The sequence below is a fragment of the Sorex fumeus genome, unplaced genomic scaffold, assembly GCF_029834395.1.
Source record: "Sorex fumeus unplaced genomic scaffold, SorFum_2.1 ptg000041l, whole genome shotgun sequence".
NCBI lineage: Eukaryota > Metazoa > Chordata > Mammalia > Eulipotyphla > Soricidae > Sorex > Sorex fumeus.
In genome coordinates this window covers 5,514,461-5,568,524 of record NW_026606098.1, presented here as the reverse complement: position 1 = coordinate 5,568,524, position 54,064 = coordinate 5,514,461, and the positions used below count along the sequence as shown (strand labels likewise).

At 63.1% G+C, this 54,064-nt stretch overlaps 3 protein-coding genes across 4 annotated transcripts; all 3 read right to left on the bottom strand.

The window, feature by feature from the left end:
* Positions 1-20,767: 20,767 nt before the first annotated feature.
* Positions 20,768-24,056, bottom strand: GATD3 (glutamine amidotransferase class 1 domain containing 3). Its single transcript, XM_056119242.1, has 7 exons — positions 23,846-24,056; positions 23,535-23,587; positions 22,916-23,029; positions 22,551-22,670; positions 21,690-21,782; positions 21,297-21,453; positions 20,768-21,021 (listed from the first exon to the last, which is right to left on the bottom strand). The coding sequence occupies exons 1-7, from the start codon at positions 23,981-23,983 to the stop codon at positions 20,893-20,895; spliced, it is 804 nt and encodes a 267-aa protein (XP_055975217.1). The 5' UTR covers positions 23,984-24,056; the 3' UTR covers positions 20,768-20,892.
* Positions 24,057-24,773: 717 nt separating this feature from the next.
* PWP2 (PWP2 small subunit processome component) lies at positions 24,774-31,225 on the bottom strand. The gene is made up of 20 exons (XM_056119225.1): positions 31,150-31,225; positions 30,936-31,048; positions 30,503-30,597; positions 30,299-30,398; positions 29,969-30,112; positions 29,748-29,883; positions 29,456-29,673; positions 29,232-29,375; positions 28,610-28,680; positions 28,345-28,481; positions 27,822-27,970; positions 27,588-27,735; positions 27,179-27,510; positions 26,925-27,072; positions 26,724-26,832; positions 26,255-26,320; positions 25,792-26,010; positions 25,561-25,711; positions 25,407-25,481; positions 24,774-24,960 (listed from the first exon to the last, which is right to left on the bottom strand). The coding sequence occupies exons 1-20, from the start codon at positions 31,165-31,167 to the stop codon at positions 24,789-24,791; spliced, it is 2,745 nt and encodes a 914-aa protein (XP_055975200.1). The 5' UTR covers positions 31,168-31,225; the 3' UTR covers positions 24,774-24,788.
* Positions 31,226-32,367: 1,142 nt separating this feature from the next.
* On the bottom strand, positions 32,368-53,320 carry TRAPPC10 (trafficking protein particle complex subunit 10). Of its 2 annotated transcripts, none has more exons than XM_056119223.1 (23): positions 53,191-53,320; positions 49,215-49,296; positions 48,725-48,860; positions 47,177-47,373; positions 46,770-46,965; positions 45,951-46,062; positions 44,398-44,645; positions 42,341-42,487; positions 42,029-42,143; positions 41,542-41,618; positions 40,893-40,984; positions 40,176-40,316; positions 39,974-40,086; positions 39,363-39,874; positions 39,141-39,282; positions 38,229-38,387; positions 37,799-37,995; positions 37,373-37,473; positions 36,747-36,873; positions 36,366-36,536; positions 35,370-35,547; positions 34,991-35,185; positions 32,368-34,913 (listed from the first exon to the last, which is right to left on the bottom strand). In XM_056119223.1, the coding sequence occupies exons 1-23, from the start codon at positions 53,237-53,239 to the stop codon at positions 34,675-34,677; spliced, it is 3,726 nt and encodes a 1,241-aa protein (XP_055975198.1). In that variant the 5' UTR covers positions 53,240-53,320; the 3' UTR covers positions 32,368-34,674. The 2 variants fall into 2 exon arrangements, with proteins under 2 accessions (XP_055975198.1, XP_055975199.1); XM_056119224.1 differs by having other exon boundaries at positions 34,827-34,909.
* Between the last annotated feature and the right edge of the window lie 744 nt (positions 53,321-54,064).

Below are 54,064 nucleotides of genomic sequence, written 5' to 3'. Positions count from 1 at the left end.
TCCGGGGCAGCTGAGCCTTGTCTGGAGTTGGGCAGGAATCCGTGGGACCCACTTCAGGAATCTGCTCCAGACGACCAAGCAAAACCCACCATGGCAGTGGCCCTGTCTTCTGCCAAAGCCCTGACGGTCATATCCGCGGGCCCCTTCCGTGGTCCTGACCTCTGACCTCACTGGGCCCTGCTCGGTGGCAATGGAGCTTGCCTGGCCCTTCACTTCAGGCCCGGCAATGTGTGAAGAGGCAGCTATGGAATGACACGCCCTGGGTAATCCTGTCAAAACAACCTGTCTGGGATCGGGCTGTGGCCAAAGGACTCAAGAAGCTTGTGCCTGTCATGTGTGGATTCCTGAGTTCCATCCCTGAGCACCACCAGGTGCGAGGCTGAGAGAAAGAATCAGAAAGACGGGGCTGGAGTGATAGGACAGCGGATAGAGCGTTTACCTTGCTGACCTGAGTTCAATCCCTGGCATCCCATATGGTCCCCCGAGCACCACCAGGAATGATTCCTGAGTGCAGAGCTAGGAGTAAGCCCTAAGAATTGCCCCAGATGTTACCAAAAAAAAGCCCAAAAAAAGGGGGGATCAGAAAAACTTGTGGGTATTCCAGGATTGTGCCCTGCAAGGGGCTGCAGCAGCTGAGGGGAGCTGACCCCCATAGGAATGTCGCTCAGGGGAGCCTCTGCCCCAGTTCACCCCGTCCACACCCCCAGCTCATGGCTGTGTGATACCCCCAACCTAAGGCTCCCGGCCACCATCAGCATGGACCCTCCACCTGGGACTCAGGAACCTGTCCCCTGAGGCTCTGTCTCCCTCACTGGCTGGCTGTCCTCAAGACTGTAGACTACTGAGACCAGTGACCGGCAGGATAGAATCCTGGCACAATTGTCCCAAAGGGTCCCTAAGCTGACGGCCCTCAGCCCTTGTGTGGTGTGAAGACATGGGGGTGATGGAGTAGTATGACGGGGTCCCATTGCCCTCAGCACACCATCTGATGCACCCCAGAAAAGGTGCAGGAAGCCCAAGAATAGCTCTTGGGGGTGTGAAGCAGAGAGGAGAGATAGAGATGGCTTCACTGCACTGTGTGAGGAGGAGGGGTTGGTGGTCACAGAGGGAGGCCAAACCATGTCTGCCAACAGCCCAGTCCCCTCACTTGCCGTGCAGGTTCTGGGATTCCCTACCCCTAGTGACAATCCAGAGATGCTGAACCAGAGAGCCCAGGTGAGTCTCTGCAATGTCCTCTGCTCTGGAGGGTCTTAGTTGACCCAGCCTGCCCTAGGGGTAGTTTTATTTTGAGGAGGGCCTCCATAGCAGTACTCAGAGGACTCGAGGGTCATACTTGAAAATACTCAGCCTCCAGGCCTGTGAAAGGGGCCCTGGGACACACTGGCAAAGGGATCAGAGGTGTTGAGACTTGAACTCAGGGCCTTGTCCGTGCCAGATGAACACCGTGACCCCTGAGTTCTCCCCAACTCTGGGGGTTTTATGCTACTTCTCTGTGGAGGAAGTGACTCTCATCCCAGTGCCAAAGGTGGCTTTAGGGACCCACACATGAAGGACAGATGTAGGAAAATATGTGATGACGCCACCAGTCAAGGTGGCAGTGAGTGTGTGACAGAGAGGGTTTAAGGAAGAGTGTGAGAGAGTATAAGGGAGAATATGAGGGAGAGTATCAGAGAGATTGTATGGGATGTGTGAAGGAGAGTGTGAGGCAGAGTATAGTTGAGGAAGAGAGTGTAAGGGAGAGTATGTGAAAGTATAAGGGAGAGTTGTGAGGGAGAATTTTTGAGTGTGTGAGGGGAGACTGTAAGGGAGTGTGTATGTGAGGGGATATGAAGAAGAATGAGAGAGTGAGTGTAAGGGAGTATGTGAGGGAAAAGTTGTGAGAGAGTGTATATGAGGAAGAGTGTGTGTGAGGAAGAGGAGAGTGTAAGTATTTGAGGGAAAGTGTGAGTGTGAGAGAGACTGTGAGGAAAAGTTTGAGGGGGAGCTATGAGGTAGAGTGTGAGAGTAAGTGAGGGAGTGTGTGAGAGCAAGGGAAACAGTATGTGAGGAAGAGAGAGTAAGGGGGTGTGTGTGGAGAGTGAAAGTGTAGGGAAGTGTGAGGGAGTGTGTGAAGAAGAGTGTTAGGGAGTATGAGGGAGACTGTAAGGAAAAGTGTGAGGGGGGCTATGAGGTAGAGTGTGAGAGTATGTGAGGGAGTGTGTGAGAATAAGGGAAACAGTATTTGAGGAAGAGAAAGTAAGAGGGAGTGTATGGAGAGTGAGAGTGTGGGGGAGTGTGTGAGAGTGTGAGGGAGTGTATGAAACAGAGTGTTAGGAAGTATGAGGAGACAGAGGAAGTGTGAGAGAAAGAGTTTGAGGGAGAGTATGTGAAGGGAAGTGTGAGAATGCGTGAGAGAGATTGTGTGAGTGTGTAAAGAAGAGAGTGTGAGGGAGAGTTGTGAGGTAGTTGTGAGAGTGTGAGGGAGAGAGCATGAAGGAATGTAAATGGGAAAGAGTGTGAGCCAGAGTGTGTGAGAATATGTGAGGGAGTGTGTAAGGGAGACTGTCAGGGAGAGTATGAGGAAGTGAGTATAAGGAGAGTTGTGAGGACGAGTGTTAGGGAGTCTGTGAGAGAAAGGTGTAAAGGAGAGTTATGAGAGAGTATGTGAGAGAGTGTGTGAGAGAGAGTTGTAAAGGAGAATATGAGTGAATGTGTGAGGGAGAATGTGAGGGAATATATAAGGGAGAGTGTTAGGGAAAGAGTATGGGGAAAAGAATAAAGAGTATATGGGAGTATATGAGGGAATGCGTGAAACAGTGTGTGAGGAAAAATATGAGGAAAGGAGTGTGAGGGAATGTGAGTGTATGAGGATGGGAGTGTGAGGGAGAGTAAGAGGGAGAATGAGAGTATAAAAGAATGTGTAAAATGAGTATATGAAAATATGTGAGGGAGAATGTGAGGTAGAGTATGTGAGGGACAGTATGAGGAACAGTTGTGAGGGAGACTATGAGGAAGAGAGAGTATGTGAAAGTGTTTGAGGGAGACTGTAAGAGAGTGTGTAAGGAAGTATGTGAAGGAAAGTGTGAGAATATGTGAAGGAGTCTATGAGGGAGATTGTGAGAAAGCGTGTGAGGAAGAGAGTTTGGAGAGTGTAAGAAAATGTGTGACAGAGTATATAAGGGAGAGTGTGAGGGAGAGTGTGATGAAATGTGTGAGAGAAAGAATATAAAGAAGATTATGTGACAGAGTGGGCTGGAGCAATAGCACAGCGGGTAGGGCATTTGCCTTGCATGTGGCCAACACAGCTAACCCAAGTTCGATTCCTCCACCCCTCTTGGAGAGCCCAGCAAGCTACTGAGAGTATCTTGCCCACACAACAAAGCCTGGCAAGCTACCCGTGACGTATTTGATATGCCAAACACAGTAACAAGTCTCACAATGTTACTGGGCCTGCTCGAGCAAATTGATGAACAATGGGAGGGCAGTGACAGTGATGTGACAGGGTGTGTTAGGGAGTATGAGGGAGAGCATATAAAGGTGACAGTGTGTAAGGGAGAGTGTATGAGGGAGTGTGTGAGTGTTAGGGAGAGTATGAGGGAGAGTGAGGAAGAGTTTGTGAGGGAGTGTGAGGGAGTATGTGAAAGTGTGAGGAAGAGTGTGAGACAATGTATGAAACTGGAGAGTGTACGAAGGAGAGAGAGTGAGAATGCGTGTGAGGAAGAGTGTGTGAGAGTGAAGGACAGTGATGTGATGGAGTTAAGAGAGAGTGTAAGGGAAAGTGTGAGGAAGAGTGTGTGACGTAGACTGTGGAGTGTGGGGGAAATCTGAGTAAAGGATTGTGTAAGGAAGAATGTGTTGAGGAACAGTGTGAGGGAGTATGTGAAAGAAAGTGTGAGGGAGAGTGTGTTTGTGAGGAAGCATTTATGAGGAGTGTGACTGAGTGTGTAGGAGAGAGTATTAGAGTTATGAGGGAGTGTGTAAGGGATAGTGTTTATGTGAAGGAGAATGTGTGAGGGTGTTTGTGAGGAGTATGTGAGGGAGAGAGTATAAAGGTGAGTGTGAGGGAGTGTGTGGGAGAGTATTAAGGAGAGAGTGTGAGGGAGTGTATGAGGGAGAGTGTGAAGAGAAAGTGTGAGGATGTGTGTGAGAGGAGAATATGTGAGGAAAGTATGTGAGGTAGAGTGTGTGAAGTTGAGTGTGATAGAAAATGTGAAGAGAATATGAGGGAGTGTAAGGGAGAGTGTGAGGGAGTGTATGAGATGACAGAGTGTGTGAGGGAGAATGTATGCTAGTTGTGAGGAAGAGTGCGTGAGGAAGAGTGTAAGGGACAGAGTTGTGAGAGTGTACGGACAGTGTGAGGAAGAGAGTGAGGGAGAGTGTGGGTGAGGGAGAGTTTTTGTATGGAGTGTGTGTAAGAGGGAAAGAGAGAGTATAAGGGAAAAGTATGAGTGTGCATAAGCGAAAGAGTGTATGTATATCAGGGGAGAAGAGAGATGGAGTATGAGGGAGAAAGGATGAGTGGCTGCCCCAGGTGCACATATGGGAAGAATGCTGCGTCACAGTTACGCTCCCCATCAGCCCACCAGGCTGGTTCTACACCCCAGGACAGTGGCTAGAGGCTAGAACCATGTACAATAGTGTAAAGCAGTCGCTCTGTAGCTGAGGGGGACACAGCAATCACGGCCCATGCTTAGGTGGCTGCCATGAATAGGGGGAAGATGGCCCTTACGGCAGAGCCTGTGGTTGGTGGCCACTCCCTGGGTGACCAGGACACTGCCGGGACTGTGGTGTCATGAGAGGTGCTGGGCCATGCAGTTGGCCTGGCTGGCATCAGGTGACCCTCACGTCCAGGGACCTGCAGTTGAGGGAGGGCAAAGGCGGCCAGCAGCCAGAATTCTGAGCCCAGTTCAGGAAGGCCACTTCCATGTGCTCACTGAGGCCACTGGGGCAGAGCCAGGGGCGCTGGATGAGAATCTGTGGAAGACTGCACCCAGAGGGCCCGGGAAGGAGCTGAGCTGACTGGGCCCAGCGGCCCCTGAAGCATGAAGACTGTCCGGGATTAGAGGCACCCACAGGTCCCCGGGGCCCCAGACCCAGCTGCACCCCAGTGTCTGTGGAGGCCCAGCCTGTGACCTCGCTGGCTGGGTTGTGCTCTGGCCAGAGCCCCAAGCAGCCCCCGACGCGCCTGACTTCCTGAGGCTGCCGTGTGTGTCTCCTCCCCCGGCTCTCACATCCGGCCTGGCACACCTGCTCAGACCTGCCGGCAGGGCCACCAACTGGGGCGCTCCATTCGGCTGAAACCGTTGGCGCGCCGGGAGCTTCCTGGTCTGGAGTCCTGAGCTAGGGGGCCCCAAGGACTGGGAGCCAGAGACTGCATGTCTCTCCAGAAGCTTCTCCAGCACGACTCCAGTCACTGGCGTGGGGCAATGGCCTTGGGGAGCCAGGCTGTTGCCGCGGTCAACTGTACCTTCTTATGACGCTGAAGGAGACAGGCCTCCACCCGGGGGATCTCCCCTCAGGTCTGACTGAACTCCACGAAGCGAGACTCTGCACCTGCAGAACAGGGCCTAGCACAACACTTCCGGGGAACACAGGGACCCCTGCTATGGCCATACCCTATGGCTCCATCCAGGCAGGGCTGGGCTCGCATCAGGGGCTACGTTCCCCGTGAGGGGGTCCAGCAGCTGCCAGCAAGGCTCCTCAAATTGTGTTTTTCCCTCAGTCTCATGCTGGTGCCAGGAGTGGCGGGGGCTGCTATGCTGTTTGGGGCATGGGGAGAGGGGTCCTGGGGAGCTGCAGTCTAGCCGGGGCTGGGGGTACCCCAGGGAGTGTTCAGAGCACCCGCAGACCTGAGCCAGAGCGAGATTCAGGGGCACTCAGTGTCCCCAGCAGGGGAACTGCCAGTGCCTCACATGCACACCCGCCCTCCCTCCACAGTGCCCCAGCCCAGACCCCACTCTTGGCCCTTCCCACAGTGCCGGGGCCTCGGGCTTTCCTTGGGGTGGCACCTGCCCCTGCTCGACCTCAAGCAGTGGAACCCCGAGATGGCCGTGAAGGGGCTGATGTGCTTGCTGCTGCCCCCAGGACCAGGGTCCAGGATCCAGGGTGGTCTCGGGGTGCCATCCCCAAACCCTTGCCAAGATCGGGAGCTGGCCCACCGTCCCTCTGGGTGGACACCCCAAGAACTGAGGACATGGGAAATGCTTGGGGTTTCGGGCAGCCAGTTCATTTGTCTCCCCGGATGTGCTCGGAGCCTGGGCGGAGCTGGACAAGAAGGCAGCACATTCCAGCCAGACCTGACCATGTCCAGTGGGGCCTGACCGTGTCCAGCCGGGCCTGACCATGTCCAGCTGGGCCTGACCATGTCCAGTAGGTCATGCCCTGGTGCTCCCAAGGAAGTAAACAAGCCCATGCCCCCCGCAGGCCGCCCGGCACAGGAAGGAGGGACTGGCTGTGGTAGCCTCGGTGGCTGGGCTGCGGGGGGGGGGGGAGTGGGGGGGGCTGGCGGGTGCTGGTGGGGCCCAGCCCGACCCCCAGGGCGTCTGGGGACTTGCACAGCTGACAAATCGGAATTTGCTTTCTGCTTCCTGTATTTTTGAAGACCCTCCCACACCCCCACGGGACTGGCCCCTACGCCTCCAGGGGACCGAGTGGGCAAGGCCAGGGACAGGAAGCACTTTAGGTACTGGGACCCCCTCCCAACCTCTGCTCACCAGAGAGGCCTGGAGGGGACAGTTGTGGGGTCACACGGGGGGACAGGAGACTACCCAGCCATCTGCACCCTGCTGTCTGCAGGCGGGCACAGGTCTGGAGGTGCCCCTTGATATTACAGAGCAGGAACAGGACCCAGAAAACCACGGGGGCAAGAGCCCTGGGAGGGAGTGCTCCCAGTTGTCCTGTGCTGTGCTCATCGCCCTGGGGGCCAGCTCCACCCCCTGACAGACTTGAGGGAACAAAACATGTGGCTGCCGCAGAGCGAGACGCCAGGGAGACTTGTTTTGTGGGGTTCCCGGGGGGAGATGAGGGTGATTCCAAGACTGAATACTCCGCCACGTTCCACCCTCCCCCACTCAGGGCTCTCCCTGAAGGCAAAGCTCAGGCCGAGAGGAGGCGGGAGGGTCCTGAGGTGGTGGAAAGCGAGCCCCCTCCAGCAGGACGGCCGCTGGGAGAGGGACAGGGACACGGCACAGCAGCGAGCAAGAGAGCCTGCCTCTTGGGTGAGTCATTCCTCAGATACACGGGAATCTGCCCAGCACCCTGGGGAATGCGCCTTTATTTGGAACTGGAGCTTTGCAGATGTTCTCAAGATGCGCTGGGTGCTGGCGACCCTGCAGAAGAGACACAGGCTGGGTCAGAGGCCATGTGACGGGAAAGCGGGGGCGTGGCTTCCCTCCAAGGACACCCAGGATGCTGGAGCTTCATGAGGAAGCGCAGAGCTGCTGACCTCCCCCTCCCCCAGCCCCCCCCCCCCCCGTGTCAGATGTGGCCTCTGTCCTTTGAAACCCCCCCCCCCCCGCCTGAACCAGTGGAATTCTGAGGCAGCAGCCCGAGAAAATGAGGGTCCGGATGTGATGGGCTGACTAAGCCGTGGGAGAAAAGCAAAGGAAGGGAGAAGAGGCAAAAGAAATAGCAGCTTGGAACAGAGACATGCCTCGCCCAGCTCCGGCCATCCTACAGGCGGGATTAAGCCCAGAAAAGTGAAGTGGGTCTAGGAGAGAGTGGAGCAGGCAGGGCGCTGACCGTGCAACTCGCAGCTGACCTGGGGTCTGTCCCCAGTATCACGCACAGCCCCCCCAGCCCCACCAGGAGTAAGCCCTGAGTACAGTTGTATGTGGCCCCAAATCCAAATGACAAAAATGTGAATGTTTTATTGATCAAAAATCATGTTGTTAGACTACTGGTTAAAAAAACTATGGTACATCTATACAATGGAATACTATGCAGCTGTTAGGAAAGATGAGGTCATGAAATTTGCTTATAAGTGGATGGGCATGGAGAGTATCATGCTAAGTGAAATGAGATAGAGAGAGAGGGACAGACATGGAAGGACTGCATCATTTGTGAAATACAAAATAATATGAGAGTAACACCCAAGGACAGTAGACACAAGGGCCAGGAATATTGCCCCATGGTTGGAAGCCTGTTTCATGAGCTGGGGGAGAAGGCAGCTGGGAGAGAGAAAGGATCACTCAGTCAATGATGGTTGGAGGGATCGTTGGGGTGGGAGATGTGTGCTGAAAGTAGATAAAGGACCAAACATGATGGCCTCTCAGTATCTGTATTGCAAACCATAATGCCCAAAAGTAGAGAGAGAGTATGGGGGAAATTGTCTGCCATGGAGGCAGGGGAGGGTGAGTACACTGGGGACATTGGTGGTGGGGAATGTGCATTGGTGGAGGGATGGGTGTTTGATCATTGTATGACTGAAACTCAATCATGAAAGCTTTGTAACTGTATCTCACAGTGATTCAATTAAAAAAAAATCATGTTTTTGAAGCTGGAGCAACAGCACAGAGGGTAGGGTCGTGCACGTGGCTGATGCATGTTTGGTTCCCAGCATCCCATATGGTCCCCCAAGTCAGGTGTGGTTCAAAAATTCAGGAGTAACCTCCAAGCATGGCCAGGGGTGCCCCCAAATAAAATAATCATGTTACAAAGACTATTCTTTAATGAATAAAAGAGCCAAATCTAACTGTTAACAACAAGAAAGTAATTCACAACATCTAGAAATACCAAGGAAGAAACAAACAGCAAGTGGGCCCAGGATTTCCTGTCTGGGGGGCAGTCCAGCCCCGGCCTGGCAGAAGCCTCCCTCTGCCCTGGCATCTTTTTATCAGTAAGAGATTAGTTCTATGAAAATGACTCCCTAGACTCCTCCTGGCAGACTTTCAAGAAAGAGAAAAATAGGGCCAGAGTGGGTAGGGAGTTTGCCTTGCACATGGCCAACTCAGGTTTGATCCCTGGCATCCCATATGGTCCCCCAAGCACCGCCAGGAGTAATTTCTGAGTGCAGAGCCAAGAGAAATCCCTGAGCATCGCTGAGTGTGACCCAAAAAGAAAAAATCCACCCACTCATCCATCCACCAATCCATTCATCCACCCACCCACCCACCAATCCATCCATCCACCCACCAATCCATCCATCCACCCACCCACCCATTCACATTCTTCAACTCATCCAGTCAGCCACCAATCCATGTACCCACCTACCCATCCATCCATCCACCCATCCACCCACCCACCCACCCACCAATCCATTCATCCGCCAAGAAAAAAATAGTTCACCATTTATTCATCCATATATCCACCCACTTATCCATGTGTCCGTCTATCACCCATCCACTTATCCACGCATCCATAAGTGCATACACACATTTATTCACACCATCATCCATTTACTATACACCCTCACCATCTACACGGATCCCACCCACACATCCTTCCACCCACCCACCTATTCACATCCTTCAACTTACCCATCTAGCTACCAATTCATGTACCCACCCAACAATTCATACATCCATCCACCCACCAATTCATGCATCCATCCACCCACCCACCAATCCATCCATCCACCCACCTACCCATTCACATCCTTCAACTCACCCATCCGGCCACCAGTCCATGTACCCACCTACCCATCCATCCATCCATCTACCCACCCACCCACCAACCCTTTCATACATCCACCCACCCACCCATCCATCCACCCACCCACCCACCCAGCCACCAACCCATGCATCCATCTACCTACCCGCCCACCCATCCACCCTTCATCCATCCACCCATCCATATGTACATGCATACATCTACCCACACCATCATTCATTATCCACCCACCCATCCACCCACCTGTCCACCTGTCAGTCTGTCATTTATCCATCCACCCACCCCTCCACCAAGCCTTGGAGCTACTGTAGTCTGTTTTTCAGGCAGATTCACAGACCTCTGGCCCAGAGACTCAAACATCTGGAAGGGGCCCCTGGCTCCCAGAGGCGCTGTTGCCCACAGACGCTGCTCTGGCTCCTGTCCCAGGCTTGTGTGAGATCAGAGTTTGCTTCCTGGCCACTCTGGCACCACTGTGTCTTCTTGCAAGAGAGAGCGGGAATGGGAATGATTAGGCTGATTCACCACAAGACGCACGTGCCAAGGGCTCATTCTGACTCCCCAATCCAGTCCTCGTGTTTCCAAGCATGCGGGACGGCGGGTCCTGGTCTTCCTGGGGGCCGCTGTGGAGATGGGTGCAGAGTGACCCCGGCTCAGTATTTCCCAGCACCCCTCCACAGCCCCCACTCGAGAAGTGCTGCAGTGTTTCCATCTGGGGGCACAGGGGAAGCAGAGCAGCCCCCTGCGTAAATGCCTTCCTGCACCCCCACTCATCCATCCATCCATCCATCCATCCACCCACCCACCAATCCATGCATCCATCTACCTACCCGCCCACCCATCCACCCTTCATCCATCCACCCATCCATATATACATTCATACATCTACCCATGCCATCATTCATTATCCACCCACCCATCCACCCACCTGTCCACCCGTCAGTCTGTCATTTATCCATTCACCCACCCCTCCACCAAGCTCATCCCATTCAGGGCGGCCCGGCCACCAGACGCCTCAGAGCCTGCTGCCCCGGGGCACTTGGTTCCTGCTGCTCCGAGACCAGCGGACAGGGTGTCAAGGCCCAGGGGGCAAGACTCTGCTGGCCCCCAGGGTCTCCTGGCTGCCTGGATCTCATGTGTCCCTCCTGTGTGGCCCCTGTGCCTAGACCAGCATGTGGGCACCACACCCACCACGGCCCACCCAAACTGCAGAACAGGACTGACCCCACCCCCTGTGACCTTGCCCCTGTGCACTGCACAGAGGCTCACCCATGGGCCCATTCATCTCTGTCACCATGTCTCCCCGGCCTCTCAGGACAAACCCTTCGTGAGCACTTTGCCTGGTACCCAGCACCACACTGCGGACCCCTGCTCCCTGGGCATCCCTCAGTTCCCATGGGAGGTGCTGGCGAGGCAGAGGGGACACCCTTGATTCACCCGATTTTGTCTGGAGAGTTGGCGCCACACAGGACCCAACGCCCTCAGGGTGTGGGTGGGACTCTGGGCGATGCTCCCCCAGCCTGGCTGGCTAGAGTGTCCCCACTGAGGGCCACCTTGGACGTGGACATGGGTCATTGCTGGGGGACCCTGCCCCCCACCCGGAGCAACCAGAGGCCTTTGGAACACACCAACGGACCCAAAGGGGACCAAGCATTCCCCGGGGCCTACTTGGGAGGGCGCGGGGTGGGATGCCAGCAGCTCAGGCCCCACGGGCACTGGTCCTCTGCCTTCATCACCAGGCGCGGGGACACAGGGACGCTCGGGCAGACGTGGGCGGCACAGCCCAAGGGGAAGAGAGAAGCTGCGAAAGTGAGAACTTCTGAGTCCCAAAGGACACACTCAGCAGAAGGGGCAGATGGGAAAATGAGGATGTTTGCGGGGGCTGACGGCCGGGGGCGGAGCAGCCTTGACTGCACAGTGGGCTGAGGCCTGGAGCAGACGCTTGTCCCAGAGGTGATGGGAAGGGACAATGAGCCCGTGAGAAGCCGCTCTGAACCCTCACGAGGGAAATGCAAATCCTACTGCCCACCGAGAGCATTTCACACCCACCGGGCTCAAACCACAACACACACAACACAGGCCAGAAGGGGCGTGGCGGGATGGGCTCCGGTTGCCCCCCATCGCCCGCCTGGAACCCCACGGCAGCCCAGAGGATCAGCCTGAAGGAAGTGAAAGTGGGACAGGCCGCCAGCACCCCCCCAAGGTAGAAGAAGCCACCCGGGGCTCACGGCACCCAGCCCTGACCAGGGGGTTCTCCAGCTGGGAGCCGCTGGCCACCCCCACCCCCCTCCCCCCGCGGTGCTCCCCAAAGCTGGGAAAGCAGAAGACAGGAGCAGGGCTTGTGGCCGGAACGGGTGCCGGGGCTGACTCTGAGCTTTACTTTTATTTATTTATTTTTTGTTTGGGTGGAGGGGGTCAGGTCACTCCCGGCAATGCTCAGGGCTTCCTCCTGGCTCTGCACTCAGTAATTACTCCTGGCGGTGCACGGGGGAACAGAGGGCTGCTGGGGATCGAACCCAGGCCACCGTGTACACGGTAAACGGCCTCTCTGCTGTCCTATCGCTCCAGCCTCTAAACTTGGCTTTCGTATTCAAACAAAACACACGATCAAAATAATGAACTGCACTGACCATTCACCTTCACTGTCTCGAGAGGGAAGTCTGTGCACAAGGCCGAGCACAAGGGGCTGAGAAACAGGCATTGGCAGAAGGATGCTGGGCCCTAAGCCAGCCCTGGCCCCCTAAGCCCCCGGAGGAAGGAGCTGGCAGGCCCACGGGAGGCTGAGTTCCAGGCCAGGGCTGGGTGCAGGGAGGACAAAGATCAGCCCGAACTCCGAGGCCACCAGGCGTCCAGGCTACAGATGGCGGGAACTGTAGCAGGCAGAGGTCAGGCACCCCGGCCACGTCTGCCCCTCAGCTCTGCCCATGTCTGTCCACGTCCCTGCTTGCTCCTCTCCTACACATTCCTGGCTCTGTGCTGGGATGGCCATTCTGGCCTGTGAACCTGCTCTTTGCCCTGGAGAGGCCTGTGTCTCCTGAGTGCACACCTCGCTCTCCGTCCCAGGCTTACTTCCCAAATAGCCCCGCCTGATGGGCCCGTCCCCCTGGAGTTCTTCTCCATGCCAGACATCCTGGTGAGGCCAAGGACCGCCTTTCCTTCCCCACGAAGAGCAATTCTCGCTCCAGCCTGGCTCCCCGGCTCACTCCCACACGGGCTGGGAGTCTGTCCCGAGTGGTGCCGCACGCAGGTCTCATCCATCCCAAACGTCCCTGGGGGCCAAGGTGGGGGACGGAAGAAGAGGCTGACCCATCCCCCGCCACCCCATAGGCTCCCACGGTCGTCAGGAAGACCATCCCATGACCAACGCAGTTTCAGGCTCAGGAACTTGGGAACACATGGCAGAGCATGTATGTGAATCTGACTGTCGCGGGGCCATTTACCAGGCGCAGGAGAGTTCTGGAAGCTAAGAAGGCTGGGCCTTCATGCTGTGAGTCTCTGCAGGGAAACTCCGACAGCCTCTCTTGGAACCAAACGGACCAGCTGTACAGTAAGCCTGATCACTGTGGTGGGGTCGCAGTGCAGGAATGCCCCAGGCAGGGCAGCTGCCCACAGGGACCCTGGCTGCCCCACCCCCCTCCCCAGGATGGGAAGAGTCAGCCTCAGTGTCCCTGACGGCTGCCAGCCGCTGCCCCTTTCTGACTGCCCCCATTCCACAGTTCTGACTTTCTGCAAATTTCCGGGCTCTTCCTGATAAATGGGGAGTTCCTGACTGTCCAACTTTATAAATTCTGTCCCAATCTTAGGCTCACCAGGAGGCTGAGACAACGGCCAATACCTGGGGCCTAGGGCCAGACCCCTCTGTTGGGTCCCGCATTCTCTGAAGCACACCTGTCAATCAAGAGGAAACACTAAGAGCTGGATTTTCACCTCAAAGCCCCCCCACCTCCCTCTCTCTCTCCCTTGCTCCACCCTGGCTCTTCCACAGATCTACGCCAAGCCCTTCCTACACCAGGAGCTCTTCCCCTTTCTCTCTACTAGCCAATAAACTCTTCTACTTTTGAGTCCGAGCATCTCTGGGACTCGTTATCATTCCTGAGCTAAGGAACCTGGGCCCGTGAGGGGACAGGGCTGCCCTCCAGCTCCAGTGCCAGAATCGGGGTGTCCCCGCCTGCTCTCCACGGAGCCTGCAGCTGGCAGACACCCAGCAGCCTCCACGGCGGAGGGGCCCTGAGCCCCACGGCCCCCCAACTGGGCGCAGCCCCCCACCCCACATGAGGCCATGAAGCACAGGGCAGAGGCCGTGGGGGCTGTGTCCAGGGGTGGACTTGCCTCGGGGGTGGAGGACAGGGCTGATGTTCTCAGTCCCTGAGTCCGGAACATCCTACAGGGGCAGTGGTCAGTCGGACACAGCCCAGCTGGCCACACCCGGCTGTGCTTGGGGCTGTGTCACTCCTGGCAGGGCTCCGGGGACCAGATGGGGTGTCGGGGATCGAACTCCTCCCCGTTGCTCTCTGGCGCTGGCCCGACACTGAACTTGGAATGTGGCTTTCAGGGCTTAACCCTCTCTAGGTCAGGGGCGGGACGGTTCCCTTTCCCAGAGACAGAACATTCCAGAGGAGGCAGTCCTGATGATGCCCGTGGGGCGACACCGGCCAGCACAGCTTGGGACCCAGGTCTCTCGGGCAAGGGGAGCAGGCCGGGGATCCGAGGGCGTCCCATGGCTGGGGCTCCAGAACGTCCAGGGTGGGCCCTACGGGCGCCGGGCTGCAAGGTGATGGCGTCCTAACCCAGCGGAGGGGTCCTGCGGATGGCCCGCCAGTCTGGGGGCCCCGAGCCCGGCCAAGTTGGGTGGGGGCAGCACGCACAGCGGGCAGCCTGGACACTTACACCGGACCCGGCCTCTTCCACTGCCCACTCCAGCCCGCGGAGGCCTGCCCCGGGGGGGAGGTCAGCCAGGCCACCCTGGGGTGCAGGCTGGACAGAAAACAGTTCCCCCACACCTCACTGCCCCTGTCAGTGGCACCTGCTTGGACTTGCTCGGGGGTTTTGGGACAGGTGGAAAGCCACAATAGCCCCACAGGGCCACCCAGGACGGGTTGCCCCGAGCCTGATGGGCATGAACGTGGGGCCAGCATGGGTGAGGGCTAGGTCCTCGACTGCTCCCCTGTGTCCAGGAGGGACCACGGGTCCAGCACAGGCTGCCCAGCCAGTAGCGCCCCTCAGCCCATAGCGATGGGGGCACAGCAGCGTCCTGAGTCATGGGGGGGTCCCCCCTGGGTCCCCAAGCGCAGAGTGGGCCAGGCCAACAGTGAGGGGCGGGAGGTCCTGCGGGTGCCAGGGGTCAGGAGCCACCGAGCCCGAGGGCTGGTGCAATTGGGGCACTCGCGTGTCGGCTAGAGTGCTGGTCCCCAGCCCGAATGAGGGCACGGGGCTCCCCAGGGAGCAGCCACACCCCGCTTCAGTCCACAGACAAAAACCACCTGGTGCTGGAGTCCCCCGTGGGCTTTCCCGCGCCTCCCCTCAGCAGCCGCATAGCCACCAGGCCGCAGGACAGCAGGAGGGGAGTGGTGGGAGGGGTGCAGACGGGGAGACCCTGCTCATCCTGGTGGGGGGAGGAGGGGTGCCAGCTTGCAGTACCCCCGAAGCCAGGAGGGGCGTGTAGGAAACAGGAGATAGGGAGCTGAGTGGGGGGCAGGAGCCTGAGAGCCATGAACCCACGAGCCATGCACCCAGACGCCATGAAGTCAGGAGCCACGAGAAGCCATAGGCCCAGGGGCCATGTGCCTGGAAGCTTGTCTCTTCTGGGAAGTCAGCACCCCCACTGCGGTGAGTATCTGGGGTGGCCTGCAGAGGCAGCTGGCCTTTTACACATGGACGTGGAGAGCCACGATAGCCCCACGGGGCCGCCCAGGCCCGTCTGCTCAGGGCTCCTAGAGTCCTGCCCACCCTGGCCGCCTCACCCCTCCCACCCAGCTGCTCCCCAAGTCCCCGTGAAGTGGAACGTGAAGTGGCTTGTGTCCAGTGATGCAGCAGGCCAGAGGGACGGGAGAGAGAAGCAGTCAGCGTGCATGGCCACCGGCTGGGTGTGGCCCTCACACTGAGCCGTGCTGGCTGGCTGTGCAGGGGAGTCGCCCCCAAATGGAAACATTGGGGGGAGAGTGTGAATAGGCCGTGGGCCTCATGAAAAGTGCTGTGGGAAAATGCGGGGGGAGGGCGGGGAGCGGGCTCCTCCCCAGGCCTGACCCACCCTCTGCCCCCACATCTGGTGCGTCCACTCGGAAGTCCGGGAAGCCACTTGGTCCTGCTTTCCCGCTGGGTACAGGTGGGTGCCACGGCCCATGCAGGCTGCACTCCTGGCAGACCCCATGGCCACCTCCACTGTGCCCCATGCAGGGTTACGTGTGCACACAAATGTGTACATGCATGCAGACACAAGCACACTGCACACACGCACACACAGAGGCACACAGGCATAGGTGCATATACCTGAACACATGATGTATGCTTGCACAAAACAAACAGATGCATACACAAATGTACACGTGAACAGACACGTGTGCGTGCACATGTACCAACACACATGCATGTGTGTTGGCACAATGCACTATGCACACAGTTGCCGGAAACAGCAACATGGCAACATACACCTGTGCATGTGCATGCAGGCACACAACTGTGTCTGTATGTGGAAGTGTATGCACATCACACGGAGATGTGTTCTTCCATGCACATACCTGCACAGACACATACACATGCACACAGACATGGGCACATAGACACATGCACATAGATACACATGCACACACCTGTGCACACATATACAGCACAGTCACATGCACACAGAGTTGTGTATACGTGCATGTGATGCACAGATGTCCACACATATGCGAACAGGTTCACATGTGTATACAGGCATAGTGTGTCCACATGTGACTGTGCATGTGTATGGATACACACGTGTCACCAGCATGGCAGCGGGCAGCTGTCCTGACCAAGCAGGAAGCGCAGTCTGGAGCCAACATTGGGCAGTCCCGCCCCGGGCCTAGCGCCATGGGACTGGCAGAGGGCTGGGAAGTGCACTCGTGGCCGAGTGGCTGGCACACGGGGTGGGGAGTGGGTGCCGCCCTAGGCAGAACGTGGAGGGGCTGCCAGACCTGTGCCTAGAGCTGCAGGCTGCCGTGCCCATGGGGCTGTGAGGGCAGCGACCTGGTAGAGACAGAGGGTCTGACCCGCCACCCTGACTGCGGGCAGAGTCCATGCAGCTGCTCGAGACGACCCTCGAGCGAGCCCCCGCACATTCTGGGCGTGAGTTTCTTGCCCAGCTGAGCAGCAGCGTGCACAGCAGACGGCCGAGAGGTCAGAGGATGGTCACACTCAGCCGTGCGTCCCGGCGCAGCTGTGGGCACTGGACAGGAGGCCAGGCCAGCTCTGAGCTCTCCCAGGGCAGGTAACTGCCAGGGTCCCAACACTCAGGCCCACTCACATTGCCCAGATCCCGCTGGCCTGGGTGTGAGGGAGGACCTCGGGGCTGGACCTCAGGCCGGTCCTGTCCTTCCAGAACATTCACTGGTGTATCTGCTGGCTCCTCCAGACTCAGCCCTGAGCACTGCACCCCCCGGCCCTAGTGCCCCACACGCTAGTCAGTGACAGGGCAGTGACCGAGAGGCACTACGTGGCATGTCCTGAGCTTTCTGGGATTCCACCAGGCTATCCCAGTGCCCTCTCCACACCCCTCTGTGAGGGGGGTCCCCTCGGCCCTGGGTGGAGACAGAAACAAAACTGACAGAGCAACCGTGAGGGGCTGGTTGCAGCGGGACTCCCTCTCCAGGCTACCAGGACCCACAGCTCCATCCCCCATCCCCAAAGGCCCAGACACCAGGAGGGTAGGAAGGTGCCAGTGCCCCAGCCCAGCTAAGGGGCCAGGGTCAGGCCCACCTCACGCGTCAGGAGAGTTTGGGACAGGGGCTGAGTGAGCACAGGGGTTGGGGACACTCCAGGACAGCCCACCCCCGCAGGGTCACCATCTCCAGCCCGTGACAGCCCTCCCCGTGGACTAGCCAGGAACCCTGGTCCCTCATGGAAGGACTGCTGGGCCCAGTAAGGCCACAGGCTGCCCAGACGGGGTCTACACCCTGCAGCACCACCCCCAGCTACACGGCTCTAGGAACACGGGATACGCAGTCATACACTACATGGTACACATGCTCTCACCACAACTGCACGGCACACATATGCACATACCACGACTACATGGCACACACACGAACACATGACATGTCATATACTTGTACACTCCATGACTACACAGCCCACATATGCACACACCATGACTACATGCCATACACATGCACGTGCCATGACTACGTGGCACATGTGTGCACACACTGAGTACTGTGCACAGGACACATGCATATACCACGGGTACATGCCCACACGTGAACACACCACAGGTACACAGCACTTGCATGAACACGCCGTGACCATGCGGTGTGCACACCCTGTGACTCCATGGCCCATGAGCACACAGGTGGGGATACTGCCCACATGGTGACACGCATGCACAAGGAGTGTCCCCACAAGACCCACAGCAAACCCTCTCCTATGACTGATGCACAGAATCCAGGGCCTCACCATGGGGGCCACCTCCGGCCCAGAGGCACAGGCTGCTGCTGACCTGCACCATCCCATCACATCCACAGAGGGAAACTGAGGCCCTGCAGCTGGAGGAGCCGTTGGGGGCGGGCGGGGACTGGCTCTGCCCACAGGAACGGCTCCTGCCTCTGCTGGGCACCGAGGGTCTCCCACAGGGGCAGGACAGGGCAAGTCCCCAGGAAAGCCCCAGGGAGTCCCCCGTGCTCAGGGACGCGGGGACACGGGGACAGGGGAAGATGGGACAGAGGACAGGGCATGGGACACGGGGGCAGGGGACAGAGGACAAGCCATGTGGGGTCAGGGGACAGAGGACAGGCCATACAAGGGCAGGGGACACGGGGACAAGGGGGTAGGGGACACGGGGACAGGGACACAGGGGCAGGGGACGCGAGTCCTGGTCTCTGACCCGCCCTCAGCTCTCCACCCTGGCGGCCCTGTCCAGGGGGTGGGGGAGGGAGAGCACTTTCTCAGGGGTTTCCCCCAGAGCACTGTCAGGGGCAGGCCCCCAGCAGGAAGCGGGCGCCTGGTGAGGGCAGGAAGGCTGAGGACACAGGGAGGGTCGGGCGGGCAGGGCCGCAGGAGGCCTGGGGCAGCCAGGCCCATGGAGGCTGCAAGCACAGGGAGGGACTTCCCCCCCTCCCCCAGGCCAGGTGCCTGCTGGAGACTGAGGGTCCTGTGGGAGGTGGGGCAGCCCCAGGGAGAAGGGCCATGGGGCTATGGAGGGACACGGCCTCCAGGTCCAGATGCGTCCCCTGTGGAAGGAGAGATGCCTCGGCCTGACGGGCACCAGGCAGGCGGTGAGCCCAGCGCCCAGCACATGAGCACATGATGCAGGAACTGCCTGGGGCGGGGTGGGGGGGGGGTCCTGTGGGGGGGACTTGCTCCAAACGGGGATTCAGGGATGTAGCGCCCACACGAAGCCTGAGTCAAAGGATACCTGCAGAGCCACAGACAGGAAATGGGTGGGGGGTGCTCTGGAGGTGGGGTGGGGGTGAAGGTGGTGCACACCCAAGGGACTGGGCCCTGTCCTGCATGAGATGGTTCATGTGTTCCCAAGTGTTCCGGAATATTCCAAAGTGCTCCCCACTTCAGCTGTGTTCCAGCGCCACACACAGATTCTGCACCTCAGTATGGCGCAGTGGGCCCCCAGCCTGTGCTGCTGTGACCCTGGGCCGTGCCCCCCATGGTGTGAGCTCCCACACCCTCCCCCATGCCATGCTGGACGGGTGGGGAGCAGGGAAGGGGAACTGGGCCCTGGACTGCCTCCAGCCGCCCTCCCGCACCTCCCCCGCTGGGCTTCCGCTGTCACCCTGAAACCCAACTCGCAACCCCCACTTCCTACACCCACGGGACTGGTCTAGACCCCAGCTGGGCCTGGGTCTGGGGGCGGTGAGCAAGTGGTCAGGGTGTGACGGCCACCTTCCCTGTCCCCAGCGGGCCCGGACAGCCCAGCCTGGACACTTCAGGCCCAGCGAGGGCTGGCAAGGCCCTGAAGGGTCCCCCCAGGCTGCCCAGGTCTCAGGGATCAGTGAGGCCACGGCCCGGTGGGGGCAAGGAAGGTGTCCGGATGGGGCCAGTGGGAGGCAGGCCCGGGCGGGTGCTGCCCACCTGAGTGAGCTGAGGAGAGTGCCACGGGCACGGGAGATGGCGACCCAGAGGTGTGTGGCCACAAGGGGGTTCCTGTGAGCCTGCAGCCATGAGCATGACCACCCAGGGCAGCCCCCAAAGGAGCAACAGTGCTCTGCCTTCCCAGAGCCCGCTGGTGCTGTGCCCCACTACCCATCGAGGGCAGTGACTCAGGCCAACAGACAGCAGCATAAGACCACAGGGACACCAGGGGCCGGAGCGACAGTACAGTAGGGATGATGTTGCCACACTCAGCCAGCCCAGTCTTGATCCCTGAGCACAGAGCCAGGAGTCATCCCTGAGAAGAGCTGGGAATGAATCCTGAGCACAGAGCCAGGAGTGAGCCCCGAGCACAGAGTCAGGAGTGAGCCCTGAGCACAGAGGCAGGAGTCAGCCCTGAGCCCCGCCAGTATGGTCAAAAAAGCCCCCAAGCCCCAGGGGACACAAGCAGCGGCAGACATGTGGGCTCAGGCCCCACACACCTCGGAGAGCCGTGGGCAGTGGCCTCGGCAGCTCAGCCATCACTGCACCAAGTGGCCCAATGGTCACCTTAGCCGCCGGCAGCCAGCCAGGCTCACCAGCACTTTGGGCTGGGCAAGTGCCACGCGGTGAGCAGCGAGTGGCCAGGGAGAAGCTGGACGGGGGCACACGGCCACGGCAGCAAACCCACAGCTCTGCACAGCTGGGGATGAGCATCCACACAGGAACACGGAGGGGCTGGAGCCAATCACCGACCCCTGGCACATGCAGGACGTGGGCAGGACGCGGGGCGGCATGAGCCCCAGGACCTAGGTGGACAGCGGCACTTCTGGGGACTCCCGAGGGGCAGAGAGGTGACGGAGAGTGAGGCTGGCCCGCCGAGCAGCCCTGGCCGGAGAGGCCCACGCCAGGACAGACACACGCGCAGGCTTAGCTCTTTATTGTTCCTTCCCCGCGGACAGCGCGGGGAGGCCTGGCTGCTCCCCGAGTGCCCCAGCGCCGGGTGGCCGGGTGCGGCAGCGGGTGGGGACGCGCAGGCCCTAGAGCGGGTCACTTGCGGGCGAGCTCCAGCACCTTCCGCACCATGGCGCCGATGCCGTCGTGGATGTGGTGCAGCGCCGTCTCGCACATGAAGGCCGGCGTGGTCACCACCTTGTTCTTCTGGTCCACGTGGGCTTCGTGTGTGTGTTAAGGAAGCAACTGACCAGATGTCGGCTGTGCCTGTGCCCGGGACATGAGTCACCGCACCCTCTGCTCCGCTCGGGGCCACCTCACGGTCCCACGTGGCCGCGGACACCCAGCCCCAACCTGACAGGAACCGTGCACACACCCACAAGCCCCCAGCTGTCCCCGCCCTGGTCACTGCCCAGGCCCCGCCCTAGGCCCCGTCACTGCACAGGCCCTGCCCTGCCCCTGCTCGTCACTGCACAAGCCCACACTGCCCACAAGGATATGGTCACCTCCTTCACACAGTGCTTGGCGCCCAGCGCTTTGATGGCCTCTGCAGTGCCAGCATATGGCCACTTGCCCCCTTCTTCCTGCTCGTGGCCCACGGTGACCTCCACGGCACCCAGCACCTTGGCGGCGAGGACAGGCGCAATGCAGCAAAGACTGGGGGCGGGGCGGGGGGGGTCAGGCTGGGCAGCAGCTGCCCCGGGCCTCGCCTGACTACGGGTCACAGGGCTGGACGCGCAGGCCATGGCACCCCGCGGCCTCAGGGCCGAGCCCCGGGTGAGGGCCCGGGTGCTGGCGCAGAGGGGGGTGTGAACAGCTTCCCTCCAAGAGGGTGGGGGCGCAGGAGGAAGGCAGGAGGTGGTTCTGGTGCCCCCCAGCCCTGGCCTCCCTACCCGATGGGCTTGCCGGCCTTGTGGAAGTCCCTGAGAACGCGCTCCACATCCCTGTGCACGGTGCAGTCCTTCCCGTCCACAGCGAAGCTGCTCCTGTGGGAGACGTGGTCGGCTACGGGTCAGCCCCAGCAAGCGTGTCCAGAAGCAGGCGACAGCAGGGCAGGTCCCGCAGGGGATAGGTTTGCTGCAGCTGTCGCGCTCTGAATACATGCACGACCACCCAGTCTCCCAAGGTGACTGGCCAGAAGTCCTGGGACCACCCATGCTGGTCAGCCAGCGCCAGGACTGGCAGCCACAAGGCACCATGGAACAGCCGCACAGCCCCGAGCAGGGGGCTCTTCTGCACGCCCACTACTGCAGGGACACGGAGGGAGGGAACGGGGGGGGGGGGGGGGGAGGACAGGAAGGGAGGTGGGGGTCACGGCTGTCAGTGCTCGGGGGTCCACCCATATGTCCCGGACTCCCCAGGGTCGGTGGGGTGCAGGTGGGTGCTGGGGATCAGACAGCTGAAGCAGAGGGAGGGGCCTGGGGTGAGGCCAGCTGGGCTGGGGAGCTGGTGCTCTCATCGAGGGGAGAACATGGCTGCTGGGGGCACTGGGTGAGGTGTGCTGGGCTGAGAGGGGGGGGCTACAGGCAGCCGGGCTGGGCAGAGCAGGCGCCCACCTCCCAGGTGACCGCCAGGACCCGGGCAGGCTGTCCCCACACAACTGTGCTCGAGCCCCAGAGTGCCCCAAGTGGACAGCTGGGTAACTGCAGTGAGAAAGGAGCTTGGGAGAGGACCCAAAACCAGCGCTGGCCCAGGCAGCAAGCCCAAAGCCCCAGCGAGCCGCTACGCCCCCCTGCGGCTGGTGCGGGACTCACAGGTTCTTGGCGGCGCCGAAGCCCCCAGGGAAGATGACGGCGTCCAGGTTGGCTGCATTGAGCTGCGCCAGGTCGCTGATCTTGCCACGGGCGATGCGCGCCGACTCCGTCAGGACGTTCCTGGGAGAGGGGGACCCCTAGATGGTGAGTGTCCCTGGAGGAGCCCCAGGACAGGGCAGGGTCTCACACAAGTGTGCAGCACCCCAGATGCCTGGAGAAGCACAGGCACCCGGCCGGGCATGGGGCCAGGACCTGGAGGTGGGGCGGAGGGTCCAGGTGTCTCTGCCCTCCCGCCCGGGCTGGGCTGGGGGGCCCCCGAGTGTCCAGGCACACCGTGTAGTAGTTCGGGAACCCCCACCCCACACCTGTTCTCCTTCTCCGCAGGCTGGCCCTGTGTGTGGTCAATCACGTGCATTTGAGGGACGCTGGGGGCGAAGATGTGCACGTCGGCGCCCGCCCGGCTCAGGTGCACCAGGACCCTGCAGAGACACAGCCAGCTCACCCCTGCCCCTCACCTGCTCCCCGGACCCTGCCCCACCCCCCAACGCTGCCCCTCATCCCTGACACTGCCCCGACACCCCCCCCTCACCTCGTCTGAGTGATCTGAGAGCAGGGCTGTCTGAGCAGTGCAGGAAGGGGGTGAGGGTGGGGGGCCTTAGTGTAGCCACTACACCCCCTACTGTCACTCAGGGGGCTAGGGCAGGGCAGGTGATGGCCCAGGGTGGACAGGCCAGGGCAGTTCACAGCAGAGCACCCATAAGCTGCCTCCCAGGGACCCCTCTGGGGAGCTGGGAGGCAGCGAGGGGGTCCCTCGAGTACCGCCCGGCCCACAACTTGCAGTCCGGCTCTGGGCGACTCGGGGGTAAGGGAATGAGCGGTGACAACGGGGGCGCTGGGCTGCCTGCTTGGTGACGCTGCACCCACGCCAGGGTCTCAGGCCCTTCGGGTCTCCCTGCCAAGGCACACGGGGGACCCGGGGCTTACGCGGAGGCCTCGTGGATCTCCGTCCCGTCGTACACGCCACAGCCGGACAGCACCTGGGGGACCGGGCAGTCAGGGGCCAGGCGGCCGGGGCACCGGAGCTGGGAGACCCGGGGACGCCAAGGCGGACGGAGGGATGGGGGACCAGGGCCAGGGGGACCTGGGGACGCCGAACCTTGCGGGGTCCGGGGGCGGGGACGCCGAGCCGTGTAGGCCCACGTGACCGGGGTCACCAGGGGTCGCGGGGCCGGCGGGGTCTGCATGACCGGGCCAGGGTCACCCGGGGCCCCCAGACCGGCCCCGCGCGCACTCACCAGCCCGACCCTGGGCCCGGCGCGCGGCGCGGACATGTGAAGGGCAGCACGCGGGGTGGACGCCCACCCGCAGGGGTACGGCGCGAAGGCGGCGCTCGCCGCCAGCCTGGAAGCCACCAGGGCCCTGAGAGTCGCCATCGCCGCGCGGGGGACAGCGGGGTCGCAGGGTCACGCGGGGACCCGGCCCGGCTCCAAACACTGCCCGCCCGCGCCTGCGCACTGCCGCGCTTCCGGGATCTTACAGGTGGGCGGGACCGCGCCCGCGCAGTTGGCGTCCTGTGTCGCTCATCCGCCCGCCCGGGTGCCCCGCAGCCCGGCTCCGTCTGTCCTGTCCGCATTCAGTTGTGCCCGCCGCGGGGCTCCGAAACACCCCCACCCCCACCCGCCCCGAGCAGGGCCGGGTGATCCCCAGTCTCCGCCCTGCAGGCTGCCCCTCTGAGGTCCCCACCGTCGCCACAAAGACACTGTAGGTTTATTTTTTCCTTTTTCTTTTGGGTCACACCCAGCCATGTACAGGGGTTCCTCCTGGCTCTGCACTCAGGAACCACTCCTGGCGGTGTTCGGGGGACCCTATGGGGGTGCCGGGAGTCGAACCGGGGTCAGGCAAACGCCCTCCCCACTGTGCTCCAGCCCCCACACTGTAGGCTTTTGAGGATCAGTTGAGTTCCAGCCTCCTCTACCCTCCAGAAACCCCCGTTCGTGTCCCTTGTCCAGTCCCTCCTTCTCCACCATACTGAGAACATGGCCAGTTCTTCGGGGAGGACCGGGTGTTCCAGGCCCTGCCACGTGCTTGGGCAGCAGGCTGGACAGGCCATCACGGGTGCCAGGGCCAACCCCTGCTTCCTGCAGCTGCGTGGTCCCCCCAGGACACCGAGGCCGCGGCCAGCTCCTCCGGACTGTTGGCCCGCAGCCCCGCGCTCCGCCGCCAACGCCCTCTGGGGCCCTATGCCAGCAGGCCATTCCCTAGGTCCCCGTCTGCTGTCCGAAGGAGGCACAGGCTGTCCTCGTCCTCCTCGGCGTCCTCCTCACTGTCCAGCGGCTCAGATGGGCGCTTCAGGCCACGCTGCTGTGACAGTGCCAGTGCATAGCGGATGTTGTAACGGTTCCAATCACAGCTGTGGAAGGCGGCAGTCACGGAGGTAAGAGCAAAGTTGGGCCCTACCACGGTAGCCCACACGCCCACCACCCCAGTCCCCTAAAAAATCTGTGCCTTTGTACTGCCCCAAGGGTTCAACTGAACACCCGAGCCCACCCTCCAGCCCCCCTCCCCAGGCCAGCCACAGCCCTGGCCATGGGGGCACAGGCTGGATCCTGGGTGGCCTGGCCACGCCCCCTTCAGGGGCCTGGAGGGGGGCGGGGTTCCCGGGGCACAGGGACAGCTGGTCAGGGCAGCCCCTTCCCAGTTCCTCCCAGACGTGGTCCTAGTCACAGCACAGGCAGGTGGGGCCACAAGCCCACCACTAGCCGCCGCCTGGAAAGAGGAACACCCCTGAGTCCCTGGCCAGCACAGGGTCAGCTCCCACAGCTGCCCTGAGCATCCCTGACCCCACAGCGCACATACAGTTTGGAGACGCTGTCCAGGTGCCGCTGGAGGCTCTTCTGCAGGAACTGGATGGTGGGCAGCAGCGTCCCTGCCCTGCAAACACAGGCCTCCTTAGTGAGGGCCACTCTCGGGGGCCCAGACCCCCTCCCAGATGCAGGGGCGCGGGGCTGACCTGGCCTTGAGCTTCTGTCCGTGCAGCATGAGCAGCTTCTGAGCCCACAAGAGGTAGAATTCCAGGTGGCGAGACACCTCCAGGGCGGGAGCCAGGAAGCCCAGAACCTTCTCCACGTACAGGTCAGGCAGGGAGGAAGCAACCACCTCGACTGAGGGGAGAGCATGGTGAGGGGCTGCTGGCCCCGGCAGGCCCACCCCCCAGGCCAGCCGTCCGCCAGGTGGTACGCACTCTCGCCCCAGGGCACGGCCTCCAGGGCCTCCTGCACCAGTGGCCGCTCGCCCAGCCGCAGTGCCATGAGCAGGGCCCTGGTGAAATCACGCTGGCGCAGGGCTGTCCGCACCCGGGCGGGGGTGACGCTGGTGTCCAGCTGGTAGGGGTCGAAGAGCAGCTGCGTGTCCAGGGAGTAGATGAGGAGGCCCTCGGTGGTGGTGGCTGCCCAGCAGTGCCCTGGGGAAGCAGAGGGGACACCAGCAGCTGTGAACTCGGCGTAGCACCCGGACACGTGTCCCCGAGGGCCCCAGACCCTGACATCCTTCTTGGGAACAAGGGTTCCCCAGCTGTTGGAGCCCCCACGAAGGACAGAGGCATCAGCTCACACACAGGAGCATTGGGCCAGAACAGGGGCGACTCTCATGACCCACCCAGTCCCCCAGGCAGAGCGGCACCCCATCCCATCCCCCCCCCGGCTCACCAGTTGGGGAGAAGCGGAGCGAGGTGACCCTGATCTCAGGCTTGAAGTGCCGGGAGCTCATGTCCCCTAGAAGACACGGGCTGCTCAGGGGCTGCCCTCCCAGCCTCTCCCTCCCCGCACCTGCCCAGGGCTGCTCTGAGCACAGCACTGCCGAGTGAAGCTTCTGGAAACCAAGCTCAAACTCACGGGGTAGGGTGGGGGGGACGAACCCTCCCCTCCACCACAGGTGACCCCCACGCCCCTCCCCAGCACTCTACTGGGAGGACATGGCCTTGGAGGACCAATGCCTGGGCCTGTCCCTGGGGATGCAGCTGACCTCAGTCACACCCCCTGCCATGCCCTGCCACATGCTCGGCGAGTGGGCACAGGGGGTCTGGGGGTGTCTGTGTCCCTTTGCCCACCCCCAGGCCAGTCTCTGCCTACTCCTGTGTGTGCGTGGACCGTCTCAGGTGGGGCCCCTCCCCTGCACCTTTCTTCACCCCTGGCAGGGGAATGGCCACGCCCTCGTCCGCCCCGGCGTCCTGGTCGATGAGCGCCAAGTTGCCAAACTCCGTCATCTTCCTCCGGTTCAGGAACTCCTGGGAGCAGTCACCAGAGTGAAGGACCCAGAGGATGGACATCGGCCCCTGTGGCACCCAGACCTGGCAGGGGGGCAGACCCCCGGGCTCACCTCCATGGCGTCCAGGGAGAGGTTTTGGGACACCTCGAACTTCTTCATGAGGATCTGCTCTCGGATGTGGTAAATGCATACGAACTTGGACATGCCGCCCGCCAGCACATACTGGCCGTCCGCAGAGTAGCAGAGGGTGGTGAAGGCCCTGCGTGACCAGCAGGTCCCTCAGCATGCAGCCAGGAGGGCGGCAGAGGGGACAGGCCCCCAGCAGGGGTGGGCATGGGACTGGGAGTCCGGCGGGCGGCACTCACTTCCCCTTGGCAGCGTGCTTGGCCGTGATCTTGTCCAGCTCCTTCCTGCCGGGCCGCAGGTCGTGCCGGCCCTCAATGGAGCCCGTCTGGGTGGCGCCCTCGGGGTCCCAGAAGGTGATCTGCGAGTTCAGGGTGGCCACAGCCAGCTCGGCACCGTCAGGGCGGTAGGTCACGGCCAGCGCGTCCGAGGTCAGTGCCAGCGTCTCAGTGGTCCGCCAGCTGTCGGCCATGTCCCACAGGCGCACCGTGCGGTCCCACGAGGAGCTGGCCAGGACCGACCTGGCGGGGCTAAAGCAGAGCCCGCTGATGGGGCCCTCGTGGCCCGAGAGAACCTGCAGGCGGTGGGCAGAGGGTGAGAGCGAACCCCGGGCCGGGAATAGGCCCAGACCCACCAAGCCCCCGTGCTCACATCCAGGAGCCTGCCCGTCTGCATGGACCAGATGAAGATCTCAAAGGAGTCCTGGGCGCCGGCGGCCACGATCTCCCCACTCGAGTCCACGGCCACGCAAGAAAACTGGGTGGGCCGTGGGGACGTGAAGGTGCGGAAGTTCCGGTACCTGCGAGGCAGGGGCGCCGCCAGCTCAGGCCTCTGACTCCCCCGTCTTTCCCCACCCGCTGCAGGTGCCATGCTCCTCAAGCTCACCTGTGGAGGTCAAAGGCACGCACAGTCCCGTCCATGGACGAGGTGACCACTACGTGGCCGGTGGCTGTGAAGGTCACCCCAGTGACGCTGCTCGTGTGCTCCGTGAATGTGACAAAGCAGAAGCCGCTGAGGGTGTTCCAGACCTTCACCTGTGTGGGGAAGGCGGTGGTGGGGTCCCAGGGCAGAGCCCCCGACTCCACCTGAGTGCCAAGGTCGGGGCACCAGCCAGTTACTCAGGGGGGCCCTGGGCCAGAGTAAGGAAGCACCCAATCCCGCAGGGCCACATGCCTGCCACCAGCTCTGGGGAAGCTGTGGGCTAGACTGTCACTCAGAGCACAGGGCCATGCACAGGGCCGAGCCCACACACGCCCCGGCCACCACACACACACACACACACACACACACACACACACACACACACACACGAGGCCCTGCCTTAATATTAACACATACCTGCCCCAGCCACGACACGCACACGCACCCCCAGCTACCACGCAGGCACACTGCGGCCCCCCCGTCCCACCTTGCCGTCATCACCGCCGGTGACCAGGTACTGGCCGTCAGGGGAATAGGCCAGCGCCACCATGCTGTCGAAGTGGCCCTGCTGCTTGAGCACGTAGGACTCGCTCTGCCACTCCCACACCAGCAGCTGGCCCAGGCCTGCGGGAGTACCACGCTGGGAGCACCGCGCCTGGAGCCTCCCTGCCCACTCACCCACACGAGCGGGCGCAGAGGCTGCCCAGGAAGCTGCCCCTGAAACACCCCCGCCCACCTGGTACCGGACAAACCTGAGCACCCGAAGGCCACCCAGTCCCCGGAGCTGTTGATGGCCACTGAGGTGATCCTCTGATCCGAGATGCTGTGGGCGGGGACAGGGCGAGCCATGGGTGTCTGAGGAGTGGGCAGGGCGATGCCCCAACTCATGCACACACCCCCCACACCTTTGTGCACACCTGTGACATGCACCCCCACACACCTATGTGCACACATGACACACACCCACACAAGTGCACTGTGACACACACATCCATACCCACCTTATGTGCATACATGACACGCACCCACATGTGCACACATGTGACATGCACCCATACACACCTATGTGCACACGTGACACACCCATACACACAGCTATGTGCACACATGTGACATGCACGCATTGCCACACACACAGGGCACACATGTGACAGCACAAACCCCTCGGGGTGCGCCGGTCAGCCAGTCCCACCCTGAGCTCTCCTCACCCACCTTCTAGGCAGACGCTGTTCCCCACAGCAGAACATCAGAGCCCAAGGGCAGGAAGGAGCCAGAAGGTGGGGTGCACGGGGGTCCCAATGGGCAGGGTACTGGTCACCCCACACCTGATGCGCCCTACCCGCTCCCCCACAGCACAGGAGCAGAAGCCCTCACCTCAGGGAGTGGATGAGGTTGAACTCCGGGAGCTCGTGGAGGTGGAAGGTCCCAGAAGCAAAGCCAGTGACCAAGAGGTGAGTCTTCTTGTGATAGGCTGCGGCCGTCAGCTGGTTGAAGTCGCCTTCTTTGTTGAAAAAGTGCCTGAAGGCCGAGCACAGGCTGAGGAGGGGGCCGGGCCCCAGTTGCCCCGCCAGGACCCCGGCCCCGGCCCCCACACCTACTTGGCCAGCCGCGAGTACTTCACTTTGCCCTGCTGCTCCTCGGCGGCCGGTGTGGCCTTCCCCTGGACGGTGGTCTCGGCCTCCTGCTCGCTCTCGTCCCCCACGTCCCCCAGCAGCACATCGGCCCTCCAGCCAGAGGGGGCCTTCAGCCGCAGGCCCTCGGGGGGCGTGTCGCATTGCCACACACACAGGGCGCCGTCCTGGCTGAGCGTGTATAGCTGCAGGGAAAGGGGGCGGCTGCATCAGTTCCGCCCTGCACACCCCCGGCCCCCCACAGCTGGGCAGGACCTACGTCCAGACTGCAGGACTCGAAGAAGCAGCCCACGATGGCGTCCTTGTGGCCCCCCAACGCGTAGTAGATTAGGTTGTCCCAGCGCTCAGCTCCGAACACCCAGGTGGACATGTCCTTGCTCCCAACGGCGAAACACCTGCAGACGGAGGGCAGCGCAGAGGTCACTGTCCGCTGTCCACCCGGTCACAGCCGACCCCCCACCCTGCCTGCCCAGGCCCCACTTGGAGTCGTCTGTCCAGTCGATGCACGTGGTCTCGTCGAAGGGCCCAAAGTAGGTTTTGTCCAGGGCGAAGGCATTGAACTCCCGCTTCCTCCCGGGGGCATGGTACAGCTGGGCCAAGTTGCCCTTGGTGACCACAAACTTCCTGCATGGACACGGAGGGTGGACATGTCCAGGAAAGAGGATGGGGGTGTCGGGGAGAGGCAAACGTGGTCACACCCGCGCTGTGGGGCTCACACCCAGCATGACAGGACCAGCACCCCCCACCCCCCCAGTACACTCCTAGGGCCCCATGAGCCCTCTGAGGCTGTGCCAGCGGGGGTGGCCGTACCTGCCATCTGGGGAGAAGCAGACACTGCTGACGGAGCCCTTGAAGTGGAAGCGGTGGAGTACGGCCCTGTGAGGCAGGCTTACCAGCAGCGCATCCCCACCTGCAGGAGGGGGCCTGTGAGGTGCCCACGCCACAGTGCCCAGGCCAGAGAGGACTCCCGTCCACTGTCCTGCCACCCAGCACCTCCCGCGGGGGGACGCCTACCTTCGTCCACGATGATGGCCAGGTGGCCATCTGGGGAGAGGCCCACACACTTGACGTTGTAGCGGGTGGCCAGTGGCAGAGTTTCGGATCTGTTGCTGAGAGCACAGGGACATGAGTTCCGCAGCCTGGGGAGGCCGGTCCACACCCGCCCAGCCCAGCAGGAGTCCAGGGCCAGGGCAGAGAGCCCTGAACCCAACCCTCAGCACGTAAAAAAGGGACGAAACCGGGGTCGGAGGGATGGAGACAAGGGTCAAGAAGATACGGGGGCAATGGAAGGCCTGGGGCATGCGGGGACCCAGCACGGGCTGCAAGAGGGGCTGAGGGGGAGCCTGGCTACGGCCTTCGCCGGCCCGGCACGTTCTGGGGCGCGGACGGGGGCGCGGGGGATCGGACCCCGGGCGCGGAGGGGCTCGGACCCGGGCGCCCCGCCTACTTTCTCAGGTCGAACACCGTGACTCTGTTGCCCACGGGGCTGATCACCGAGTTCCCGTCGCACGTGAAGCTCAGGTTCCCACGGCGGTAGACGGTGCCCAGCAGATTCGAGAACTGCGGGGCGAGCCATACTTGTCACGTGTCGGCGCAGCCCGGCCGGCGCGGAGTCCGAGACCCCCGCCCGGGACCCCCGCCCGCGCCCGCGCCCCGCTCACCCGGTACGAGAACTTCATCGTGCCGCCACGCGCCCGCCGCCCGCGCCGCGTCTTGAGCCGGCGCTTCCGCTTCCGGGGCGGGGCTACGGCCGCCGCCGCCCACAGCTCCCCCGGGCGGACTGGAGGAGCCGGCAGCACCCCGCCACCCCGCCCCCGGCTGCGCCGAGAGCCCCGGTCACGCCCACCCTCCCACCTGGCCCCGCCCACACCGCGTTTTAGGTGGAGCCTAGTGCCTGAACCCGCCCATGACGGTGCGGAGCGCCCCCTGGCCACGCCCACCCTCCCAGACTGGCCCAACCATCACGGCGTTCTAGGCGGAGCCTGCGTGCCTGACCCCACCCGCGCTGAGCAGAGCCCTGGCCACGCCCACCCTCCGACCTGGCCCCGCCCACACCGCGTTCTAGGCGGAGCCTGCGTGTCTGACCCCGCCCCTGACTGCAAGGAGCGCCCTGGCCACGCCCACACTGCGGCCTGGCCCCGCCGCCCCACGCAGGGCCTGCACAACCAGCCGCACTCCCACACCCTTTGCGAGCAAGCATCACTGGCACCGCACACCCCGTTTCCCCCATTGCACGGCAAGGCCGGAGCTCTGGTCACGCTCCAGGCGCACTGGGCTGGACTCCGCGGACTGGACCTCACTGGTCAGCACCAATGAAGAAGGGACCCGCCTGCAGGCTGGGGGGCAGCGGGGGGGCAAGAGGGGGAAGCAATGCGTTTTGAAAGAACAAATCAAGGGGAAAACCGCTCTTCTGCAGCTCTTCTACAGGCCGGCTCAGCTCGCCTGCGCAGGTTCCTTCTCCAGCACCCCAGATCGCTGAGGCAGGCACCCCTGAGCATGGGCGGGTCTGGCCCCTCCCCCACACAAGAGAGTTCACGATCAATACTTGCAATAGGCAGTCACCAGCCACTCAAACTTCAGAAGCCGTGGTTCTTTCTTATTTCAAAAGTTCCTCAATGCTTCCCCCAGGTAAGTAACAGAATCGGATTTGGTGAACCGGGAGGATAGAGCGGGATAAGGCACCTGCACGCAGCCAACCCGGGTTGGATCCCCGCACCCCATATGGTCGCCCCCCCCCCCCGCCCCACCTGGAGTCAGAGAGCAGAGCCAGGAGTCAGGAGTATGCCAGAAAGGGGATGGGCGTGACCCCGTCCTCCGAACAGTCCATGCTTACACACGGGAATGAGGGGGAGAAAAGACCCAACTCATGGCAAATGAAGCAAGTTCCAAAGAGCAAAACTTCTTAAAATGTGTATTTTCAGAATTATAATGCTTACATTTTAACAGTCTTAATACAATGGTTTTAGTCTAATAGTAATATATTACAGAATGATGTGAAAAATTACTTTTACAGTAAACCATGATAACGGAATACCTCCAGTGTCAGTCACCAACTCATGGCGTTTACCAGCTGTGACCTCCTGGCCAACAGCATCTTTCGGGCTCTCCCCTGGACACGAGGGGTTCACAAACTGCGCACTGCCTTGGTGCAGCCACGGGACATTCCAACATTCCAAGCTGCGCCCCCCAACCCCGACAGTCAAGACCTGATCACCCATAATCGCGTGACAGCAGCATTCCTCATGTCCGAACACATACCGGAGCGCATATAGTTCAGCCCTAAAGACTGAAGAATGAAGTATGTCTGTGTGTACATTTTCTCTGCTCTTCGTGGGGGTACCGATCCTCACTGAGGAATGGACCTGAGGGCTGTGGTGACATGGAACTGTAGGTAGAAATTCTTTTCAGATTAAATACAACAATCTCCATATCAGAATCAGAAGAGTTATGATTTTTCCAATCACAGGAGGCCCCATGAAATTCACCAAAATTATAACTTTCTGTTCCGTGTACGAGTATTTACAATTCCAGAGATTTGTAAAATAGCTGCATATTCTTTTTATCAGATCAACAGTGTATATCTGATTTCACAATCTAACAGCTGCTACGTATTTATTCACAAAACCAGCTTGGCTCAAACACATAAGCTTTATTTTAAACACAACAAAAATTCAATCACATCCTTTCAGTTAAAACAAAACAAGAGCTTCAGATGACATTCTTTTGTCTAAAAAAAAACAAAACAATACAAAACAATCCAAGTCCAAAATCCAGAGGCACCAACAGAAGGGTTTTTTGTGTGTGTGTGTGTGTGTGTGTGGTTCGTGGATGTCTGGGACCCTATCAATGTTGTTTTTTTGTTTTTGTTTTTTTTTTAATTGAATCCCCGTGGGATCTCTCTTTTACAGTAATGGGAACCAGATCTGCCAAAAAGTTTGATTTCATTACATTTCAGGACTGAGAAACCAGCATACAATTTGGGGCTTCCCCTTCATTTTCTCTCCCTGTAAATCTGTACCTAAGCAAAGAATTTCATCCTGGACCGGGGCGCAGACATCCAACAGAAACTGAAGCCCGCTGAGCAGCTCTCCTCAGAGGAGGGGCACTGCCTGTGCTGGGGGGGCCGAGCGCATGGGGGCTTCCTGATGGCGCCGACCTCCACACCTAGCAGATCTGTAGGGCGACTGTCAGTTCTAACCACGAAACACTCGTTAGAAACCCTGAACTACTGTTAGATGCTTTAGTTCTAATCTGCTTAACTAGTTGATCAAGTTGATTAGTTTCAAATTGCACCTAAAGGAAATAAATTTCTGAAATGTTCAGATAAACACACAAATATTTGTCTTCTTGACACACTTCTCCAGTTTCTAGAAGAGACGTGGGGGTGTTGGCGTGTCCTGCTTTGCGGACGACAACCCCGTCAGCAGCCTCAGAGCAGGGGGTGGCCCCCCGCCGCCCAGTGAGGGAGGAAGGATCGGCCGTGGGTACAGATCCACATCGCTGTCGACAGCCAGGAAAGGCCTGAGACACATGACACTTATTTACAAGCACTTTCACACCGGGAGAAGCAAACACGCCGATTTTGTCCTCGATTTTTGGTGCAAATGATACATAAACATTTTACATCAGTTAGTCTGTCCTTTTAAAAATAATAAATCAACCATATGTACAATTAGATTTACAACGAAAGCAAGTGAACCCGCTGGCCTGGTGGTCCTGCCGTGACCCCCATTCTCCCCAGACCAGAGGACCCCCATGTTCACAGAATGGAACCTCTTGATTTCTAAGACTTAAGGTGCAAAAGAAAAGTATTGACCATACGGTTGCCGCCATAATTAAAATAATATCTATTTAATTCCAAGTGCATCTGTGAGTCGACCAACGTGGCGGGAAGGGGTTTCCGGACTCACCTTCCTTCCTCGGCCACGCTCCGTCCACTCTCCCCGGAGCCCTGTCCAGCCCCGGCCCCCAAGGCACAGAGGGTTCCCTCCTGCCCCCCCACCCCTCCCCCCGCCCGGCCGCACAAGGGGCAGCCGCGGCCCTCGGGTGAGTCTGTGTGTCCCTGGAGCGGGGGACTGGCAGGGACAGGGAGGAAGGACACCAGCTGCCCCGAGGCCCGGCTGCTGCCCGCGGCCAGCGGCGAGGCAGCGAGACACTCACCAGCCCGGGCCCGCCCCGCCACGCGGTCACGTCACGCTGACCTCCAGCACGTGGTCATGCCTGCTGGGCAGCACCAGTACCTGCGTGCCCGCGCTGGCGTTGAAGAGCTGGCCGGGGGGCAGGGCCTGCAGCCGCGGCATGGGCAAGCCCTTGTGCTCGCCGCCACCGCCCGCATGCCCGCCGCCCCGGCCCCGGCTGCCACCGCTGTCCAGTGGGTCGTCCCCATGCTTGTCTACCGACAGGGTGTCATTCTCGATCCAGCTGTCTGCAAAAGGCGCAGTGTGGGCACCGAGGCCGGCCCGGGACAGCCCCCACCCTGCGCCTACCCATGCCCACCCTTACCCGCGTCCAGCTGGGCCGAGTGCGCCGAGTGGTGCGGGAGGTACTTGAAGAGCCGCACATCAGGCAGTGGCAGGTAGCCGGCAAACAGCGGCACGGCCTCCATGTGCACGCGGTGCGTGGCGTGCGCGGTCACGGGCATGGAGATGACGCCCGAGCTCTTCCCGCAAACGGCCCAGTTGCTGCTGTCGTCCACCACTGCAAACAGGAGTGCATTGGTGCGGGCCCCGGAAGAACACCCCCACGCCGAGCAGGGGAGGAGCCAGGGGCGTGAGGCTGAGCTGCTGGGCAGGGGGCAGGGCCGGGCGGCAGGGACCGAGGCCGCGGGCCAGCGGGCAGCGGGGAGCAGAGCTGCCCCGGGAGAGGCAGCGCCCAGACCCACCTTCATACAGCAGCTTGGTGGAGAAGTGCTCGCTGGACCCGGACAGCGCCTCGTCCTTGTCCACCTCCACGAGGTCCAGGAGGCGCGTGATGCACACCTCCAGGGCGCACAGCGAGCCTGTCCTGCAGTGCGGCGCACCCGCCAGCGGCACGATCTCCGCCCGCACCGTGTACAGCGTCTGCCGGGTGACCCAGTCACACAGTGTCCGGGGACTGCGCCCACTCTCACCCGCTCCCACAGGCCTGCTTCCGCTCACTCCCGCTCACACTCCCCTCACTCCTAGTCTCAGACTCCTGCTCCCACTCACACTCACTCATTCCCGCTCTCACACTCACCCCCACTCACACTCAAGTCACTCCTGCTCACACTCAGGCACTCATGCTCACTCCCACTCTCTCCCACATTCCCACTGTCACTCCCTTTCTCACACTCATTCCCGCTCACTCCCTCTCACACACCCAGTCCCTCACACTCTCGCTCTAAACTCACTCTCTCGCACACTCTTACACTTCAGCCTCTCCTGTGTCCAAATCTTCTGCACAGACACCACCTGCAGGCAGGCCCCGGGAATGCAGCCCTGTAGTCATTCCTTAACTGTGGGTCTGGGGCCTGTCCTGGGGCCCTAATAGACGGTCCTGGGGTCTGTGCCCCCACATCACAGTGCCCAACCACTGCCCTGGTGAGTCCAGCAGCAGAGACTGGCCTTCTCACCTGGTCCCGTCCCAGCAAAGCACAAGGACAGCAGCCACCACAGCATGAGCCAGCCCCCCCTTCCTGACTTTCTGGGCGCTTTCAGTGAAACCCAGGGGCCCCCGGGTCCTCAGCTCCCAGGGTCCGACAGACGGGACCTCTGCTGCCCGCCCCCTGCCCCTGGCACTCCCTTCGTCCTGTGGCTCGTGTGGGGTCACGACACAGTCTGGAGCTGCAGCCCACCAAGGCCTGCCACAGCCCGACACTCCCTTCCGCCCCCCCCCCACGCCAAGACTCGACACGTACAAAGAAGTTTTCCACTTGGAAGTCGTAGGTGTGGGGCTGCAGGGAGAGGGATGGCTGCTCCTCTGACGCAGGCGCGAACTGCACTGAGAAGCGGCAGTGCAGGGTGGCGGGCGGCTCCCGGGCCCAGCGCAGCTCCCAGACGAAGAACACACTCTGCTGGCTGTGGGCGCGCTGCGGGGCGGGCGGTGTCACGCGGGCAGAAGCAGGCGCCCACGGGCTTCCCCAACGCCATCCCACCCGCCCTGGACAACAGGGATCCCCCGCCCAGCCGGGGCCCGGGCTGACGACAGACTCGGGAGCACACGCAGCAGGTGAGCACCAAGGGAGGAGAGGAAGCCGGGGCTTCTGCCCGGGCGCTCACGGGGGTGCAGGCTCGGTCACCTGCTGGGCCTGTGTGTTCAGAGGCACCAGCTGCACGTCTGCGCTGTCCCCGGCATCCACAAGCTGGCTCTGTGACAGCTGGAAGTTGAGCTGGGACAAGTTCTGGACGCACACCTGGATGTACTTCCTGCAAGAGAGCAGGACAGGCTTCTAGAGGGAGCACCGCGAGGCCCCTGCAGACGGGGCACTCACTCTCCCAGCCTCCGGCCCCACTGGACAGTGACCCAGACCCAGCAACCCATGTCCATGTGCATGGCGCGGGGCCCCTCCTTTTCTGCAGAGACGGGACCAGGAACCCCAGCTTCTCGCAGGCTGACTCCTGATGTGGGCAGCTGAGCTCACAGGCGGCCACAGGTCCCCAGAGCAGGGGTGCAGACCCCTGTTGGGCTGGAGTTCCCCAGCCCCTTCGGGCAGCAGCAGGTGTGGCAGGGGCTGCCCCCAGGTGCCCAGAGTCTGGGCCGAGCAGTCACCCTGACCTGGGGTGCGAGGGCCACTGAGCAGAACAGCTACAGGACCTGGCCGTGTGCTGGGAGGGTCAGCAGGCAGCCCATGCCCGGCAGCCAGAGCATGGGGAACGTCAGCCTCACTCGGGCCTCTCGAGTCATGTGTGGGGTGCAGAGCCTTACCGTGTCCCCGCGGACAACAACGCATGCGTAGTCCGGAAGGGCATGCTGAAAGTCAGTGCGATAACCGTGGAGTAGATGGACCACGGACAGTCGATGGACACCTGAGGGTGGTGGACAGCACCGTCAGGCCCCGCGTGGAGGAGCAAGGGTCCGGGAGGGTCTCGGTGGTGACTGTACCCCGCGGTGCCCGGAACTGACTGCTCCCTCCCGCTCCTGTCCTGTCCCCCTCCGTTGACCCCTGCCACACAGCACTGAGCTCAGCACCAGCCTCTGCCCACAGTGGCCCCAGGTTCCACACACAAGCAGGCGCCCCCAGCACTGTGGGGGTGTTCCCCAGACGGTGGCCCCTCTGAGATGGGGCAGGGTCCCGGGTCGCTTGAGCTCTGGGTTGCTGGGGCCCCGGGTGGCTGGGATCCGGGGCCTTGCCTTGTGGTCCGTGGTGCTCATGCACACGCCGGCCTTCTGTGCATCTGGGCCGCTCTCCCCGCTGGCCTCTGGCGTGGAGGGCAGAGACAGAACCTCCAACTGGAACTCGATCACGTGGTAGGCGGGTGCGGCGGGCAGGCTGATGCTCGTGACCTTGTCGGAGGCCTGGACACGCAGCGCCGCCTCAGAAGCCTTCTCTAGGGGACAGGCCAGAGTCACCAGGGGCAGGGGCACAGCCCCAGCAGGTATCACCCGAGAGCTGAGGCCCCCCAGAGCCCACATGATGCCTGGGGGAGACTGTGACCCAGAGGCCCCCACCACATAGACCAGGGCCAGGGCTGGTGAGGACCCTAAACACGAAGTCAAGTCCCCAGGGACGGGATAAGGGCTCTCCTGGGGCCCACAGGCGGGCGAGCTCTGCTGCCCTCACCTCTGGCATTGGAGTAGACGACGGCCCTGCTGCCCATGGGACAGAGGATCAGCATGGCCTCCGTGTTGCTGACCTGCAGGCTGTCCCCGTTCTTGACCGTGTAGTGGCCAGTCGTGACCGTGAACCTGACCCTCTGCGGGATCCCCGCCAACAGGCTGTCTGAAGCGGGAGAGAGCCCTCAGCACCCGCTCTCCCGACGGCCACTCGCCTGGGCGGGTCTCCAGCCCTGCCCCCACCCGTGGGGACTTAGGGGCGTGGCCGCCGGGACGGGAGGGCCTGGGCTCAGGTGCCGGCACCTAGCAGGCATGGGGCAGCAAGGGGGTACGTGGTTACCCCAAAACGAGGCAGGGGTTGGGCAGGAGGCGGAGCCCTGGAGACGTGGCCCCCAGCAAGAGTTCGGCCTCCCACGGCGACTCCTGTCAGGAGTGTCCTTGCGGGGAGATGGCCAAGTAGTCTGAGGCGTGGGGCGGTCCCCGGAGGAAAAGACGGGAGAGCCCGGCCCTCCCACGGAGCAACACCCGGACTGGGTCCACCACGCATCAGGGTGCAGACGGGGGTCTCCCTGAGGGGCAGGTGGGGGGTGAACGTGGACACGGATGAGGAGGGGCAGTGCGTGAGGAGGAGTGTGTGAGGGTGGGCATGGCGGGGAGGGGAAGCGTGTGAGGGGCAGCGTGTGAGGGGCAGCATGTGAGGGGTGTGGATTCAGGTGACGGGCAGTGTGGGACAGGTGAGGGGCCACGTGTGAGGGGCAGCGTGGGCAGGGTGCCAGCCGCTGGGCGGAATCTGGGGTGCTGGCGACACACCATGCTCCAGCTAAGGCCTGGCAGTGCATCCCTGTCCTCCTGGCTCGGCTGTGGTCACACCGGTCTTGGGGCTGCTCTGAGGAGCTGGCGTCCCTGCCGCAGGACTCACCGCTGAGCGGCTCCACGCGCAGCTGTGGCTCCTGGGAGTAGACGTCGTAGTGCGCGGGTGGAGACAGCGGCGGCAGCACGAAGTGGACGGGGCCCAGCGAGGCACGCAGCTGGCGCAGCGTGTAGGTGCCCGGCTCCCGCGCCTGCGGGGAGCAGTGCTCAGCTCCTGCCCGGCTCAGCCCAGTCCTGGCCCAGCCCCGGCCCCAGACCCACGCCCGCGCACCTGCATCTGGAAGGTCACCCGGTTGGGCCCCGGCTCCAGCGTGACCCTGCTGCTCCGCAGCACGTGGGCGCCATCGTCCAGGGTCAGGCCCGCTGGCTCGGGGGCCGCGCTGCTGTCAGGCCGGCGCAGGAGCAAGTGTGCATTCCTGCAGATGAGCCCCGCTGTGCTCAGCGAGTTGTCCGAGGGGCTCCGCTCCGTCATCTCGGAGAGCTCGAGGGCCGGCAGCCCGTGCTGGGCGGCGGGGAAGGGCGCGGGCTCGGCGGGGAAGCTCAGCAGCCCGTTGGCCGTCTTGTGCGTGGTCAGCCACTCGGCCGTCTTCCGGTAGTTGTTCTTGTCGACGCTGAAGTGGCCGTGCAGGGCGATGTGCTCCACGCACACGGGCATGGGCAGCCGGCTGCACAGGGTGATGGTCACGCCCAGCACCCCGCCCGCATGCACCACGGCGCTGGCGGGCTCGAAGCACAGGTCCCGCAGGTGTGCGAATGAATTCATGGGGAGCACGACCATGTGACCTGTGGAGACAGCGCAGGACTGAGCGGGGGACGGCGGGAGGACAGGTCTCCTCTGTAGCCCGCGGGCCGGCCCCTCTCGCCCGAGGCAGCCCATCTCACCTGGGCCATCGGCCGGCTGGGCAGCGAAGTTGAGGATCTCCTGGCAGAAGTGCCGGCGCTCGTCCTCCGACAGGTGCCTGTCGCTGGCCAGGAGGCTGCTGGTCTGCAGGTAGCTGGGGCAGAGTTAAGGATGGTTGGGCACCAGCACCCCCACGGCTGCTGACCCGAGGGAGACCCGGGTGCGGGCGGCCCACAAGGATACTTCTCCGTCTGGCCCAGGCGCTTCTGGCACTCGGCCAGCTGCTTCCTCGTGTGCGCCACGGGCAGCGCCCAGCCCTCGGCCAGGTAGGTCCTCAGCGCGCCCTGCAGGTACACCTCCGCCTTCTGCGGGGACTTCTTCCTCCTGCCCGTGCAGAGCCTCTCTCAGCTCGGGGCCCGTCCCTGCCACCCCTCAGGGCAGGAGACCGGGGAAAGCCTGGGGTCCCCGCCTGTCCTCCCCAGACCCCACACACTGGGCCAAGCTCAGGGTGGGCAGCTGACAGGAGGCCGAGCCTGGGGGGTTCCGACAAATGGTCAGGGCACCGCGGCCAGAGTTAGAGGGCCAGAATTGGCACACTCGGCCCCGAGGGCAGAGAACAAGGCCACAGGCCGGCCCCACCATCACAGGCAGAGAAGCAGGACAGCAGGGTGGTGGGAACAAGCTCCCCGCCCGAGCGCCCAGGGCCTCGAAGAGCCAGCTCATGGTACAAGCCAGGGCCCTGCTCCCTGACCCCCGAGCTCCCCTGCTTCCTGATCCCCACACACCCCTGCTCTGACCCCCACGCACCCCTGCTCTCTGACCCCCACATGCCCCGCTCCCTGACCCCCCCCCCGCACCACTGCTCTCTGACCCCCAGCTGACTATGCTCACCCCCTCCCCTGCGGGCACACAGGCCTCTCCTCAGACGCTCCCACGCAAAGCCAAGTTCCCAGCAATTACATGTAAAACTCGGCCAGGTCCTTCCCCAGCAGCTGGGCCGACCGCGTCCTCCCGATGCTCCTGTACATCTCGATGGTGGCGTGGGACAGGTCCTGCAGGAGGGACCCACGGGCGGGAATCTCACGAACAAAAGGCCACGGATTCATGGCCCCAGAGAAGCCCCCTCAGGCATCCCTGCCCGTCTCTCACTCAAGCTCCCTCGGTCCACAGACCGAGCGCGAGAAGGGAGGCGCGAACCCGCCTACTGAGCAGGGCCTGACCCTCTGGCGGGACGGGATGACAGGATGGCGAGACAGGACATGCCCTCCTGACGGCTCCAGCAAGGGGACCACTGAGTTTCCATGCCTGTCAGGGTCACAGGGCCCACTGACCCCCACTATCTCTGCACCAGGGGTCACCTCACCAACCCCACCATCTCTGTGCCAGGGGCCACCTCACCCACCCCACAGTCTCTGCACCCCACACCATCCCGCATGCCCACTATTTCCGGGGTTACTTCCTCTAAGGCCAGTCATGCCGCTGAGTTAGAGACAGGCCCATCCCCTGCCCTGAGCAGCCCTTGGCCTCCTTTCTTCCTGCTCCACCCCACCCTACGCACAGACTCGGCATGGCAGGGCCGGGCGAGAGGCAAGAGAGCCAAGGCACTGACCAGGTAGTGCTTCTCGAAGGCTTCCACCGACGACAGGGCCTCCTTGAGCTTCTTGTAGGGGCTCTGGGCTGTGTTGGCTGCAGAGGAAAGAACAGTCCTGACCAACCTAGGCCCCTGCACCAGGGCCTGCGGTGGCGACGCCGGGCAGCGGCACCCCACAGTCGATGCCCCAGCACCAGGTCAGCCTCTCCAAGACCAGAGTCACTCTGCCAAGTGTGAATCGGGAACGCTGCTTGCAATGTCAGTGGGGGCTCATGCGTTCACCTCGGGCCCTGACATTGGGCAGGGGAGGGATGGGCCATGTGGTCAGGGTGCAGGCGCCCTTCCCCCAGCACCCATTCCCCCGCACATAGGACTCAGACCCAGCTCTTCTGCTCTGGCTGTGATGGGGGTGCCCTGGCCGGCTCCCACTGAGGGTCTCTCCCACACAACAAGGGCTCAGAGGGCCCACAGGGAGACCCCACGCGCCACTCTGCCCCTGGCACACCTGTCTCGGGGCGCTCGGCTCCCAGGCCCGCCAAGAGGTCGACAGTCCTGTTGAGATCTTCCGAGTCGGGGCCCTTCTCAGACACAAGTCCACACAGGTAGCCCAAGGCCTTGAGCTGGAGTGAGACCACCGTGACCTCAGCCCCCAGGTGAAGGTCAGCAGGGGCTTACGCGTGCACCTCGGACCCTGACATCAGGCAGTCTCGGGGGACCCGGGTCCCTGCCCCGAGGCCCGCCCTCTGTGGCAGACTGCCCCCCCCACCCGCAGACCCTGGGGACACAGCCGGAGGCCACCCGGCCCGGGAAGGGAGACCTTCTCAGTGGCGTAGGCCCAGAGCCCCACGGTGTGGGCAATGTTGGAGTCGAGCTGGGCGCGGTCACAGCAGCCCTCAATCCTCTGTAGCACCTCCAGGCAGCTCAGGAACACCCAGCAGTCGAGGGCGCCGGGCGGCACGGACACCTGCAGGCAGGGGTGCGGGCATGAGGGTGCGGCCATGACACTGGCCGCCCAGGACATCTGGTGGCCCGGGGTACCAGGCGGCATGGCCTCAACACCAGCTCCTCAACCCCCCGGGGGCAGACTCTGGAAGAACAGGGCAGGCAGGGCAGGGCGGGCTGGAACAGCACAGACAGCCCCGATGGGGGTGTGGTGTGTGTGTAACAAGGAGGCCCTGCGGGAGATCGGGCACAGTGCTCCCCACTGATGGGCAGCCCCAGCCAGGCCCTTACCCCATGAGCTCACAGACCCCGGGACTCGCCCCGTGTCTCCCACAGACCCCCACAATGGGCAGGGAGGGGGTGAGGAGCCCAGAGGGCGGGAGAGCAGGGTAGAGGGGCCGCGCTGCTGGGCAGGAAGGGGCGCCAGAGATAGCAACGAGGCCCAGGACAGAGGCTCCCCCGGCTCTCCCAGGCCTCAGCCTGTGGGTGCCCCTGAGCTCCCCACTCACATCCTGAGTGCGTCCCCCGCTGAGGCACCCACCTCCCACCTCCTACCAGGAAGAGCCTGAGGCTGCGGTTGGGGACAGGATGGGGAGATGCTGGCCTGGCACACAGCATGGCCAGGGAGGACCCCTGATCACCGCCAAGTGTGGCCCTAAGCCCCTCAAAAGAAGAGCCTGTGGGGCTAGAGCCAGAGCATGGAGGACAGGGTCCCGCCCTCCCTCCTGCTGGCCCCGACTGCACCCCAGCAGAGTGTTCTCTGAGCCCCCCCAGGGCTGACTCCTCAGCACAGAGCCAGGAGTAAGCCCTGAGCAGCACTGCCGAGTCGGGGGCCTTCAACAGCTCTCGTCCACACAGTCTGGTCAGCCGTGCCCACAGTCACTACAGGTGGACAGTCGTAGCCCCTCGGGCACTGCAGACAAGGCAGGTATAGGCCAAGCGGGACACGGCCAGGCAGGGAGGAAGGTGCCCTCAAGTCCCTTGGCACGTTGCGGACAGGGGAGGGGGCCCGGTCTCAACGGGCCCCAGGCCCCTTCTCCAGGAAGGCAGCTAGGCTAGCACCACCCTCGTCGGCACCACTAGGTACCTGAGGGGTCCCCACCCGCTCACACCCTTGGAGTGGTCCCCGGCCCAGCCTGCCGAGGCGCAGGGAACAGGGCGAGCACTGTGGGCCAGAGAGGACCAGGCAGGGCTAAACCAGATGCCCACCCAGGAACCTGGCTCCAGCTCCTGCTGGGGTCTCTGCTTCATGCGGGCGCACAGCCGCACACCCGGGGGTCTGTCGTCATGCATGGGCACACGAGGCCCCGTGAGGTGCTGTCTGTGGAAAGTCGTCCCCCCCTGCCCGTGTGCCCTGGGAGACCCCAGGAAGGAGTCGCCCTCACACCCCCGCGTCCTGCTGGGACGTTATTCGTACATGAGAGCAGCCCCCAGAGAACGTGCTGCCCTCAAGGGGCCCTAAGAGGGACCTGGCGGCGTGCCAGGCCACAGCAAGTCCACCCACCACGGGCAGCGCCAGTGCTTGCAAATGGGAAAACTGAGGCGGGGGAGGTCAGGATAGTACAAGGGTCCCTGGGCCCGGGGACAGAGAACAGGACAGCAGGGGTCACCCTGGGCCCGGTGGGGGCGGGGCGGAGATTTGGATGGGGCAGTGGTGGCGGGCCTGTTCTGGGGGACAGATGGGGCACCGGGGGGCCTGGCCTGGGGGAGGGCCAGGGCAGTGGGGGCCTGGGGGAGGGACTGGCAAGGGCTCCGGGGAAGGTCGGGTAAGGGGGCCCGGGGGAGAAATGGAGCAGGGGGGCTGGGGGAGGGCCGGGCAGTGGGGCCGGGGGAGGGTGGGGCAGGGGGTCTGGGGGACAGACGGGCAGCAGGGCCCAGGGGAGGGAGGGGCCTGGGGCCCTGGGGGAGGACGGGACAGCGGGCCGGGCTCACCTCCAGCAGCCGCAGCTCCTGGACGCAGCTGTGCAGCAGCTGCAGCGCGCGCTGCGCCACCTCCCAGGGCCGCTGCAGGAAGAGCAGCAGGGTGCACTGGCGCGAGAACAGGTAGCTGCGCAGGTCCAGCAGCGTGGCCTCCTGCCGCTGCACCAGCTCCCGCTTCTCCATGTCGATGGGCTTGCGCAGGACCAGTCCGTTCCAGCTCTTCACCGGCTGGCAGAAGAACGCCAGCCAGTTGGCCCCATCTGAAGGAGGCACGGTGTGAAGGGGCCGGCGCAGCTCCCTCCCACGGGACCCCGCGTCTCCACGCCCCCTGGCCACTGCCCACACAGCCCTGGCACCGAGGCTGCGCCAGGGACGGTCCCCAGGCCGACGGCAGTCAGGAGCCAGCACGGGATGAAGGGCCCTGGGGTCGCTCAGACTGGGAGAAGACAAGCTGGAGCCACAGGACAGCAGGGACAGCACTGGCCTTGCACACAGCCCACCCTGCTCCGATGCCTGCATCCCGTATGGTCCCCTGAGCCCTGCCAGCAAGAAGGTCTGAGCACTGCCCGTGTGCAGCCCCCAAAAAGGGAAGAAAAGGGCCAGAGCAGTAACACAGCAGGTCAGGCACCTGCCTTGCATACAGCAGACCTGGGCCCTGAGCCTTGCCAGGAGTGAGCCCCGAGCAGAGTTGGGAGTAAGCCCCGAGCAGAGCCCGGAGTGAGCCCCGAGCACAGAGTCGGGAATGAGCCCCGAGCACAGAGCCGGGAGTCAGCCCCGAGCACAGAGCCAGGAGTCCGCCCCGAGCACAGAGCCGGGAGTGAGCCCCAAGCACAGAGCCAGGAGTCCGCCCTGAGCACAGAGCCGGGAGTGAGCCCCGAGCACAGAGCCCGGAGTGAGCCCCGAGCACAGAGCCGGAAGTCAGCCCCGAGCACAGAGCCCGGAGTGAGCCCCGAGCGCAGAGCCCGGAGTGAGCCCAGAGCACAGAGCCGGGAGTCAGCCCCAAGCACAGAGCCAGGAGTCCGCCCCGAGCACAGAGCCGGGAGTGAGCCCCAAGCACAGAGCCAGGAGTCCGCCCCGAGCACAGAGCCCAGAGTGAGCCCCGAGCACAGAGCCGGGAGTCAGCCCCAAGCACAGAGCCAGGAGTCAGCCCCAAGCACAGAGCCAGCAGTGAAGCCTGATCACAGAGCCAGGAGTCAGCCCTGAATGAAGCCACATGTGGCCCCAAAACAAACAGAAACCACCAAAATGAGGAAGCCGATCCCAGCAGCCTGAGCCAGGGTGAAGGCACAGGGCTCCAGCGCTGACCACACAGGCCCGGCCACCCATACTCGGGCTCCGTGGGCCCATCTGTGCTCCTGCAATGCACTGCTGAGTCTCAAGGAGAGACGAGCCCCAGGCTGACGGCCCCTGCGCCCACGGCGACAGCCCGGAGCCACCACCGACCACCTCCGCACTGGGGTCCGGCAAGGGGCAGGGGGGACCCACGAGGAGAGCCTGCGTTCGGCCCGGGCCTGTGTGAAGGACGCTGGGGCAGGGACGGCGCGCGGCTCACGGCCGTCACTCACCCCCAGCGCCGAAGTTGACGACGTACTGCGAGAACAGGGCATCCAGCTCGTCGTACTGCACCAGCGCATCCTCCAGCTGCTGCAGCATCTCGAACACGAAGGCCAGCTCCTCCTGCAGGGGACCCGGCCGGTCAGCATGGCGCAGGGCAGCGGAGGCCACGGCGGGGGGAGCCGTGGATGATGCTCACCCTGGCGGCCCCTCCCACCTGGACAGCGCCTGTCCCTGCACGCTGGGCTGTACCCGCCCCTCCCACAGCGACCCCAATCAGATGCGGGGTCCTGGCCAGGGGGCTGAGGCCCACTCTGTGGCCCTGCTTAGCGGCCACCTGACCTGGCCCACACCTGGGAAGGTAAGCAGGGCCCACAGAGGTGGACACCTCCAGTAGGCGAGCAGGAACACGGGGTGGCCCCCTCCCACCCCCCCTCCCCAAGGGAGCAGACTGTCCACATTCAAACGGCCCGCTGTGGCCCCAGGGGTGGCCTTCCCGGGGCACCCACCAAGAAGGGCAACGCTGTCTCTGCAGCTCAGACACTGCGAGTGCAGCTCTGTGGGGGCCGGCCATTCTGAGCACTGACCAGGGTCAGTACCCGCTGGGCACCACGGGGGCCGGCTGCTCTGGGTGCTGACCAAGGTCAGTACCCACTGGGCACTGCTGGCAGCATTTGCTCACATCCGTGAGGCAGCGTAACAGCCACAACAAAGGATCGATCCCCGAAAAATCCTCTCTGAGAAGCCAGAGGACGGGAAGGACTACACAGCGGTCTCCAAGATCAGCAGAGTCACTGTGGGCAGGGATGGGACAGGGCGGGGCCGAGGACCTGGACCATGAAGTACTCGCAGAAGCCCCAGCCGGGCTCGGTCCTCTTCTCCCTCAGCGTCCTCATATCGTCCTCAAACCTGCCCAGGTTTTTGGTGAAGGACATGAGCAGCAGGGTCCTGAGTTTGGTCAGAAAGGCATTCCAGGACTCCTGCGTCCGAGAGGAGTCCTTCAGGGGGTCCGAGAGCACCACACACCTGCGAGGACGCACGCAGCTGACGCCAGGCTGCCGCAGCCCACGGGCACCTCCAGGTCTCCGAGACCATCAGGGCGCACTGGGCCAGGGTCCCGCTGAGAGGCAGCAGTCGTGGCCCTCAGCCCTTCCCCAGCCAGCGCCCGCTCTCAACATCACTGGGGTCCCCATCCTGCCCCCCGCCACGGGCCCTGGCGGCCGCGGGCGGCACTCACCGGTCGCTCTGCTTGTTGCAGAAGTCGTTCCTGATCTTGTCCACCAGAGACGTGCGGGGTAGGATGTTGGTCTTATTTTTCTTCTTGGCATCGTTTTCAACTACCACGATGAGCCAGTCCACAGAGCTGTGCGCCCTGAGCACGTTCTGCCACTTGGTGAGGTCGTCCTTCACCGTGGCCTTGTACACTTCTGTGTCCTGGGGGGAGACCACAGTCACCCAAGCTGCACAGGGACGGCCCTCTCTGTGCCATGACGGCACAGGCGTGGAAGAGGAGCCCCTTTGGTTCAGCCAGCGCTGCCCGGCCCAGGCCTCCGGGCACAGCCCCCCAGGACCAGGGCCAGAGAAAGCCCAGAATGGCCAGCAGGGGGCTCTCAGCCCTGCTCCCGCACACCCACGGCACACATGGGCCAGCCAGAGCAGCTACAGACATGCTCCAGAGACAGGCAGCCGGGCTGGTGAGCTACCTTCAAGCCTGAGTCAGGAAAACACCAAGTTGCCGGCATCTCCCCCACCCCCGAGTCCCAGCATGCCCCCCCCAGTCTCCCATCCCCCTCCCCAAGTCCCCCGTCCCTGAGTCCCCCTCCCCGAGTCCTCCCTCCCCAATACCCCTCCCCGAGTCCCACGCCCCTCTCCAAGTCGCCCCTCCCCTCCCGGAGTCTCGCTCCCTCGCACCCTGATGCAGGGCTCTGGCCTACAGAATCAGTGAGTGTGGCCCGGTCCCAGTCGGGCATAGCAGCAGTAACTGTCCGGGCTCCGTTTACTTTACTGGCAAGATCTTGACGTACCCGGGCTGCACTGAGCAGACTTGGAGTGAACAGAGACCAAGTGCCGGCACAGGGCAGTCCAGTCCCCAGAGGCCCTGGGCATGTGCGGGCAGCTTGCCCTGGACGATGATCAGTCCCGAGGGCAGCGCCTGCCCTGTCCTGTCCCTCCGCTCCCCTGAGATGCTGTGCTTGGTTTAAACCAGAAACAAAACAAGGAGCCGGAACGATAGCACAGCGGGGAGGGCATTTGCCTTGCACGTGGCTGACCCGGGTTCGATTCCCAGCATCCCATAGGGTGCCCTGAGCACCGCCAGGAGTAATTCCTAAATGCAGAGCCAGGAGTAACCCCTGAGCATCACTGGGTGTGACCCAAAAAGGAAAAAAAAAAGGAAACGAAACAAATCCAACCTGCCCGGATCAGGGCTGAGGCGTGGGGACAGTCTGTCACCCTCAGGGTCAAAGGGTAGGGAGACAGTGCAACCTGACCACACTGGGCATCACAACCCCAGTGCCCAGGCAAGCTGCATCCAGAAAGGGTCCAAGAGCAGGGCCCAAGGACCACAAGCCAGGCAGCTCGTGAGTCAGAGCTGGGAAACCGCTGCCCAAGACGGGAGCCCTGCTGGCTACTGGGTGGACGCTGTCCACAGCCTGCTTCTCACGCCGTCTGTGGGCACTCAATCCCCAGGATGGGGGACAGGGACACTCACACAGCACTTGGCTCAGCAGAAAGGCAGGGGGACACTCACGCAGCACTCAGCCAGCAGGGTAGGGGGGACACTCACGCAGCACTCGGTCCAGTAGATGTGCAGGAAGGGGAAGGTGAGCAGCGCCTTGTTGCCCTCCTTGGGCAGCAGCTCCTCCTTGAACTGCACAAAGTTGGACTCCAGGTGGATCATCTTGGGGGCGCGCCCGTAGGACCTGCAAACAGGGTGGGTCACCACGGAGGCAGGGGGGATGACGAGGCTGCCTAGACCCTGCCAGGACAGTCCCCACGCTTCGTCTCCGGGCCCCTCGGGCAGCAGCGCGGCAGCTGTGGGAAATGGCCCTTTCTGGCTGTGCGCGCAGGCGGGCATCTGGCCACTCAGCACTGATGCACGGGCCGAGGCCATCCCAGGGCGGGTGCGGGGACACAGCCCCGCGCTGGGGGTCAGAACCTGCATCCTCCACACTTCCTGCTGGCCATCCCGCCAGGCCCAGCCTGCTGTTTCGCACACGCGCCCCTGCTCGGCCCAAGTCCAGACTCACCCAGCGGCGCCCCGCCCGGCCGCTCACCTTCTCCACTCCATGGGCTCCCGCGGCAGCTGCTGCGACAGCGTTGGGTACAGAGAGGTGAAGAGGTTCTGGTCCCCCGCACCTGAGAAGAGCAGAAGCCAGTCAGGGTCGGGGGACACTGTCTCCTCAGCCAGTCGGACACGCGGGGACACTGCCCACGGACACATCCCTGGAGGAGCCAGAGGGACGGCGCTGGGCCCCAGCCCAGCCCAGAGGCATGTCTCCTGCCCGAGGGGCCACCCACAGCCCCGAGGGACCCGGACCAGAGGACTCGCTTCCTGGGGACCCTCAGACAGGGAGACCCTTGGGCCCAGCACAGCCGTTTTCCCAATGGTTTCTCTTCCAACCTTCTAGAGTTGCCGGCCCGGGCTCCTGATCCGCCTGGCCTGGCCCACCCCGGTGAGCTTAGGGAATGGACAAGCCTGCGGAGGGCACCCAGGAAGGGGAGAACCTGCAGGGAAGGCAGGGCATCACCTACAATGGGCACTGTAGCCCTGCGTGCCTTCTGCCAAGACATGGGACAGACCCTTCAGGGCTTGTTTTCCAGCCGTGCAACCGCCTGGGAGCCTTGGGTGCAGGATGCGGCACGGACAGGCCCGGGGCTGACCCGCTTGGCCCCTCCCTGCCCGTGTCCTTCCTTCCTTCTCCTTTTTTGGGGGGGTGTCCCGGCAGTGTTCAGGCCTGGTGCTTCTGTGCATCTCAGCCCATGGGAAGGCAGGTGTGTGTGGGGTGCATAGCCGAGGGTCACCCGGGCCACCCAGGGCCTCCCCTGCTGGTTCTGCCCCCTTGGCGGGGCACGCACCCAGCCTAGGCACTGTGCATCTCTGGCCCAGTGGCTCCCGTGCCTTCCAGAAGCATTGGCCAGTGCCGCCCACTCCCCGAGGACCAGCCCATGGCGGGCAGCAGGAGGCAGCAAGAGGCCAGGCCCACCATGCAGCACGTGTGATGCCCCAAAACTCAGTGGAACAAACTCACGGTCCCCTGAGATACTACAGGGCCACGTGACACCATCCTTCCTCACTGCTCGGTCACCCTCGGGACACCGGGGAACCCACATGGCCCCTCACACCCACCCTCAGGGGCCCCGGCGAGGCTGGGGGCACAGCCCCAGCACATTCCTGTCTGAGAACTCAGTCTGGTCTCGTCTGGAGAAGGTCGGACAGGGACGGGCCACCCTCTGCCGAGCCCTGACCTGCAGGAGGAATGGCCCCTTCAGAGGGGCTCAAAGTTCTACACGGCGCCTGCTGGGCCAGGCCAGTTCTGGTGCTAGTCAGTAAAAGGATGGAGACATGGGCGGGAGGCCACCAGACAGGCCCCTCAGCCACACACCGGTACCAGCCAGTGCAGCCCGACCCCTGCCCAGGACATGTCACCATGGACCTTGGGCAGGGGGAGGGAGAGTGGGGCTGCGGGGACGCGTGAGTGAGCTGGCCCTATCGGCTGCTCAGCTCCTCGACAGGACTACCGGGACAGCTCGGGCCCCCGGGCATCAGTGAGCAGCTTGCGGGGCCCGAGCACATCACAGGCATGGCTCGTCCCTGGGAGGCCGATGATGCCCTCACCGTCCCTGCGCCCTGAGTCACTCCAGCCGGGCTATGGACCGTGAGTCACAGTGGAGGAGAGAGGTGACCGAATCCAGAGCCACTGTGCCGCTCGACACCCACGGGCAACTTTCAGTCAGGCCCGGCACTGCGCACGGAGGGCCCGGACATGCGGCCCCAGGAGAGCCCACGGGCCGGCTACTCTCTGCAGCCTAGAACCCGCGCTCACCCAGACCCATGGCTGCGAGGATGCTGGCCTGGCCAGAAGGGGCTGGGGCCAGAGAGGCCCGGCATGCATGCGCCAACCCAGGTCTGGGTCCTGGCACCACCCCGGGCGCTGCCAGGAGGAAACCCTGAGCACAGCCAAGTGTGGCCCCAAAGGGAAAGGGGAGGGCCCCATAGAGGACTCCAGGGAGCTCTAGGTGGCTCTTCAGGACACAGGATGTCTGACTGACCGATGCCAAGTCAGCACCCAGCACCAACCAGTGGCCTGAGTCTTCCTGTCCTGGGGGCAAGGCCTAGCTCAAGGCTCAGGGCTCACTCGGGGGGCACCACAGGCGCCACCAGGGAGAACCCAGGGCCATTGCGGGCTCCCAGCCCGTGGCACTGAGTCCGCGCCCTTACCGCCCACACAAGTCTGCCGCGCAGAGCAGCCCCTGGCAGGACCCGGCCACCACCCAGCAGCTCAGCCCTGCACCCTGCACTGTGGGGGCCCTCAGCAGGACCCGAGCCAGCTCAGAGCCCCCAACCCCCCGCCAAGGTAGCACGGCAGTCGGCCTGGACACACGTGATGTGGATGAGGCAAAAGGGAGCGTGAGCATGCAGCATGCAGGATGGGCCGGATCTGTGAGCCTACACGGGGGCATGAGCGCGTGTGAGAGAGCATCAGCGTGTGAGCAGGCCCCAGCCCCCCGGACCCCTTAGGGGGAGTCCTGCCCAGTGCCCAGACATCAGCCCTGCAGAGCCGGCAGGACGGAAGGGGCCTCACCCGTGGGCTCTGGGAGGGAGAAGCATGTCCCAGGAACCCTGGGTCCAGTGTGCGTCCGAGCCCCCACGGCACAGCCCACCACAACGGACAGCTTGGAAGCCAGGGTGGTGGCAGGAGCGGGCAGCTGTCTACTGGAGACACCCGGCCGAGGTGCCGCGCCCGCCCCCGCGCAGCTGCTGGGTGCCCAGCAGGGCCGAGGCAGCGGGCACTGTCCTCTCCGCAGTGGGATCTCGGGAAAGGTCTCAGCCCCCATCACAGCAGGCTGGTGGGCTCGGCACAGACCCGCCCACGGCCAGGAGCGTCCATTAACAGGCTCCTGGCCACTCGGTGCAGGTGGGGAAGCCACAGCCTGTCCCTCTGGGACCACCGAGCAGAGACCCCTCGGGCGGCCACTGTGGCGGGGACAGCCTCTGCCCAAATAGACAGCGAAGGGACTCGGCAGAAGTCTCAGCCACATGGAGGCGCAGGGCCCAGGGCCCAGTCTATACAGTGACCAGGGAGCCCAGCCCAAATGGGGCAGTGACCAGGAGCCCAGTCCACCGTGGGGCAGGGATGGGGAGCCCAGGCCACAATGGGGTAAGGACTGGGTGCCCAGGCCACAGTGGGGCAGGGACGGGGAGCCCAGGCCACAGTTGCACAGTGACCAGGTGCCCAGGCAACACTGGGGCAGTGACCAGGAGCCCAGGCCACAGTGGGACAGTGACCAGGAGCCCAAGCCACACTTAGGCAGGAACGGGGAGCCCAGGTTACAGTGGGGCAGGGATGGGGAGCCCAGGCCACAGAGGGACAGTGACCAGGTGCCCAGGCAACACTGGGGCAGTGACCAGGAGCCCAGGCCACAGTGGGACAGTGACCAGGAGCCCAGGCCACACTGAGGCAGGAACAGGGACACCAAGCCACAGTAGGACAGTGACCGGGTGCCTAGGCCACAGTGGCGTAGGCCCCACTCGCGGCCAAGCAGGCGCTGGACAGCTCCCAGCACAGGCACCGGCCTCACCTGGGCCCTCCCCAGACCGACCGGGCCAAGCCCCTGGGTCCCTCCCTCGGCCCTGCCCGGACGGCTACAAACAGCGGGGGCTCCCGGGCCATCGGACACGCGCGGCTGTTCCCGCCGCGGACACGCAGGGACCGAGGGCCTGGGCGGGCACGGGCGGGCAGAGGCTGCGCCGCCCCGCGGGGGACACTGGGCCGGGCCGGAAGCCCCTACGGAAGGGGGGGCTGGACCCTGAATGGGCCGGTTCCGGGCGGGGAAGAGGCGGAGGGAGGAGCCGGCCTCGGCCCGGACCGGACCCGGGGCAGACCCGGACCTAGCCCGGACCCGGCTCAACCCAGACCCGCACCCGGGGCAGACCCGGACCCAGCCCGACCCCGACCCGCACCCGGGGCAGACCCGGACCGACCCCGACCCCGACCCCGACCCCGGCCCGCCCCCGGCCCGCCCGCTCACAGGTGACGATGGGCTTGTTCTCCATGGTGTACACGGGCGCGCCCGCCATGGGTCCGCCTCAGCGGCCCGGCCCCCCGCGCCCCATGGGCCCGCGCCCCGCCGCCGCCGCCGCCGCCGCCGCCGAGCGCTTCCGGGTCGCGAGAGCGCTTCCGGGGCGCGCGCTTAAAGGGGCGGTGCGGCCGGCGCGGGCCGAGGCGGGGCAGCGGGCGCCGCCCGGTCCCCTCCGTGCGGTCGCCTCGTCCCCCATCGGGCCGCGCCCGAGGTGGCGGGCTGCTCCCGGCACAGTGCTCCGGGGCGCTCGCGGCCCGCCGCCCGCCGCCCGCCGACCTGATCGTTTCCGGGTCAAACGCGGCCCCAGGGAAGCCGGGCGGGGGCGGGGGGGGGGGGCCGCGGGCAGAGCTGGCAGGGCCCGGGGAGTCATCCCAGGCACTGCCAGGACAGGCCCCAAACAGGAAACAAACAGAAGCACTGGTCAGGCGAGCACACCGCCACGAGGTCCAGAGCACTGTCCAGGTGCTCAGACTGAAGTACAACACGAGGCCGGGGAGGGCACGGGGAGACCAACCCAGGTCTGATCCCAGCACTGCACAGGGTCCCTGAGCACCCCCCAGGAGAGAACCCCGAGCACTGAGCCCCGAGCACATCCCCAAGCAATGAACACTGAGCCCCAAGCACTGAGTCCCGAGCACAGAGCCCTGAGCACTGCTGGGAGAGAGCCCCAAGCACAAAGCCCCAAACTCTAAGCCCCGAGCACAGAGTCCTGAGCACTGCAGGGCAAGACCCAAAGTTTAGAGGGGAAAAAGGCAGCTGCTGAATCAGCTATGGTCTGCGATGCCGGAAGTTCCTCATTCAGGATGAGGAACAGTCACAAACT

Bases quoted from the DNA above. Each gene is read 5' to 3' on its own strand.
- GATD3 (XM_056119242.1), bottom strand. From the start codon at position 23,983: ATGGCGACTCTCAGGGCCCTGGTGGCTTCCAGGCTGGCGGCGAGCGCC. The intron at 21,783-22,550 runs GTGAGTCCCGCA...CGTCTCCCACAG, and splicing joins TTCGGCGCCGCCAAGAACCT to GAGCAGCTTCGCTGTGGACG. The intron at 21,022-21,296 runs ATATCCTTGTGG...TAACACACACAC, and splicing joins ACTGTGTGAAGGAGGTGACC to GAAGCCCACGTGGACCAGAA.
- PWP2 (XM_056119225.1), bottom strand. The intron at 30,598-30,935 runs GTAGGCGGGGCG...CTGTGCTCTCAG, and splicing joins ACGGTGTTCGACCTGAGAAA to CAACAGATCCGAAACTCTGC. The intron at 27,736-27,821 runs GTGAGCTTGAGG...CCTGCCTCGCAG, and splicing joins CGTGCCTTTGACCTCCACAG to GTACCGGAACTTCCGCACCT.
- TRAPPC10 (XM_056119223.1), bottom strand. From the start codon at position 53,239: ATGGCGGGCGCGCCCGTGTACACCATGGAGAACAAGCCCATCGTCACC. The intron at 42,144-42,340 runs GTCTCCCTTCCC...GTCTCACTCCAG, and splicing joins GGGCCTACGCCACTGAGAAG to CTCAAGGCCTTGGGCTACCT. The intron at 35,548-36,365 runs GTACGTGTCGAG...GTCACCCGGCAG, and splicing joins TCCAAGTGGAAAACTTCTTT to ACGCTGTACACGGTGCGGGC.